We start from the raw sequence: 72,089 nt of genomic DNA, 5'->3' as shown, positions 1-72,089 counted from the left end.
AAATCATTGTGTAAATGTGCCAAACAATTGAAAGGTTGTGGCATAAAGCACTATGCAGCTGTGCTGTTTTTTCTTATTCAATTGCTTCCTACATGTAAAATAACAGGGAATACATAATTGGAACATGGCATGTTATTTCAGTTAGGTTCTATAAAATGTCCATTTTTAAGTAATTGTCCACATAAAAAAATTAATAAATCTTCAGTTCCAGTTTGAACAAAGCTGTAGGCTGATGCTTCCTGTACAAAATGGAAACAGAGGCAGATCCCTATATTTATTTTATGCACTTGTATAGCGCTACTATATTCCACAGTGCTTTACAGACATTAGCATCACACTGTCCCCAATGGGGCTCACAATCTAAGGTCCTTATCAGTTTGTCTTTGGAGTGAGGGAGGAAACCAGAGAACCCAGTAGAAACCCACGCAAACACAGGGAGAACATATAAACTCCATACAGATGTTGTCCTTGGTCGGATTCGAACCTAGGGCTCCAGTGCTAATCACTGAGCCACCGTGCTGCCCGATATTAAATGGAATCTGTCACCAGTGACCTCTCTATCAGACTGTTTGCATAAACACATAGCTGTGGTCCACCAGAAGAAACACTTGGGGTCATTTATTATACTGGTGTAAAGTAGAACTGGCTTAGTTGCCCATAGCAACAACTCAGATTCCACCATTCATTTTCCAAAGGAAAGGTGGAATCTAACTGGTTGCTATGGGCAACTAAGTCAGTTCTACTTTACACCAGTTTGATAAATGACCTCAACCGTTTTTCTTTAGTTGATCTGAGGCTCTGTTCCTGAGTTATGATACTCTTTCTTAATATGCAAATGATGCCTTTAATGCATTGAAGGCGTCTCCATTGCTCTTGCTGCACCCAAGCTTGGCTCCTTTCTGTGGGCAGCCCCTCCCTCACTGCTTTGCCACTGTCCAGCCTGTTTAGGAGGGGCTGGCCACAGAGTGGAGCTTGAGTGCTACAAGAAAAGTGCTGGTGCCCTCATTGCATTAAGACCCAATTTGCATATTAAGAAAAAGTATCATAACAAAATAGTATTTAATCAGGTGAACCACAGCTATATGTCTATGCAAACATTTTGATAGGGACATCGCTGGAGACTAAATGTTATTGTTCATAACACAAAACCACACAAAGACAACAAAACAATTAAAAACCAAAAAGCATGAACTTGGCCAACCTCAACAAACCACATCCCACAAAAATAAAGGGAAAATCGGTGTTATCTAAATGTAGTTGTAGAATGCAGAAATATGACCACCACCAAAAACACACCTAAGGCCTCTTTCACACGAACAATTCGGATTGACTCAGGATACGTTCAGTGAAACTCGCACCATTTCGCAAGCAAGTTCAGTCAGTTTTGTCTGCATTTGTGTTCAGTGTTTCAGTTTTTTCCGTGCGGGTGCAATCAGTTTTGATGAGTTTTTCATGTGCATGAAAAGAACTGAAGGTTTACGAACAACTTCTCCTAGCAACCATCGGTGAAAAACGTTTTTCCCTGAAGCTCGATTCACTTTGAGGCCAGGGCTGCGTGAAAACCACAGGAATATAGAACATGCAGCGATTCTCACGCAATGCAGAACTGATGTGTGAAAAAATGTGTACAGACCCATTGAAATGAATGGGTCAGGATTCAGGGCGGGTGCTCTGCGTTCACTTCACGCATTGCACCCGAGTAGAAAACTCGCTCGTGTGAAATGGTCCGAAGGGCTCATTGAGACGGCCGTATGTTGCATTCCGCATCTGATCTGCAATTTTGCCGATTAGATGCAGACCCATTCATTTTTATGGGGCCCCACACGGAGTGTTGTTTGCATCTTTTTTTTTCTGTTCAACAGCCACTGTCCCATGTCCTATACTTGTCATCGAAAATCGGGACGTGGCCCCATTTGAAGGCTGCGGGTCTGCAAAAATGTGGAATGCAATCTTTTTTTTTTTTTGCGAACATGCTGAAGTGTCTGCAAAAAAAGGATCTGCATTTTTGCGGATCAAAAAAAACCCCACACAGCTGTCTGAATGAGCCCTAACTAAAATTCAGTGCGTTAAAACAAGTCTGTACAATGTGGTATGAAATCAGAAAAGGTATAAGATGAGCAATCCACACAAAATGCAAGTCCAAAGAAGTTAGAAGAACTGGACTGCTGAAGGACCAGGCAGAATGACTGCCCATATTGCCACTACATTTTGCAGTTTCCTCTGGCGTTTTCTATATCACACTTGTCAGCTTTCCTGTATACATTGGGACCGAATAGGCACAGTCATCTCATTATTATTGGATGGTGGGCAAATATGGATTAGTAACAGCGCTATTGTGCCTCAGTAGTTCCAGATAAGGCAGGATAAGACTATACGAGATAAATCTAAGGCATTCTGTAGCACAACTGTTGGACTTTGACTACACCTGCAGTCCAAAGCAATACATTAAGTAGTATAAAATCTAGTGGACCGAAACTATCGTTAAAATAAAAAAAAGGGGTACAAAGGAGTCTCCCTGTCAATCTCTCTTGTCACTTCCTAACCCCTGGAAGAGGGGGCTGTTCTTCCTCACTTCCTGGAGACTAATAATCTGACATTCCTCTGTGATATGACTTCCATTTATTTCAGCTGTCCTAAAGCAGATTCACTTTGCAGTACTGTCTGCACAGTACACTATGTACTCTACCATGTACAAACAATACAGGAGGCATGTGTAGGCTGCAAATAATGCAGTGTTAGTTAATGCAGCTTTTCACACAGCCACATCATTTCCTGCTGTATTTTACATACTCTTTTGTTGTCTATAATGGCTCCATATTCCCCCAAGATGAGTCAATGTATACAGCTTCTTATCTCCATCTTTACTTATGTCCATACATGTGTGTCATGGGAGAAGCTCCAACTAAAAAAAAAGAGTATTGACCTGCAGTTGGGCTAGGATTTCTGACTGTATATAATGTGTCAGTATTATGCTCCTGTGAAACTGGATTAATTTTAGTATCATTAATTTTATTTAAGAATGTAGAAGAGATATAGGGGTAATTTATTAAACAGAAAAATGCCTATATTAAGTGTATTTCTGGCGCATATTGCATAAAGACTTTTACCCGCTCATGCCAGGGCTACAAAAAGTGGGGACCAGTCTCATTTACCATTTTCAATGCCTGTTTTTGGTGTAGAAAATGGTCTAACTGTAAGACAGGAAGTAAGCTGTCTTACATTTAGAACTGGCCGTGGATCTGCCGATCTTAATAAATGTGCCCCATGATGTTTTAATTAAAAACACACCCTTCCCAAATTATCTGTATAGACAGTACAGTGGTGCGGGGGGCTGCTTTTTTGCAGTCACAATGAATGGGATTTAATTGTCAAATTAATTTAATAAGTTTCTATGAGGAGGTAAGTTCTAGACTTGACAGCAGCGGGTCAATGGATTTCATATGTCTTGACTTCTCCAAAGCATTTGATACTGTGCCACATAAAAAGTTAGTATATAAAATGAGAATGCTCGGACTGGGAGAAAACGTCTGTATGTGGGTAAGTAACTGGCTCAATGATAGAAAACAGAGGGTGGTTATTAATGGTACACACTCAGATTGTCACTAGTAGAGTACCTCAGGGGTCAGTATTGGGCCCTATTCTCTTCTATATATTTATTAATGATCTTGTAGAAGGCTTGCATAGTAAAATATCAATTTTTGCAGATGACCCTAAGCTGTGTAAAGTAATTAACACTGAAGAGGACAGTATATTGCTACAGATGGATCTGGATAGATTGGAGGCTTGGGCAGATAAGTGGCAGATGAGGTTTAACACTGACAAATGTAAGGTTATGCACATGGGAAGGAATAATGCAAGTCACCCATACATACTAAATGGTAAAACACTGGGTAAGGCAGAGTTCACATCACCGTTTAGCTTTCTGTTCTTTTGATCTGTCAGATCTGCCCCCTGCCAGAACAGCCTGCTGGTGATATCAAGCGCTAATGTGAAACTAGCCAAAACGGATCTTTTTTTTTTTTTCTGTTCTTCTGACAGATCAGAAGAACGGAAAGGTAAATGGTGATGTGAACCTGGCCTGACATGGAATTTTAGTTGACTATAAACTTAACTGGAGCAATTAGTGTCAGGCATCTGCTGCCAAAGGCCAGGCAATGGGTGCACTTTCTACTCGTAATTAGCCCATTCGCTACCAGCTAGAGCGTTGGGCAAATATGGAGCATGCTCGCGCATGCAATGGGCATCATGGCCGGAATTTCAGTTGTTTCAAACAGCAGACACCCGCAGCTAGTGACCACGACCGACAATAATGCAGATTGCGGCCATTAAAGCCTTTAGATTCCATGGTAAAGTAAGACTCTTGCGCTTCCGGGCTTCTTACCGGCCAATGAGGATGCCAGTAATTGATTTCAATGCGCTAGTTCTCACTGAAGAGATCCAGGGTATTGAAGCTGCAATTCTTATTTTGGCCAGCAGGTGGCAGGCCAACATAAGAAATGAGCAAGTGTGAACAATTAATGATTGTTCAGAATAAAATAAAATGGATTTTGTAGGATCAAATATAAGCTTCAAAATCATAACAAAAGTAAAAAAATTTAATAAAAGTTTATAGAGGACCTTTCACAACTCCAGACATGTACTTTTTATTAGCTTCATGCATTCCCCATGTAATAATTCTGGAGCATCTACTCTTATGGCTCTATGTTGTACCATTCCATTATTATTCATTCCAGAAGTTATGAATCAATTGTTAGCAGTCTGCAGTAAGGGTACAAAGGGGTGGTAACAAGTAGGGGGCGTGTACCTGCACAGTGTGAAAATGGCAGCACTGATTGGATAGAGTGAGTCTGTGCATGTACACCCCCCCCCCCCCCCAACTGGTTACCACCCCTCTGTATCCTTACTGCAGACTGCTAGCAATTTATTCATAACTTCTAGTAGAAATAATAAAGGAATGGCACAGAATAGAGTCATGAGAATAGATGCTCCAGAATTGTTATTACATGGGGAATGCATGAAGCTATTAAAAACAGGCATGTCAGGAGTGGTGAAAGGTCCTCTTTAAATCACCCCCTTTCTGTAGAATAAAAAAATGAATACATAAATAACAAAAAATATAAACATCATGGGTATCACCACGACTGAAATACCTGTAACTATTAAAATATAAAAATATTTTTCCAATGCGAATGGCGTAACGGAAAAATGGTCAAAATTGCAATTTTTTCATTGCTTCTCTTACCCAAAAAATTTCATAAAATGTGATAAAAAAAAGTCACACACACTCCAAAATGGCATCAATAAAAACTACAAATTGGTCTGGAAAATTTTAGCCCCCACACAGCTCAGTAGATATAACTATAAAAAAATGTATGGTGGTCAGAATATGTTGATGTTAAAAAAACATATTTTTTCTCACAGTTTAAATTTATTTTCACACTATTTAGACATAAAAACCTATACATATGTGGTATCTTTGTAATCATACTGACCCAGAAAATGAAGGGCACAGGTCAGTTTTGCCACAAACAAAATGCTGTGGGAACAAAACCCTTAAAACGGTGGAGGAATTGCAATTTTTTTTCCGATTCCACCCCATTTGGATTTTTTTCCTGCTTCCCACTACATTGTATGCCATATTAAATGGTGGCATTGGAAAGTACAATTTGTCCTGAAAAAAATAAGCTCTCATACAGCTATGTGAATGAAAAAGTTATGGCTTAGGGAAGAAAAATGAAAATGCAAAAACGAAAAAACCTCCGGTATCCTAAGGGTTAATGAGCACTTCCATTATGTACTTATTACTAGTACAGGATTTCCAGGGAGCGTGGACTTTAGCGCTGCACTGGCATTTCACACCTCAAGTCCCTGGTCCTTTTCACCTGGCGCAGTGAGTCCTGACACCACACAGCATCAGAACGTAGTGCAAATAGGCGTGCACCCTGACCTCAAGCTGTGTGACAGGTGCTCCTCGAACAAGAACACAGAAGACCAGGAGTTGCAGAAGCTTGCTGAGCACAGGCAAGGTGATCTGGGGTCTTTATGCATTAGGGGGGTTCTCTGTGGACTGTATGCATTAGGGGGTAAAGAGAGTACAAAGAAACTGTCTCACCAGGAGAGAATAGTGCGTACACACCTCTCCCTGGGTACTGCTTGAAAAGTAGTCTACAAAATCAGAAAATGGGGAGCAGTAACATAGTAAAACTTAACTTTTATTTTACTCAATAAGAACTCCCGTAGCCGGGAGATAAAAAAAAACGTCCGAACATAAACAGACAAACCGGTGCAGGACCTAAACAAGTTTGCCACATAGAAAAACAGCGACATACAACCCAGGGTATAGGGTCCCTGAGTCCGAGTCCTGTGAACAGATGCTGGGACGCTATATGGAAACATGGAATGGTCTTTTCCCAAAGTGTGGAATGTCGATAGAGGAGATGGTCACTCCTTGCAGGCTTTGGATACCAGATGTCCAAACAGTAATACAGGTTACAGGTCCTTAGGTCATCAGTCTTAGCGGTGGGGAAGAATCGGGAAAAACAATCTGTCCCTATTGCACCCTACTTGACCTATTCAGCCTTAGTGACCTAACACGGGGTCCATGCCCCGCAAGGGGGGGCCCTGTCCGGAACCTCACCCTGAGCAAGGATCCCTAACGTGTCCAGAGGCTAAACTGGATGCCTGATCATGGTAATGGAATCATACATGAAATAGATTGGCCACAATATGTTCGCATATTCCAAGGCGTTTCATCAAATGAACAGATAAAAAACTACTGTATACACTAAGAGAGCCCAATGAATCGTCAGGGGGATTAGTGTTTAACTAAATCCTGGCACAGCTCCGCAGAATAAGGCAAGTCAGAATGCTACTGTAGCGAGGCGTATGGCGTTGCTCCACAGTATCACCTGCAACAGATATACAAACACACGGATGGACCCATTAGGAAACAGATCCCGCACAGCCTGCACTATATGATAAGTAGAGAGTGGTACTTACAATGCTCCTGGAGGGGTGTGTGGCAGATGTCCAGGGAAGAGGGCACCGGAATTCGCAGTGTCCCACTGTCAGGCGTAAGTGGGAGCGACGCCGGCCCACATGACCTCGCCACATCACCTCGCCAACATCAGGCACAGCCTCAGTGACGTATAGACGTAGCCACATCGCTGAGGCATGCGCACCAATACCTGTCGGCAAAATCCAAGTAGCGCACTGCCAATACGGGGCTGGAGCTGAAAGGCTACAAAATCAGAACACACAGCTGCTACACTTCCACCCTATAGCACTGGGGGATTCATAAGTGGATGCCCACCAGTTCACGACAGAGAAGGGGACATTACAGGCAGGAATCAAAACGCACCTACCAAATAGGAAAAAGCCTATAAAACAGACCATAGAGAATAACAGCAGGGTGACAAGCACACATCGCTCACCCAGAGATAAGGGGTGGGGGGGCTAAACAGTAATCGGGGATCATAAAAAGCACCCAAACTGTAACTGCTCATTTAGGCCATGGGGGTGAGAGGTGTTAAGTTTAAAGATCCCTGTATTGAGGATGGACTTGAATCCTATATTGGACTTAAATGATGATTACTCAACAAAAGTCACATCCGATTGTTTGTAATGTTCGTCCTATTAGTAATTGCATGAATTGAACATTATTATACCTGCGATTCCACTGATGAAGGAGCAAGTCTAATAAAGCTCCGAAACGCGCCTGGTTACCATTGGAAAATACCTCACCATCTATAAGGAGATTGACTACAATATGCCGGCATAGATAAACTTTTCCATCAACCTTTGAAGCGATTATAACAACAAACCAACAAGAGCCTTCCACTCTACAGCAAATAGTGGAGAAAACAGAGGAAATTCCATGTGATGACGCTGTGATTGCAAAACCCTTAATCGAGCCATACACCTGCGGTGATCTCACAAGATATACTGGGATCTCAGAGGTAAGCGTACACCGGCTGCTTTACACGTGGGACGCCACACAGCACGGACAAACACCCGGAGAAACCCATCTACCAGTGAGTACTGCATATATTTACGAAAGCTTAAAGTGGTAAAATCGAAATTCGTAGAGATCCTGAAAACACATGTTGGGATAATCCACGAAAAATCTCACAAAAAATCGCAGGTATAATAATGTTCAATTCGTGCGATTACTAATAGGATGAACATTACAAACAATCAGATGTGACTTTTGTTGAGTAACCATCATTTAAGTCTAATATAGTATTCAAGTCCATCCTCAATACAGGAATAGGTTGCATCGATATAAATATGTATTGAGTAAAAATCGCAAACAATAATTGCAAAATAATCGCAACAAAATCGGATGAACAGCAATACCACCTTGGTGCGATTTTTACAGATTATCTGCACTGACATTCAAATAGTTCTATGCAGGACTTTGGTGTTTATACAAGCATAAACTAAGCATAAACATAAACTCTACTGCATTTTTAGGATTTTTGTGTATCTTGCTTTTAGAGTGTACAATTTTGTTTTTAGTGTGAACAATTGGCAATTGCATTTTTACTATTTTATTGTTTATTATCAAAATGCTATCAGCATGGAACAGATATTGAGTGCCGATCGATTTTTTTCTAATATATAATTTTTACACGTGATTGGAGGTATAATACCGATCAGTGCACCTACCATTATTTCTGGGTTAGTTGTGCAACTCTTAATATATCCAAGTTTAAAGATCCACCAGCATTCTTTTTGGACAATGCGCTTATCCTAATCCTCCCCTCGTTGCGTTTTTTTTTACGCACTCGATGCCCATGAAGGTGATGGCTGACGTGTGGCCCCCTTGTGCGATCTGGACATGTCTACTGGGGTATCCCTCTCATTATATATGTCCCCAATGTGTTCGCTCATCCGCTTACAGAGCTCCCTCCGGGTTTTCCCCACATAGCACTTGCCACACTCACAGGTGAGGAGATAGATTACCCCCACGGTGCGGCAATTAATAAAATGCTGTATAGCGTGGGTATTACCCGCGAAGTTCAATGTAAAGGATTTGCCTTGGACTAGCCATCTACAAAAGCTGCAGCGGCCACATTTATAGCAGCCTGTGGTCGATCTGTCTAGCCATGACCCTTGTCTTGCAGGGGGGCTAAAATGGCTATGCACAAGTTGGTCTCTTAGATTAGTACCTCTCCTTAAGGTAACTGAGGGGTGGGGACCGAGTACCTCAGCCAAATCTGGGTCCATCAATAGGGTATCCCAATTGTGACCCCAAATGCCCTTTACTTGGGTTGCTGTCGAATCAAAGGTACCTATGACTCGTATAGTTTTCTGTGAGTCATTCTTAGGACGCGTTGTCGGGTGTAAAAGAACAGTCCGTATCCATCCCAGGGCCCTTTGATAGGCTTGTCTCAGTGTCTTATCAGGATAGCCGCGTTCACAAACCTGTCTTCTAATTTCGTCTGCCTGGCGCTTAAACTCACATTATTCGGAACAGTTAGTCTCAATCTCACATATTGTCCAAACGGGATTCCCCGTTTTAATGGGGTAGGGTGATAGCTGTCCCACCTAAGCAGGAAGTTTGTTGCCGCCGGTTTCTTGTAGATGGTGGTCCGCAGGCCACCACCGCCATCCCTGGAAATGGAGATATCCAAGAAAGGAAGGTGGTTCTTCACAATGGTAGAGGTAAATCTGAGATTAGGCGTATTATGGTTAAGCTCGTGAACCCACCTATCAAAATCCCCTTCGGTCCCGCGTCACAGAATGAAAATATCATCAATGTAGCGCAGGGATACTCAACCTGCGGCCCTCCAGCTGTTGTAAAACTACAACTCTCATCATGCTCTGCTGTAGGGTGATAGCTGTAGGCTTTCCGGGCATGCTGGGAGTTGTAGTTTTGCAACAGCTGGAGGGCCGCAGGTTGTGCATCCCTGATGTAGCGGGACCAAAGGGCGATATGCTCATAATACCAACTGGGCACATCCCCGACACAACCATCTCCTCCTACCAGCCCAGGAGCAAATTCGCATAGGACGGCGCGCATGAGCTGCCCATAGCGGTGCCCCTGAGCTGGTGGTATGTCCGGCCATTAAATAAGAAAAAGTTACTGGTCAGGACAAATTGTAGTAATTCAAGGATGTTGTGTGTGGAGAATTGGCAACCCCTAGCTTTCAAAAAATTTGCAGACGCTTCAAGACCCTTATAATGGGGAATCGAAGAGTAAGGTGCCTCAACGTCAAATATGTTCAAGTTTAGTCAATAAATCCCCTGTGTCCCTAACATAAGAGGGCAAAGATTGTACAAGCGGACAAAGCAAACTGTCCACATAGATGCCAATGTTTTGTGAGAGACTCCCCACCCCTGAGACAATAGGGCGTCCCCTGCTAGGTAATGTATCCTTGTGGACGGACCTTCAGTAAACAGTAAAAAGTTGCTACCACTGGATGGGAGAGGTATAAAAACTCAAACTCATCACTGCTAATCAGTTGGTCAGTCCTAGCTCTTGTTAATATTTGTCGTAACTCCCTCTGAAATCTCAGAGTCGGATCATTAGGTATCACCTCATAGCCCTGTCCGCCGTTGAGGATAGCTAGACACATTTCCTTGTATACCGGGGTGTCCATAATGACGACGTTCCCCCCTTTGTCAGAGGGTTGAATGGTTACAGTTGCAAGAAAAAGTATGTGAACTCTTTGGAATGATATGGATTTCTGCACAAATTGGTCATAAAATGTGATCTGATTTTCATCTAAGTCACAACAATAGACAATCACAGTCTGCTTAAATTTATAACACACACAGAATTAAATGTTACCATGTTTTTATTGAACACACCATGTAAACATTCACAGTGTAGGTGGAAAAAGTATGTGAACACTTGGATTTAATAACTGGTTGAACCTCCTTTGGCAGCAATAACTTCAAACCAACGTTTCCTGTAGTTGCAGATCAGCCGTGCACAACGGTCAGGAGTAATTTTTGACCATTCCTCTTTACCGAACTGTTTCAGTTCAGCAATATTCTTGGGATGTCTGGTGTGAATCACTTTCTTGAGGTCATGCCACAGCATCTCAATTGGATTGAGGTCAGGACTCTGACTGGGCCACTCCAGAAGGCATATTTTCTTCTGTTTAAGGCATTCTGTTGTTGATTTACTTCTATGCTTTGGGTCGTTGTCCTGTTGCAACACCCATCTTCTGTTGAGCTTCAGCTGGTGGACAGATGGCCTTAAGTTCTCCTGCAAAATGTCTTGATAAACTTGGGAATTAATTTTCCCTTTGATGATAGCAGTCCGTCAAGGCCCTGATGCAGCAAAGCAGCCCCAAACCATGATGCCCCCACCACCATACTTCACAGTTGGGATGAGGTTTTGATGCTGGTGTGCTGTGCCTCTTTCTCTCCACACATAGTGTTGTGAGTTTCTTCCAACTTTGGTTTCATCTGTCCACCGAATATGTTGCCAGTACTGCTGTGGAACATCCAGGTGCTCTTGTGCAAACTGTAAACGTGCAGCAATGTTTGGACAGCAGTGGCTTCCTCTTTGGTATCCGCCCATGAAATCCATTCTTATTTAGTGTTTTACGTACGTAGATTCGCTAACAGAGATGTTAGCATATGCCAGAGACTTTTGTAAATCTTTAGCTGACACTCTAGCATTCTTCTTCACCTCATTGAGCAGTCTGTGCTGTGCTCTTGCATTCATCTTTACAGGATGGCCACTCCTAGGGAGAGTAGCAGCAGTGCTAAACTTTCTCCATTTATAGACAATTTGTCTTACCGTGGACTGATAAACAGCAAGGCTTTTGGAGATACTTTTATAACCCTTTCCAGCTTTATGCAAGTCAACAATTCTTAATCGTAGGTCTTCTGAGAGCTCTTTTGTGCAAGGCATCATTCACATCAGGCAATGCTTCTTGTGAAAAGCAAACCCAGAACTGGTGTGTGTTTTTTATAGGGCAGGGCAGCTGTAACAAACACCTCCAATCTCATCTCATTGATTGGACTCCAGTTGGCTGACACCTCAGTCCAATTAGCTCTTGGAGATGTCATTAGTCTAGGGGTTCACATACTTTTTCCACCTGCACTGTGAATGTTTACATGGTGTATTCAATAAAAACATGGTAACATTTAATTATTTGTGTTTTATTAGTTTAAGCAGACTGTGATTGTCTATTGTTGTGACTTAGATGAAGATCAGATCACATTTTATGAACAATTTGTGCAGAAATCCATATAATTCCAAAGGGTTCACATACTTTTTCTTGCAACTGTATATTCTTATCGCCTTCTAATTATTTAAGCGCACGTCTCTCCTCCCTACTACAATTAAACCTCATAAGGGTGGAATCAAGAGTAGAGAGTTCGGCGATAGTCTGTTTTTAAAAAATGTCGATACACGAGACCTCCCCTACCGGAGGCATTTTGGGGCTACTCTTCTTCAGGTCCTTAAAAGGGCCCTTTCCCTCTGAGTTAATGGGCATAGTGTCTAAATTATGCAAAAGGTGGACATCGCAAAGGATCTCCACCGGTATGCCCAAATCTCCACTCTCTTTCTTTCAGCTTGAAGTGCTTATGCCACCTTAGCTTAAAGTCAAACAGTTGGAGATCCAAATCAAAACTCGTAGTGGGCCACACGCCTCTCCAGGAGCATTGGAAGTACCACTCTTTACATATCATATAGTGCAGGCTGTGCGGGATCTGTTTCCTAATGGGCACGTCCGTGTGTTTGTATATCTGTTGCAGGTGATACTGTGGAGCAACGCCATACGCCTCGCTACAGAAGCATTCTGACTTGCCTTATTCTGCGGAGCTGTGCCATATGCCCCCTTCAGCGGTTAGGCAACCAGGATTTAGTTAAAAACTAAGCCCCCTGTCCCCTGACGATTCATGGGGATTTCTTAGTATATACGGTAGTTTTTGATATGTTCATTTGATGAAACGCGTTGGCACATGTGAACATATTGTGTCCAATCTATTTCATTTATGATTCCATTACCCTGATCAGGCATCCAGTTTAGCCTCTGAACACGTTTTGTAGGGCCTGATAGGGATCCTTGATCAGGGTGAGGTTCCGGACGGGGCCACCCCTTGCGGGGCACGGACCCCATGTTAGGTCACTAGAGCTGAATAGGTAGGGTGCAATAGGGACAGATTGTTTTTCCTGAGGCTTCCCCACCGCTAAGACTGATGACCTAAGGACCTGATGCCTGTATTACTGTTTGGAAATCTGGTATCCAAAGCCCACAAGGAGTGACCATCTCCTCTATCGACATTCCACACTTTGGGAATAGTGAGGTTTCTCAACTAAACCGGTAATTCTGTGTTTTCATATAGCGTCCCGCTCGTCCCAGCATCTGTTCATGGGACTAGGACTCAGGGACCCTATGCCCTGGGTTGTATGTACCTAGCTTGGTGTGTCGCTGTTTTTCTATGTGGCACACTTGTTAAGGTCCTGCACCTGTTTGTCTGTTTATGTTCGTAAGTTTTTTTAATCTCCCGGCCAGGGGAGTTCTCATTGAGTATAATAAAAGTTACGTTTTACTATGTTACTGCTCCCCTTTTTCTGATTATGCATTGGGGGGGGGGGGGGGCTAATCAGGGGTCTGTATGAATTAGGGGGTTAATAGCGGGTATGTATAAAGTTGGAAGCTGATCTGTGTTCTGTATGAATTTGGGGAGAGGGGGTGATCTGAGGTTTTTATGAATTTGGGGGCTAATCTGGGGTCTGTACAAATTTGGGGACTGATCTGGAGTCTGTATGAATTTGTAGTCTATGTAAATTTGGGGTCTTATCTGGGGGCTTATTTGGGTTCTAAAGAATTTGTCGGATAATCGGAACTGTATTCATTTTGGGGTTCAATCTGGAGGTCGATTAATTTTAGAGCCTAGGGGTCTCTGTTAATTCTTGGGTCTGTCTGGAGGTCTGTATTCTGGGGTCTGGTCTGGAAGTCTGTATTAATTTTAGCGTCTTTCTGGAGGGCTCCATTAATTTTGGGATTTGTCTGGAGGTCTGTATTATTTTAGTCTGGAGGTCTGTATTAATTTTGGGTTCTGTCTAAAGAATTTGTCCATCCATGTAAAATTTATTCTTGAAAACTTTTTGGAATGCAAGAAATACAATTAGTGATATTTTTCTGATTCCCCTGCCACTCCCTTTCCACTGCTCCCTGTGCCCTCACTAGTCTCTATACTTCCAAGTCCCTTTTGATTCGGGCATGTGACATCTGTGACCGGTGATTGGGTAATGAGCGGCAGGGGATCAGTAAGATAGAATGACTTTTTTAAAAATAATATAACATATTTTTATAACATTTTAAGCAGTTTATAAAACGCTACATAGCTGAACATCCCTGGTAACTTTGGGTTCTGAACAGGTTTGATGCCTAAATTTTACTTTGGGGCCCATTATTTTCTAGTTCATTATCATTGCCCTTTGACGCTTTTATTTTGGCAGTACTGTAATGTGGACTGGGGCAGCAGCAGGGACAGTATTGGTGGAAACAACAGGATGGCAGTTAAATGGGGCAGCTGAAGAGGGTGGGGATGGACTGGCAAAGCAGAAAGTAAAAGTCAGAGGTGTAACCTAATATCCTTGGCCCTAATGTCAAATCTGTAACAGGCCCCATCTATAATGTGCCATTTATTAATACTATTATCTTATTATACGGCAGAGAGGGCTACACACCCTTGACTCAAGATGTTTGCACAGTAAAATCTGTAGTCTTTGGGAGAAATTGTCGTGATGGTCTGGACCAAATGAAGAAGAAAAGGAAAGTGAACAACTCAATGGAGACATCATATGTGAGTCACTGGGTATATTTAAGTGAATATACACAGGGGTACATTACTACTTGTCTGCATTTTATATTGGTATATACTGTACCTGTGTGCACTATATGTAGGTATATACTGATTCAATGACTATAGCTCCCTCCCTACCATTCTCTCTATAGTATCCCTAAGCCTATAAGCCACTCTGTGTTCCCAATAAAAAAAAAAAAACTAACCGTTATCATTTCTAAGGGGTATAAAGGGGGTATTATCAATTTGTAGGGACAGAAAGGTGGGCATTTCTGCTGTGAGATGGGCACAACATGGTTATTATTATGATGTGTGGCAGAAGGAGGAACATTGTTGCAGTATAGGGCCTGAACGGGGCACTATTTCTGCTTGTAAGCACTGAGAACAAACTATTACTGCGTGGTCACAATGTGGGTCTGTCTCATGGTGTGACAGTATTATTCGGGCCGTGTATAGAGATCATTGATAATACTTGCCTTTGTACAGTGTTTTTATTCGGTGATAATATTCAGTCTCTGTGTGTTGATATATTATTGGTAATTGTGTTCTTTGTATAGTTCTTTTTGTTCAGTAAGATTAAGGAGGTAATATAAAATCATTAAATTGTGGTAATATTTGATCCTGGTATAATAGCATTATTTAATAACTACATATTAAAAAGGTTTTATGTGTGGGGAGACATATACCTTGGGACTTTTAAAGAGGACCTTTCACCGATTATTACACTGTGAACTAAGAATACAGACATGGAGAGCGGCACCCGGGGATCTCACTGCACTTACTATTATCCCCGGGCGCCTCTCCGTTCTCCCGCTATGCCCTCCGGTATCTCCGGCCACTAAGTTATAGTAGGCGGAGATTTCAGTCACTAAGTTATGGTAGGCGGAGTCTGCCCTTGTTCTGCTCTAGCGCTGGCCAATCGCATTGCAGAGCTCACAGCCTGTGAGCTCTGCAATGCGATTGGCCAGCGCTACAGAAGAACAAGGGCAGACTCCGCCTACCATAACTTAGTGAGCGGAGATCCCGGAGGGCATAGCAGGAGAACGGAGCAGCGCCTGGGGATAATAGTAAGTGCAGTGAGATCCCCGGGCGCCGCTCTCCATGTCTGTATTCTTAGTTCACAGTGTCATAATCGGTGAAAGATCCTCTTTAAGACCCTAGAAATGCCACTGGATGCACTAGAGAACAGCACTGCAGGTCCCTGAACACCGCCTTCTGAACTGACTGAATGTGACTATATCGTTGGTAAAAGTTGGACAAAATTAAGAGGGCGCGCCCCCCCCCATCAGAACCAGTAACATTATCAGGAACACTGCTAGGTGGAAGCCTCCGCCTAGCAGTGTAAAAAATATATACAAAAAAGCCCTTGACCTGCGCAATCCAGTACAGGGCAAGATAAAGCATTGGAGCATGAAATGCTCTGATGCTCATGTCAGTTGGGCTGCCTGGGTGAAAATGGGGATATGTCCGGGTTCAGCTATGAACCTGGACAGCCCCTTTAATAGATTAGTTGAATCTTACTTCAGCGCACAGGGGATCAAACTGGGATATGGGAACGCCAGTATTGGTAAAAGTTCCTATGTAATTGTCAGTAGATTAATACCATCTCCATGAAGTGATGCAACCCCATTTCCTAGTGAGTAACAAGAGAGAAACATGCAGAGCCTTTTTATGTAAAGTGTTATTATTCTGTCTTATTTAGGTCTCCAACAGTACATTAGAGCGGCCATTAAATCTCAGTCCATACGGCAAAGCTGACACTGGAATTGGAAAACAGGCTGGCTATTGATTCTGCTCTAGTGGCCAGTGGGAGCACTGAAATATTTGGCACAAATATTTTAAAAACATTTTTATAACAAAAGTTTTCTTTATATGTAATTTTCTGATGACATTTTAAAGGGAACCTGTCACTACATTTCTGTACACCAGCATATGGTTTAAAGTTTACTTACTTATGAATAAAAGCCTGACTAACAGTATTAGGAGTCAAAGCTGTGTTTTGTATCATACTGATTAACAAAATCACTTCAATATAATGGCAGATTTATAATCGCGCACATGGCCGTATTATTTATCTGTCCTGTATGGATCCATAATATAACATCCATAGATTGCTATGGGTCAATAAGATACCTCCTTAGGCTAGTTTCACATCTGCGGCATGGACATCTGGCTGTCTGATCCAGCAGAGAATGCTGGGAATTAGCCAGACACAAACCACATTAATGGGGCAGGCGGCCATTTCACTTGCATCTGGCAGTGCCGGATCTGGAGAATTTGAGCAGGCTGTTCTCTGCTGGAACAGCCTGCCAGAATCCATGCCACAGATGTGAAACTAGTCTTATACGTTTAATATTTTTTCCCCCACAGCTGCTTATAGAATAAAACTAGCGGGTGGCTTACTTGCCCATAGTAGACAGTTGATCACATCTTTCCTTTCCTAACCCACAGTAGAAAATTGAAACTGGAATCTGATTGATTGTAATGGTCAACTGTTTCAATTCTAGTTTCTACAAGGTCTACTATATTAATATTCAGAGGGTACAAATCATCCAATATGTTTATAATTACATTTTTCATTTTTGATATCTGAAAACATATCAGTCATATCTTCTAGGAAAGCAATTGAAACAGATAATCTTTAAGGCATCCCAAGCACAGCCTACTGACAAGCATTCTAATGCTACAATGGAGATCTGACATACCAATGTAGCCAGCATTACCTTGACTTCAGGTGCACCAGCATGTTCACTTTAACCCAATTGTATTACTGTACTGTGATTTTTTTCTCGCTGTTACGTGCTAAGCCATTAAAGATAACATTAGCTACATCCATATTACAGGTCTACTAGAACTGGCCATCAAGATATCCAAGTAGGCCAAAAATTGAACCATTCAAATTTGCTTACCAAGGGAGATCTCTCAAAAAACAAGCCATACTAGCCAGGCCATCAAAACATAATATGCTATGCTAGATAACAGCATTATATTAAGATGCAGTTCCTGCATAGGCCTTCTGTATGGTATGGTATATTACCTTAAAACAGACCGAAACCTTAGTTGGGAAGAATTCTTTCGATATCGTAGTACCTGTCTCAATGGAAACAGCAAGTGGATCATGTGCTTTTAGGCGTAGGTCTCTGGAGGACTGTTGATTGACTTGGGCCCACTTGTTCCATGAGCCATGTGTTCACACCAGGAACTAGTATGAGAGCTGCTGTTGTTAGCATATCCAGTCTTCTTCACTAAAGAAGATAAAGAAGGCAAGGCTGCAGAATTTCCTTACTTGAAGCTCAAACAGCAGCAGTATAATGCAGGCTGGGCACAAAAACCCTCTCAAACCAAATCCTATTCTTCTTTTTTCTGCTTGTTCTGCAGTATTCACGGTTTTTAAGGCCATCTAGCCCCAAGGTGTACAATAGTGCTTCCAGTATTTTCAGTCTACGTAGCCACTTACTCAATATTGTCTTATTTTTGCATTTTCTTTCCAAAGGGGACAAAGCGATTGTAGTTTCAGCAACCCAAAGTTTCAACTTCATTTTCAATGGGCTGTTTGTGGATTCCAGTTTATTGCTGAAGGTATGCACAAAATGCATACTTTTCCCTCCTCTTCAATTACGTCCTAGGAACAGGCACCATACGTATGAAGCAAGCTGGTCTTCTGTTTCCTGATCTCCTGATACTGTGTCAGAGAGAGGTGGGGCCACATATTTCTGGTCTTCAGCTGTTTCCATTACACACAGGGCTGGAAAGGATTGACGACCTGAATGGCAGAAGAACATGATATCTGGGTAAACTGCAAACAAGGCAAGGTCTGAGGGAAGAGCTGAGAGATTGCAATGCAAGGAAGAGCTGGAGGATTTCTTTGTCTAAAAGGGTGAAGAGCAGTCTTTTCACTTTACAGTACAATTTCCTGATTTTCCCATAGACTTCACTGCAGTATTCAGGAAATAGCTTGAAAGTGAAGGTACTGCTTATGAAGGAGTTATTTTGAAGGTAGAGAGAGGAGAGACAGAGGACTGCAGGGTAGGCAGAGAGGGAGCAATGAAGTGAAAGAGCTGAGCTGTACAGGAAGGAGTGGCTACACTGTGGAAAAGGAGGAACACGAGGGAGGGGCTGCATGACATAGTGGACAACACAGGGGTAGAAGTAGAGTGTGGGCCCAAACAGCTAACAGGGAAGCACTCAGGGTGTCCTTCAAAATTTATAGTTCTTAAAATATCATGCACAACACATCCATTCTTTCTGTATCTCACAATTTGTGACTGCATTCAACCTTCCTACATGCTAACTGGCCCAGAGAACTGCTCAAACGTGCTGAAACACCATTTACACAGGATGGATCTTCACTACTTTCATATGAAGCTTGCAAAAAACAGCTTTAACAATGCTTCCAAGTGTCAGAAAAAGGAAATGGAGGATCATTTACAAGGTTGCATGTGTGAACCATCCCCCGTGTTTTACATTTATGAGAAAAAAGAGACTGGATCCCAGTACTGGGAAGACAAATCCTTTTGGAAGCAGTTACAATTTTAGTCAAAAGAAAAATGATGGATGAATGCAAATAAGGCCTCATAAATTAGACCTTGAAAGGAAATGTATAGAAGGCAAGGGGAACTGTGCATGGTATGCCTCAGTGCACATACAGAAAGGTGATAAAGAAACCTGCTCAATGCATTAACGCAGGTAAAGAAGGCGGTTGTTAAGTGGATGATCGTTGACTTGCCAAATTAAATAGGACTTCTGAGGCCACATGAGAAATACATGCATTTATTTGATATGAGCCATTGACCCATGACTATGTTGTAGGAAATCATGCTTGTATCTGAACATTATGTCTATATGTATTATGTAATATAACACGTCCAGAAGATGCTCTAGATATGACATTGTTCAATTCCATTTTTATCCCAGATGGAGAGATTTAGGTCACATCCCATACATGTCACTAATATATTGCAGGCCATTGTTTGCTTTTATGGAAGGGATTATGAATATTCACGTAATATAACTGCATATTCTAATAGAAATCACTTTAGCAATCTGAGAAACCAGATATATGGGCTATACGGCATTGTACATAGAATCAGTGTGGCTAGCTGAGATGGGGAAGGACGCAGCCTCAGTATTTCCCAGCAGCTTTCCTTCTCCGTGCACTGGCAGTGCAGCTGGCGCAGCCTGTCATTTCATACAAGCTGGTTGTTAGGGCCATGCTGCTTAACAACTAGAATTAGAGAGCCACGGCTATTAGCCAACTGGCCAATATCACAGGCTTTACATTGATTTCATTTACACGTCTATTTCATTACATTCTTTCAAGAGCAACTAAATTAATGTTAAAGGGAATATGACAAACGATTTAGCAAATTCCTAGACTTGTCACATCGACTATGCTGTCTTATCTGTAGGCAGCAGATGAGTAGGAGCTGAGCTGACGGATTCTGTATAACTGGTAATTTATTGACTGAGATTCCTGCACTGCCGACTATGGGTATGTTCACGGTTTCATTTCTGTTCCATTCATCTGATTGCACAACCATATTAGGAGGTAAAAAAAAAAAATTCAGTTGCTGAAATTTCTGCACATTTGCCATGTGTAAGCATAACCCTATTATACTGTATATCACAAAGTTAGTAAGCACCATCCTAGTGTTCAGGTGTACCTCGCCATGGCTGAAAATACAAAAGCAAACACAATATAATATACTCAGTATATGAATAAGCAGGAGGTTCTTAGCAAATATATTTTGATCAAAATCATTTGTGCCCATTGACCAGAGCAAGGTGGCTTCTTTTGGACTGAAATCTATGCTAAATAATAACTATTTTGGTGCCAACTAGCATCCAATAAATTTAGGTAAAGTCAGGCTCCATATACAGTGGATAAAAAAAAGTCTACACACCCCTGTTAAAATGTCAGGTTTCTGTGATGTAAAAAAATGAGACAAAGATAAATCATTTCAGAACTTTTTCCACCTTTAATGTGACCTATAAACTGCACCACTTAATTGAAAAACAAACTGAAATATTTTAGGTGGAGGGAAGAAAAAATAATAATGTGGTTGCATAAGTTTGCACACCCTCTTATAACTGGGGATGTAGCTGTGTTCAGAATTAAGCAATCACATTCAAAATCATGTTAAATAGGAGTCAGCATACACCTGCCATCATTTAAAGTGCCTCTGATTAACCCCAAATAAAGTTCAGCTGCTCTAGTTGGTCTTTCCTGAAATGTTCTTAGTCGCATCCCACAGCAAAATCCATGGTCCACAGAGAGCTTCCCAAACATCAGAGGGATCTCATTGTTAAAAGGTATCAGTCAGGAGAAGGGTACAAAAGAATTTCCAAGGCATTAGATATACCATGGAACACAGGGAAGACAGTTATCATCAAGTGGAGAAAATATGGCACAACAGTGACATTACCAAGAACTGGACGTCTCTCTAAAATCGATGAAAAGATGAGAAGAAAACTGGTCTGGGAGGCTACTAAGAGGCCTACAGCAACATTAAAGGAGCTGCAGGAATATCTGACAAGTACTGGCTGTATGGTACATGTGACAACAATCTCCCGTATTCCTCATATGTCTGGGCTATGGGGTAGAGTGGCAAGACGAAAGCCTTTTCTTACAAAGAAAAACATCCAAGCCAGGCTACATTTTTCAAAAACACATCTGAAGTCTCCCAAAAGCATGTGGGAAAAGGTGTTATGGTCTGATGAAACCAAGGTTGAACTTTTTGGCCATAATTCCAAAAGATATATTTGATGCAAAAACAGCACTGCACATCACCAAAAGAACACCATACCCACAGTGAAGCATGGTGGTGGCAGCATAATGCTTTGGGGCTGTTTTTCTTCAGCTGGAACTGGGGCCTTAGTTAAAGAGGACCTTTCACTCGTATACAAACTAAAAACTAACTCTATCTGTGGGCTGAGCGGCGCTCAGGGGTCCCCCTGCACTTACTAGTATGTCTGGGCGCCGCTCCGTTCACCCGGTATAGGCTCCGGTGTCTCAGCTCCGTCTGTTGTACTGGACAGACATACTAGTAAGTGCAGGGGGACCCCTGGGCGCCGCTCAGCCCACAGATAGAGTTAGTTTTTAGTTTGTATACGAGTGAAAGGTCCTCTTTAAGCTAGAGGGAATTATGAACAGTTCCAAATACCAGTCAATATTGGCACAAAACCTTCAGGCTTCTGCTAGAAAGCTGAGCATGAAGAGGAACTTCATCTTTCAGCATGACAACGACCCAAAGCATACATAGAAACATAGAATGTGTTGGCAGATAAGAACCATTTGGCCCATCTAGTCTGCCCAATATACTGAATACTATGAATAGCCCCTGGCCCTATCATATGAAGGATGGCCTTATGCCTATCCCATGCATGCTTAAACTCCTTCACTGTATTTGCAGCTACCACTTCTGCAGGAAGGCTATTCCATGCATCCACTACTCTCTCAGTAAAGTAATACTTCCTGATATTACTTTTAAACCTTTGCCCCTCTAATTTAAAACTATGTCCTCTTGTAGCAGTTTTTCTTCTTTTAAATATTCTCTCCTCTTTTACCTTGTTGATTCCCTTTATGTATTTAAAAGTTTCTATCATATCCCCTCTGTCTCGTCTTTCTTCCAAGCTATACATGTTAAGGTCCTTTAATACATCCAAATAAACAAAGGAATGGCTTCACCAGAAGAAGATTAAAGTTTTGGAATGGCCCAGCCAGAGCCCAGACCTGAATCTGATTGAAAATCTGTGGGGTGATCTGAAGAGGGCTGTGCACAGGAGATGCCCTCACAATCTGACAGATTTGGAGTGTTTTTGCAAAAGAGAGTGGGCAAATCTTGCCAAGTCAAAATGTGCCATGCTGATAGACTCATACCCAAAAAGATTGAGTGCTGTAATAAAATCAAAAGGTGCTTCAACAAAGTATTAGTTTAAGGGTGTGCACACTTATGCAACCATATTATTTTATTTATATATTTTTTCTTCCCTCTACCTAAAAGTTTTCAGTTTGTTTTTCAATTGAGTGGTACAGTTTATAGGTCACATTAAAGGTGGGAAATGTTCTGAAATGATTTATCTTTGTCTCATTTTTTTACATCACAGAAACCTGACATTTTAACAGGGGTGTGTAGACTTTTTATATCCACTGTATATACTAAGCCCACTCTGTATTTTACCGCTCCCGGTGCCAGAATGACCTCCAATAAATACAGGGAGAGCAGGCTTCAGCTTTTTACTACACTAATTAAAATCAGCATCTGAGTAGGATAATTAGGAGTGCACAACCAAAATGGAGACATCCACAACTTCAAATGCCTACTGCAAAGAAAAAAACTAAGTTAAAGACCCTTTACACGATCCAAGAATCCTAAAGATAATTGCTAACGAGCATCCATAGAAACCCTCATTAGTTATTTTCTGGCTGTGTAAATGTACCGCCAATTACCCGATGAATGAGCGAGTGCATCCCACAGCTTCTGGAGGGTGCATGGGGAAGGATCCATACAGCAAACACAATGATCAAGGTGATCCCAGAGATACTCAATTGGGTTCAAGTCTGGAGTATTAGGGGCCAAGGTAGTACTTGGAAGCCTTGGCCATGCTGTTGCAACCAATATTGGACATACCTAGCCATGTGACATGTCGCATTGTCTTTCTGGAAGATCCAATCTGCCCCAGGGAAGAGAATCCGCATGTATGGGTGCAAGGCTGTATTTACCATAAAGCAACTCTAGGCATGTACCTAGGGCACCAGAAAGTTGGGGAGCAGCATGCTTCTGCATGCAGCCACAAGTCCCCCTCCTGAAATCAACTGCATTTGTATACTGCTGTGGGGCACAGGGACTGATGGTTCCCTGTCCCACCATTCACCCTCAAAGGCCTCAGGCCTACTTGAGGTGTAGTAGCCCTGAAGCCTGTGAAGCAGCACAGTTACGTCAATGCAAATGGCACCCGCCTTTATCCTAGCATCCCATCCTGGAAGAGGCCTGCCCATTGCCTACATCGTGGACCCCAAGGAAAAAGATTCTAGCTGAGTATTAGTTTCTTTTTTCCCCTTTCCTAGACACTTGGGGACATTACTGGGGTAGAAGAGGGCACTGTGGAGGACATTTCTACCTGGGACGATGCTACTGTTGGAGCACTGTGGGGGATATTACTACTGGGGATGCACTGTGGGGAAAAATGGCTATTGGGGGAAACTGGGGGACATAAATACTGGAGGGGCATTGTAGGGGAGATTACTACTGTAGGGGCACTGTGGGGGACATTACTACTAGATGGACACTATGGGGGGCATACTTACTAGAGATGCACTATGGGGGACATTAATACTGGGGGGGTATAGGGGCACTATAGGGGAATTTGTAATTCTGGGGTCAGTGTAAGAAACATCACTAAAGACACTGGGGCACTATAGGTAGTATCACTGTGGGGTATTTAAATACTGGGGCATTTTTTAATATGGGGCACTATAGGGGACACTACTGGAGGCACTGGGTGCATTTTAACACTGGGGCACTGTATAAGAATTTTTTGTGCTGGGGGCATTACAATGGCATTTTTACTAGGATTTAATAGGGGGTATTATTGTTGTATTACAAGAGGAATATTAGAGGACATTATTTCTGGGGACACTATACAGGCAATATTACTGGGAGCACAATGGAGGAGGTATTATCACTGGGGGCATTTTTGCTGAAATTATTACTAAAGGACACTATAGGAAGCATTATTATTGCTGGAGGAACTAGAAGGGCGTTATTACTACTGGGGGCACTATTTCAGCTGTATAGCGTTTCGGGGCTCAGTATTGGGGGAGACGGCAGGATGACAATGTTGGGGCACCAGAAGGGGGAGGATGATGCAAAAGTGAGGATTCTTAACATGTTTGTGTGGGTAACTCTGCAGAGAGATGATGTGGCTAAAATAGTTTGTTGTTGCAACCTGGGACCTTGGAGATGATGAGTAAATGGAACTTCTGCATCAGAGGAGACATCAATGCATGCAAGAGATATGTAGTACTGTGTTCTCCTGTATTTTTGGTCGAGTTAGCTGGCTTCTGTGAATCACGTCTCCCCTCCTCAGCCCCTCCTTCATATCGTAGAGACAACTGGAGGATGAGAAAACATGGCAGCTGGCACTGGCAACCACAGCAGGACAAATACCAAAGTGTAGCTCTGGTATTACTTGCTAAATCTATGTATTAGCCCCACCAACTTGAGTTTACCCTGCCCACTCGTGTTGACCCCACCGTCTTTCAATTTGGTTGTTAATAGGTAGTATTTAGACTTGGTGCCTAGGGCAGCACCAGCTATAAATACAATCCTGTATGGGTATACCCGATCTGCAAAGATTGATTCATACCTAAATTAGTTGAGAGTGCCTTCCACATGGATGAGTGAGCACACAGAATGCCACAAAACATTCCCTAGATAACACTGCCACCACCAGGTTGTGTTCTTCCGGCAATGGCTGCAGGATGTTTGTTCTCTGATGTTTCTTGTTTAACACGCCAACGTCCATCTGTTCGATGAAGCAAAAAACCAGACTCATCGGAGAAGGGAATTTTTTTTCCAATCAGTGGATATTCAATTCCAATATTTTTGTTGTTTTAGACACTCGTCTCGTCTGGTAGCCCCCTTGTCCGCTGTAGAATGTCGGTCTGCACTCATGCATCGTCGTAGCTGACGTTCAGCTTTCACATCAATGGCACGCTACTCTTCGCAGTTTCCACATTATTTGCAGTGATGCAACGAACAGTTCACGAACTGCGCAGTTTCAGAAATACTGCCAGACAGCCTATTGCAAACCTTATATACCCACCAAGCGAGCTCACAGCACATGACTTTCTTCATATGCTACTCGCTGCCAATGTCAAAAGTAGGACGTGGTCATGATAATGTGACTAGACAAGATGTATATTAAATATATTTTGTATATAATGTATATTACATATATTGTATATCTAGCCGAATAGTTTTCCAGGTAATATTTAAAAATTTAATCTTGCCAGTAAGTCAGTGTAATTTGAGATGTTTTCTATGTAGTTCTAACTACCGCAACTAAAAGAGAAACTGTACGGGCTTATCTCAATAGATCTCCATGTTTAATAAACTTTATTCATCTTCCTGGACACATCAGATACCTTTGAAGAGAGGGATACAAAGTGTAAAACATAATACATTTTACTCAGGCCATGTACTTAATTTTTACAGCCCAACAGATTTTTAAAATATGTCTCTGTATTCCTTACTGATTTTAAAAGTGTTTCTTTAGGGCGCTTTTTGTTAAATGTTATTTTAGGGGGGTATATACTTCAATGCAAAACTACATTTTCTGCTTGCAGTTTTTGGAGCGTATCCATTCCAAAAGCCTCACATAAAATGACGCGAGGAATGTATGGTGTTTTTTTTTTTTGCCACTCATTCATTTCAATTGGAGATTCAGCATGGATTCAATGCCAAGATAGGGCATGCTGCTTCTTTTTTCCATTGCAGTATGAACTGTGCCAGAAGAAAACTGCAAGTGCTACTTGGGACCCACACCTGTCTGACACTGGTGGAATATCCCAGTGATATGCCTCCAATATGTGAGATGAGCCAACCCCTTTAAGGCTGGGTTCACACGGGCGTGTCCGGATTAGGTCCGGATGCGTCCTGCTGTATTGCGGCAAACCTGCACGATTAGGTACGCAATTGCAGTTAGTTTTGACTGCGATTGCGTTCCGATGTTCAGTTTTTATCGCGCGGGTGCAATGTGTTTTGCACGCTCGTGATAAAAAACCGACTGTGGTACCCAGACCCGAACTTCTTCACAGAAGTTCAGGTTTGGGTTCGGTGTTGTGTAGATGTTATTATTTTCCCTTATAACATGGTTATTAGGGAAAATAATAGCATTCTGAATACAGAATGCTTAGTAGGTGGTCAATTGAGGGTTAAAAAAATTAAAAAAATTAACTCACCTTCTCCTCTTGATAGCGAAGTTCCTGGTCTCTTCTTTACTTCTTTAATGATGAATTACCGGCTAGGACCTGTGGTGACGTCAGATCACATGCTCCAATCACATGGTCCATCACCTTTCTCAGCCTGCGCAATCAAATAGGAGGAGCTGTGGGCGCAGTCTACTCCCTGAACTCTCTTCGATCCTGCCTGCGAGGGAGAAGCGTGGACGCCATTAGAGGTGAGTATAAAGTTGTTGTTTTTTTGCATTTGTTTGCAGTAAAAAGAAATATAAGCAGCTCCTATGTATTTATACATAGGAGCTGTAGTAAATAGGTCATGCTAGGAGTAGTAGTCTTGTTGATTACTACTCCTAGCATCCACTATGTACTTGTACCACCTGTGGGGCCCTATGTACTTTTGCCTAAGGACTGCATGTGGTGCAAGTACATAGTGGATGCTAGGGGTGGTAGTCCTGATGACTACCACTCCTAGCATCCACTATGTACTTGCACCACATGCAGTGCCTATGTAGTTTTGCATAGGCAATGCAGGTGGTGCAAGTACATAGTGGATGATAGGGGTGGTAGTCCTGATGACTACCACTCCTAACATCCACTATGTACTTGCACCACATGCAGTGCCTATGCAAAACTACATAGGCAATGCAGGTGGTGCAAGTACATAGTGGATGCTAGGGGTGGTAGTCCTGATGACTACCACTCCTAGCATCCACTATGTACTTGCACCACATGCAGTGCCTATGCAAAACTACATAGGCACTGCATGTGGTGCAAGTACATAGTGGATGCTTTGGGTAGTACTCCTAGAACATGGTAACTCTCCTTTTTTTTTCTTCTCAGGTAGTCAAAAAAATATACAAAGAAATATTTTTTTTCGGGAAAATGTCAAGTATGTATTGTTTGTGTGCGTTTGTTGTATTATTAATAGTTCAAATCTAAATTTTTTATTTATTTTCCACAGGCTCATCATCTTCTACTGAGGCCGTAGACGTCGTCGTAGACATGATACGGTAAGCAAATTTTTTAAGCATTCAGCATTTATAATATTATGAACACATTTAAAATATTTCATTTTTTTATTTCACAGTCATCATCTGCAGAGGAGAGGCCTCCCGGCCCAGAGACCGCAGGAGAGGAGGAAGTCGGTGGTGGAGGACAGCAAGCGGTAAATTATTTATATTTTTTTTATTTTTTTAAGCTCAATATTACGATTTGTTTGTTAGAATTTTTTTTATTATTGTTATTTCTATTACAGGCAGCTCGTCCCGTTGACTCCAATAGAGGTCGTCAAGCAAAAGCCAGAGGGAGTCGGGGAGCACGCAGCGGTCGTGTTCGTGTAAGTATTTTCTCAATGAGTGTTTTTAATTTGAAATCTGTCAAACATGAGGTTCTATTTTTATTTTTTTTCTATTTTTAGGGTTCCAGGGGCTCCACCAGAACGGATGAGGAGGACTTCTGCGGTTTGATTATCGACAATGAACTCCTCATCCAGATGGTGGAGGACAGACCACCACTGTGGGACCACACCGACCGCCGCCATGCAGACCATCATGCTACCCAGCTCCTCTGGCTCGAGATATGTGAGGCAATAGTGCCAAATTGGGACAACCTCAATAAAAAGTCAACTGGAGGAATGCCGTAAGTATACAGTTGTATACTGCTTATGTCTACTTTTTTGTCAAAATTGGTTTTGTGTCTGGTTGAAGTTGGTCACTGCTACCTATAGTGAACATCAATATTTTTTTTATTGTTGTTGTGGCAGGTTCAATCAAATACTAAACCATTTTTGATGTCTGAAAAAAAATATATAATCTAAATTTATTTATTTTTTCTTGTGGACAGGGACGACAATCCTGGTGCGGTGGCGGTTAATGAGGGACCACTATAAGAAGGACTATAACGAGGAGGTCAAGTGCCCGAGTGGTTCAAGAGCAAGCCAAAAGCGGCTGTACCGGTATGCGGCCACATTAGGTTTTCTTCGTAGGACCCTACAACTGCGAAGGTAAGCTCTAATGTTTATAATAATTATGAATGTTAATCTCCAATCTATGTGTGTGGCCCAGGCAGACTGTCATTTGACACTCTGTCCGGGACATCCACATATAGTTCTCTATTTTTTCATTAATTATTATTTTTGTTTCATTTACAGCACATCAAGCAGTACTCGGGCACCCAAACCTCCTCATGAAGTCCTTCCAGAGGCTGGAGCACCAGAGGCGGTCCCCGAAGAGCCGCCCACCGCAGGTCCCTCTCGTCCCACTCCAACAGCTGGTCGGGACCTCAATGTTCCCCTACCTGTACCCTCTGGCGACTCAACAATGGCCACAATGGCACCACTTTTTGAGGCATTGATGCGTCGCCAGAGGACCAGTAGGAGCCGTCAGGCGGACTACGAGGATCTCACAAGGCTCGTTTACAAGTCCTTGATGGGATTCACCAATAGAGTTACTGCTTTGGAGGACACAGTGCGACGTCTGCAGGAGGGGGAAGTGCATACGTCGCAGTTGGGTCTGGTGCATCACTATTGGTTATCGTTGCTCCCCGTGATGGAACGATTTACGCCCGACCAGCTGTTTGAGGCCCGAAGACAGATGGACAGTGTCTTGTGGCAAGTACAGCACCGCCCTACATCCTATCCCCCGTCCATTCCCTATCACCCATCCATGCCCTATCCCCCATCCATGCCCTATCCCCATCCATGCCCTATGCCCCTTCCCAGCCTCCCCATCCCCATTCCCAATCCACCGAGCACTTTGCTCAACACTTTTCTCCTTCTCCTCCTCGTTACTTTCCTGCAACCAGTTTCAACACTCCCTCTACTCTTGCTTGGTCAACTCCTTCTCCTGCTCCCCCTTCCAGATTGCATACTCCCTCTGTTGTGCTTGCCCCAACACACACTTATATGTCCACAGGGGCACAGGAACAGGACCGAGGGAGACCAACCAGTGTTTGGCCCTCCACCACCCAACCTTCTACTCCAACAGGTCCTACTTTTTTCAAAAAAATTTGATTTATATTATTTAAAAATATTTATGTTTGAAAGATTAGTTTTGTATTTAAAAATAAAAAAGTGTTTAATAAAATTTAACATCTCGCATCGCCTTTGAAGCGATCTATACTCGGTTCGCTCCAACAGTGATGGCAGATAACTTTAGTGTATGTAGAACAGGCCTTTACAAATTTCCAATCGCCATTGGAGCGACACACGTATGTGTCGCTCCTCTAGCGTGGGGAGATTGAAAATGAGTCTCTATAAACATGCCTCACATAATATACCATCGCCAGTGGAGCGACGCAAGAATGTGTTGCTCCTCTATCGTGGGCACATAAATATATTTTAAAAAATTACAAGTACGTTGAAAAACAATATTTATTGAACCAAAAATCCAATCGAAAACAAATACAACACACTGTAACCACCAACAAACAGGCAAACAAACAGAAATTAACAGTTATTTGAAAATGAATCACAAAATGTTTATACAAATCAGTCCTGCCAGTCCACCCTTCATGCTTCAGAGCAGAAATAATCCGCAAAACAGTCTCTCATCTGTGAAACCACTACACTTGACCGAGGTCCAAAACTTTTAATGCTTGCCATCTCGCTGTCCTCCGGTATCTGTTCCAAATTGAGTGGTTCTTTTTTAAGGAGGTAGTTGTGTAACACCACAGCAGACTTTACAACCTCGTCGACCGATTCAACCTTCATATGAATTGGTTTAGTGAAAATCCTCCATTTTGCTTCCAAAATTCCAAATGTGCATCCACCCATTCTTCGAGCCCTGGTCAAGCGATAGTTGTATGTGCGTTTTTTTTTAATCTAATCTGTGGCTTGAATGCGGTTTCAGAAGATTTCCATACATTTGGAAGGCCTCATCACCAACCAATACAAACGTCATGGGTGGGGCATCTGTACCTGGCAGTGGTTGAGGCAGAGGAAAATCAAATTGTCTGTTATATAGACTACGACCCATATAAGATTTTTTAAATACCATTGAATTGTTTGTGCGTCCATAGGCCCCTACGTCGATGGCAACAAAACGATATTGTGCATCTGCGATGGCCATTAGGATTATTGAAAAATATTTATTGTAGTAAAACTCTGATCCGGTTCCTTGGGGCTTAATGATCCGAATATGTTTCCCGTCTACCGCACCGATGCAGTTGGGAAACTGACAAACGTCCCAAAATTGTTCAGCTATTTCTGTCCAATACTGTCTAGTTGGATGTGGAATAAATTCATCATGTAGTTGTTCCCACAAAACACGGCATGTCTCCTTCTCAATTATGGAGATAGTTGATATGCTAAGGCGAAATTGAAAATGGAGTCAGCTGAAACTTTCTCCACTTGCCAGAAACCTAAAAAATAAAATAAATTGGGTAATCATAGTAAAAAGATTTTCAAAAAACATAATATACAAGGTACATCAATCGGACGCAATTCTATGGGACCTTATTTCCATTCTTTTGTATGGTCAAGATTTTTAATGCGGCCAATATCATTTTTTTGAAAAAACAACGATAAAGGTTTGTTCTCCATGGTGACCAATATTGATCACAGTTCATTCTACATCGTTAATGACCATTATATGGATGAAAACTTTAGCATACAAGATGTAGAAGTCAAAATAATAATGCTGAGCATCATTTGTGGCCAAAATTATGCACTTTGTCCAGTGATGCCAGAATAACAGAGCAAATTTGGGTTCAAAAAGATTTATGGTTTCACACTAAAACCTAAAATATCATCTGTAAAAAATTTATACTCAAAATAAATTTTACTATATATAATAAGTATGTTCTTTACCTTATGGTCAGCAATAGGCGTTCTGCTGGGGAAACACAGCGGCAGAAAGTGGTGTCTTGTCTTTGAATGTGAGGTGACACACGTTGTAACAGATCATCAAAACTTTCTACGGTCATCCCTAAGTAATTAAAACTTTTCAGGATAATCCCTCAATTCAGGAAACAGGGTTTCAAAAACTCCTCTTCTTACTCTTGCAGAGGTTATTGGATGCACCCAATAGCTACGCTTACGACGCCGTCTGGCTCGAAGACGTCTTCTCCAGCGTGAATCCAGAATTAGAGCCTGAAATCCAAAAACAAATATGGTCTGGCATCATCTTTGCAATCTGCAGAGGGAGCTTCTGAGTGGTAAGTGACCTTCGGTTGTCTTTTATAGCCACTGTAGTATTTTCTTAACAGATTGCATATTTTTTATCTGTAAAATTTTAATACCGGATCCGTCTTTCCGTTTAAAAACTAAAGAAAACTGAATAGACGGATCCGCTATTACAACGGATCCGGCAGACGGATCCATCAAAAACTGTCTACGGTATGAAACAGATTGACGGATCCGGCTTGAATTTCCGTCGATTGAACGACTGATCCGTTGCATGAAAAATTTCTGGTAATGTTCGTTTTGCCAGATCCGGCAGGCAATTCCGGCGACGGAACTGCTTGCCGGATCACTCTGCCGCAAGTGTGAAAGTAGCCTAATTTGAGAAATATGCAGGTAGAATATGAGTTGCTAAGGACAGTTATGAATGTGAGGGGCAGTGAATGAACAGCTACTTTGCATCTGGTGATATCAGAGGCTCAGCTTTCTTTTCTTTTTTGAAAGAGTTAGGTTACTTTCGCACCAACATTTTTGCTGGATCCGTCATGGATCAGCAAAAACGCTTCAGTTACAATAATACAACCGCATGCATCCGTCATGAACGGATCCGGTTGTATTATGTCTTATATAGCCACGACGGATCTGTCATGAACACCTTTAAAAGTCAATGGGGGAACGGATCCGTTTTCTATTGTGTCAGAGAAAACGGATCCATCCCCATTGACTTACATTGTGTGTCAGGACGGATCCGTCTTGCTCTGCATAAAATCGTGGACAGAAGAACGCTGTTTGAAACGTAATTCTGTCTGCAATGGGAGCGCGACCAAACGGAACGAAATGCATTTTGGTGCATTCCTTTTCGTTCAGTTTTGTCCCCATTGACAATGAATGGGGACAAAACTAAAGCGTTTTCTTCCGCTATTGAGATCCTGTGGCTGATCTCAATAACGGAATTGAAAACACTAGTGTGAAAGTAGCCTTAGTTTGCATTTCATTTTTCCCCAGAGGAGCACTGCCTGTCCTATAAGACTCCTTATGCCTACTAGGCTACAAATGTCTCACCCCCTAAGCCAGTTCCCTCTGCTCTGCACTGATGAGAGACAATCACCACAAAACAGCTGTCTGCTGATAAGGTACTGACTAATGTGTAATCCTATGTTATGTCTCAAGGCCTGTTTAAAAGGTCAAACATTTCCCTTGGAGACACAGCTTTCTTTTCATAGAGAGCTAATTTGCACAGCTTTTGAGGGAGTCATGCAATCATGGATTCCTGATTCAGTACACTAATTAGAAACTACACAATACATTTTCTAGAAACCCCAACCCATATGCAGCAGACACTGCTAAATAAAAGTTTTAAAAATCCCATCCCAGCATTTTGCATTGTGGTATCATGCAATTATCATTATAGCAGGGGACTTTTTAGAACTGTTTCTGTTGAACCGACAAAAAAAAAAATAATTTAAAATTTTTTAATTTTTTAAATAGAATGAGAATATGACCAGTGGACACCAGAACCAAGAATTTATGAGTCAGCAGAATCCTATTTTATATATCTGTGCTAAGTTTTACAGTGCTTGGCGGCAACTTGCAGCCTTGGAAGAGTCCACCAGTTGGAGTACACTTTGAATCACATGACAATGCAAAGAATGTTTTTGGAAAAGTTTATGGGGGAGATTTATGAAACCTTTTAAAAGAAAAACTGGCTTTTTTGCCCACAGCAACCAATCACAGCACAGCTTTCAATTCATATAATGCTCTAGTAAAATGAAAGGTCAACTGTGATTGGTTGCTATTGGCAACAAAGTTGGGTTTTTCTTTTAGGCAGTTTCATAAGTCTGTCCCTATTTTTTTGGGCTCAGTCAAATCAATTACTACATGTCAGATTGTTCTATGTACCATGAGAAAGTGTTGGTGACTTGCGTAAAATGGTAGACTTCTGTGTAAAATTTTGCTTTAAAGAGGACCTTTCACTACTCTACAAACGAAAAACTAACTATACCTGTGGGCAGAGCGGCGCCCAGGGGTCCCCCTGCACTTACTAGCAAGTCTGGGCGCCGCTCCGTTCGCCCGGTATAGGCTTCGGTGCCTGCGCTCCCTCTGACTGTTTTCTTGTAGGAGGCGTGTCCCTTGCTGCACTGCTGGCCAATCGCAGCGCACAGCTCATAGCCAGGCTATGAGCTGTGCGCTGCGATTGGCCAGCAGTGCAGCAAGGGACACGCCTCCTACAAGAAAACAGTCAGAGGGAGCGCAGACACCGGAGCCTATACCGGGCGAACGGAGCGGCGCCCAGACTTACTAGTAAGTGCAGGGGGACCCCTGGGCGCCGCTCTGCCCACAGGTATAGTTAGTTTTTCGTTTGTAGAGTAGTGAAAGGTCCTCTTTAAGTTGATCACCAGTGGGAACAGGCTTGTCCTTTGTTGGTGACTAGGAGGAAAACTAGAGGCATTGGCTGAAGAGGTGATGGCCCCAAGGTTGCTTTCTCAAGTGAGGTCTGGACTGTGTCACTGGTCAGGGCTGGCATTTGGCAAACTGGGCAATTGCCCAGGGCCCCGATCCTCTAAGGGCCCCCCTGCCTAAGTCCGGCCCTGCTGGATTGCATAGTGGGGAATTTCCCAGCTTAGGAGTCCCTGCTCTGACTCAATATATGCATTGTCTATATATGGAGTCAGTGTTATAAACATGAAATGGGCATTCCCAACCATTTTAACTTGTGTAACCAGCATTTTTAAAATGTTTCTGTGGGGATTTGAACTTACAAACTCTTACATTAGGGCAAGACCCTTAACCACTGGTCTATAGAGTTCAATGCTGAGCAAATGCTGAGCAAATGCTGAGCAAATGCTGAGCAAGTGCTGAAAAACCTCATAGAAGTTTCTCTTGCATAATACAAGAGAAACTTCTTTGCTGTTTTTAACAAAAGAGAAATTTCTCTGATGTTTTTCAGCACAGACACAGCATTGAGCTCTATAGCCCAGTGGTTAATGTTTTTGTCCTTAATGTAGAAGGTTGTGAGTTCAAATCCCTACAGAAACCTTTTAAAGATAAGGCTAAATAAAACTTAAATGCACAGGGTGTTCTCAACAGTGAAACATTTGATTTTGACTTGATTTTATTGAGAAAAAATTTGAAAAAAATAGAGCGAAACGTAAAATATGATCAAATAACACTCGTATTAACCTACACCAACCATTTTAACTTGTGTAACCAGTATTTTTAAAATGTTTCTGTGGGGATTCGAACTCACAACCTTCTACATTACAGGTAAAAACCTTAACCACTGGGCTAGAGAGCTCAATGCTAAGCTGTTGTGGAAAAACCTCATGGAAGTTTCTCTTGTGTAATACAAGAGAAACTTCTATGAGGTTTTTCAGCAAAAGCATAACATTGAGCGCTACAGCCCAGTGGTTAAGATTTTTGCCCTTAATGTAGAAAGGGTGTGAGTTTGAATCCCCACAGAAACATTTTAAAAATAGGGGCTAAATGAAACTTAAATACACAGGGTGTCCCCAACAGTGAAAAGTTTGATTTTATTGAGAAAAAAATTGAGTAAAATATGATCAAATAACACTCATATTAACCCACATCAACCTTTTTAACTTGTGTAACCAGTATTTCTTATTTGGAAAGGTGGCAACCCTAACAGCCCCCCCACTCAGGACCTCTATAGGCCCGCTCACTGCAGCAAATTAAGCCTAATCAGGAATCACTTCGTAAAAAATGTTTTTCTTTTCATCGCGATATTCTGACCGTCATAACTTTCTTATAGTTATGTCCACGATGATGTCTGGGGGCTCAGTTTTTGCAGGACGATCTGTCGTTTTTGACGATACCATTTGGGTTGTGTATGACTTGATCACTTTTTATTCAATTTGCTTTTTTTTTGCTTTTTGTTAAGTCCCCCAAGTGGACCACAACTTACAATCATCAGATGCAAATGGCTCCATTCTTCTGTATAGAGTATAGTACAGGCTGCAACTCATTTTTAGAACAGTGTGCTTTCCCTGATATCCTCTGGGGGAAAGAGCGCCTGAAGAGGAATACCACGCTTCCGGTTTTTAACACTCTCAGATGCCGTGAGTAAGGGGGATTCATTGCTGTAAGAGGAGGTGGCATGTGGCATATTCTAGGGGCATGGGGGTGAAGAACTGTGTGAGGAGCTTTACGGGGTGTAACTCTGTGAGGGAGTGCCAGAATCAACAGAATATAACTGTGTTGTTAGTACATTATTACAATATTTGGGGCCCCACTTTTGATTTTGCCCAGGTCCACATTTTTTCTAAAATCGGCCCTGTCACTGATGAATAGTGAGTTAACAAAGTGACTAGCAGTGGTTTGTGGGCTGAAGGAGATAGGCAGTAGAGGAAGTGGGCAATTTAGGAATTTAGATTTCCATGTGGACTGCCACTGAAGTTGTTATGGCTGGAATGTATACAGCCATCACAAGTGATTAGCTTTTGGAAGTCTACTAGGGCTGTGGGAACCAGTGAGGTGATAGGTGGCATGCTTAAACCAAGGTGAATAAGTACTTAGGTCCTGCTAAAGGACTGAGGGAGACCCCTGTCTAGTTGTTCCAGAAAGATACCTTCAGTGAGGTCTGGTTGACCTAGAGGCCTGTCAGAGTGAGTGAATTTAGAGTATACAGAACCATTTAGACACAGAACTGTGAATAGATAAAGAGCCCTTCAGAAACTGATGGAGAGAGAGCCCATGAAATGCATTGACTGTGGAATGCTCAGTGTCATATCCAGAGGTTGTCTTTTCAAAATGGACATATGAGTGCTGTCAGCATTGCTGCAGAGGTTAACAGGGTGGGAGGTGAGCCTGTCAGAGCTCAGATCATATGCAGCACACTGCATCAAATTGGTCTGCATGGCTATGATCCCGGAAGGAAGCTTCTTCTAAAGATGATGCACAAGAAAGCCCACAAACAGTTTCCTGAAGGCAAGCAGACTAAGGACATGAATTGATGGAACCATGTCCTGTGGTCTGATGAGACCAAGATAAACTTATTTGGTTGAGATGGTGTCAAGCGTGTGTGGCGGAAACCAGGTGAGGAGTAGAAAAACAAGTGTGTCTTGCCTACAGTCAAGCATGGTGGTGGAAGTGTCATGGTTTGGGACTGCATGAGTGCTGCCGGCTGTTGGGAGCTACAGTTCATTGAGGGAACCAGGAATGCCAACATGTAATGTGACATAGTGAAGCAGAACATGATCCCCTCCCTTCGGAAACTGGGCCGCAGGGCAGTATTCCTACAGGATAACAACTCCAAACACACCTCCAAGATGCCACTGCCTTGCTAAAGAAACTGAGGGTAAAGGTGCTGGACTGGCCAAGCATTTCTCTAGACCTAAATCCTATTGAGCATCTGTGGGGCATCTTAAAATGTAAAGTGGAGGAGCGCACGATCTCTAACATCCACCAGCTCCGTGATGTCATCATGGAGGCGTGGAAGAGGATTCCAGTGGCAACCTGTGAAGCTATAGTGAACGCCATGCTCAAGAGAGTTAAAATAATGGTGGCCACACAAAATATTGACACTTTGGTCACAATTTGGCTCTTTTCACTTAGTGGTGTACAGTTGCCAGCTGTTTAGACATTAATGACTGTGTGTTGAGTTATTTTGAGGACACACCAAATTGACACTGTAATACAAGCTGTACACTGACTACTTTACATTGTATCAACGTGACAGATCTTCAGCGTTGTCCCATGAAAAGATATAATAAAATATTTACAAAAATGTGAGGGGTGTACTCACTTTTGTGAGATACTGTATGTGTGTCCCTGGTTCCAAAGGCCCATTTACGAGAGGTTGACTCAGCAGGCAATTATTGAAGATGAAGTGGTTTTTTTCTTGATAATTGCTTTCTAGTCAGATAGATCTAGATAGGTCCTCAGTATTTGATCAGTGGTGGTCCAACACTCTGGACCCCTGCCAATCAGCTGTTTGAGAAGACACAGTCGTTCCTGTCAGGACAGCGGCTTTCTACCAGCTTACCAAGCAGAGTGCCATTTATTGTATAACAGCTGTGCTTGGTATCATAGCTCAGCCCTATTCACTTCAATGGGGCTGAGCTGCGCCTAGGCCAAGTGACCGATGAATGTGACTAGTGTTGATTGAGCACCAAAGTGTTCGTGTGCTCTAGCCGAACACATCGGTATGCTCGTGTGCTCTACTGAGCACCCGAGCACAATGGAAGTCAATGGGAGAACCCCAGTCACCCCCTGCTTGGAAGAGAAGAGGGTGTCTGGTTTACAAAAAAAGGTTCGAAATTGATGGAAACCCCATCAAAATGGTTTCGAAACAGCATTAAGAGGATAGCTGGATGCGTCTTGGACTCCTATTATCTACGGCATAAAATAAACAACCACACAAAGGCTATATGCCAAAAGCCAGGTATGTGCAATCCATCAATCTATCCATAAGACAAATAACAGGCTTAGTCAGCATACCTTACAATGGCATCCTTGTGCAATATGAGACATTCCAAACCAGCTTCTTTTTTTCTTTTCTTCCTCAGATAGGAATATTTACGATCTATCACTCATAAACGTTCCATCCCATCATCAAGTTCTATAACTCCTAAACGTTATATCCCGTCTAAGGCATTACAAACCAGCTCTCATCTGACTGAGAGCCAGTAAGCCTCAAAGTTACTTCAGATCACTTGGGTGGACCTGCGCACCTAGATCAATATCATTAGGGTGACAAAACAAATTCTGAATGTGCTAACATAATACTCAATAACCTTTCTATACAGTTTTGTTATGTAAAAACGTATTTGCATAAACATGGGCATATGGAAAAGACATGCAAATGAGCAGAATCTGCCTTGTTATTCAGCTGAAAAACCACAGACTATGTTCATTAGACTATGAAACCAATAGATGGCGCTGTTCATGAGTCATGACCAGTGCCATCTATTGGATTCATAGTCTTATGACACGACTATTAGTGTAGCCTTTTGCATAGAAAACTGGCAATAAAAATTTGCGATTAGAATATTCGCGATCTAGACTACTCATGAACAGCGCCATTTATTGGATTCATAGTCTTGTCATAAGACTATGAAACCAATAGATGGCGCTGTTCATGAGTCATTACAAGCAAGGCAATAGTCCTCAGATACACCCCAGCAAGCTTATATTACTGCAGATAAAGTGCTAGAAGGTGTGTGAATGATAGCAGCAATCCAATATACACCTCATTGTTAGCACAGGCTATTATAGGCTGAGTGCTGCATGGTGTGTGGACTCTGTTGAGCAGTGTGCCCTACTTACTAGCGTCCCAACAAAATGAACAGCGCCATCTATTGGTTTCATAGTCTTATGACAAGACTAACAGTCATAAGACTATGAGTCATGAACAGCACCATCTATTGGTTTCATAGTCTTATGACAAGACTATTAGTCTTGTCATAAGACTATGAAACCAATGGATGGCACTGTTTATGAGTAGTACAGATCGCAAATTTTCCATGCAAATGGTTTTTCAGCTGAAAAACAAGGCGGATTCTGCTCATGTCTTTCCCATATGCCCATGTTTATGCAAATGAGTTTTTACATGACAAAACTGTATAGAAAGGTTATTGAATATTATGTTAGGACAATCATTTTTTTTTGTCACCCTAATGATACTGATCTAGGTGCGCAGGTCCACTCAAGCCATCCAACAGCTCAGAAGTAACTTTGAGGCTTACTGGCTCATAGTGCACAAGGCTGCCATTGTAAGGTATGCCTGTCATCTGTCTCATAGATTGATTAATGGCTTGCATATACCTGGCTTTTGGCATATAGCCTTTGTGTGGTTGTCTATTGTATGGCATAGATAATAGTCCAAGATGCATCCAGCCATTAGGCATGGAGGGGTTTAAAAAAAAAAAAAATTATTAAACTGACATCATCCACTTGTTTGCGCTGCACGGCTCGTCTTCTTCTTTGATGACCTGGGAGGAAAAGGACCTTTGGTGACGTCACTGCGCTCATCACATGGTCCATCACATGATCCATCACCATGTTATATTATTATTTTTTTTACCCCTCCATCCCTAATTTACTTAGCATTCTGTATTAGGAATGCTAATATGTTCCATTATAACCATGTTATAAGGGAAAATAATAATGATCGGGTCCCTTTCCCGATCGTCACCTAGCAACCATGCGTGAAAATCGCACCGCATCCGCACTTGCTTGCGGATGCTTGTGATTTTCACGCAGCCCCATTCACTTTCATCGGGCCTGCGTTGCGTGAAAAACACACAATATAGAGCATGCTGTGATTTTCACGCAACGCACAAGTGATGCGTGAAAATCACCGCTCATGTGCACAGCCCCATAGAAATGAATGGGTCCGGATTCAGTACGGGTGCAATGCGTTCACCTCACAGATTGCACCCGCGCGGAAAACTCGCCCGTGTGAAAGAGGCCTAGGAAAAGTTGGAGAAGGCCACAATGCTGCTGCAAGCACCACTTCCTTATCGAACAACTGACAGCAGGGGTGCCAGGTGTCGGCCCCTCATTGATCAGATACTGATGACTTAACTAGAAGATAGGTCATCAGTATTTAAAGGGGTTTTACCATCACATACAATGGGGGCATATCGCTAGGATATGCCCCCATTGTCTGATAGGTACGGGTCCCACGTCTGGGACCCGTACCTACAACAAGAACGAAGTGGGGAAATGAATGGAGGGCGCATTGCTCTCTTCTCATAGGGGATAGTCTGACTGAGAGTCAAGTGAGGCTGTTTGTTGTCCTAGATGTCCAACGAAAGGAGAAAGCTAAAGAGCCAAGACAGGAAGTAGAATATGTGGAGTGACTTATAAAATAAAATAAAATATTCACATATAGGTTGTTAATATGTGTTAAAAAGAATTTTGATGGTAGTGTCCCTTTAAAAGACAGAAGCCATGACACCAGCTTAAGCAGAGTATTAGGTTGCAGTTAGTTTTCCACACTAATGAATCTCTGCACTGCTAGAATTTTTTAGCCTAAACCTGCCACAGGTAACACATTTGAGGAAGGACAGGATGCAAGTCGATGATTCAGAAATTAATTCTGTGATTGTACATCTTGATAATAACCTGACACCGGCAGCGCGATAGAAGGTAAACTTAATATGAATTTTAAACACACAAATGATTAAGTGGATTTAAAAGTAATTACTTTAAGAGCTACTCAGCAGCCAACAGACGGGGCGTTTATCCCAAGCTTATCTAGTACATCTAGTGTTCTAGGAGCAGACTGATATAAAAGGGGAGAGCAAAATACAGTAACTGCAAAAGAAGTTCAGTCTGACAGTGAGAGAAAATCCGACAACAGGCTTATCCCTGCCTCAGAGAATACAGGTACAAGAACACTTTCTTACTCTACTGTGCTGTACTTTTGTGGAGTGGAGGATATGTTGTATATAGATCTCACATATCATGGAGTTTCCAGGACTTTACTACTGATGAGCTATCAGAGGATAGGTCATCAGTATCAGGTTGCTGGAGCCCGAATCCAGACATCCCATGATCAGTTGTTTTCAGGAGTTGCTGCATCAGAACCGGGCACTGGAACTACACAGCTCTATACGCCATGTAGTGGCCATGTCTGGTTACTGCAGAGCTGCTTCCATTCATGCTGTGTAGTTCCAATGCCTGGTTGCAAAATAGCTTATTGGTGGGACTTTCAGCTGCAGCATTTTGTCAACGTTTTGCTTTTATTCTTCCTGATTATAGAAAAATAGCTAAAAAAAAACATGCGGTTTTGTGTAACAACAGTAATCTTTGCCATAAAAGCCACATAATCCACACCCTTAATACACCTTACCTGAGTCTGACAGACCCTATGCATCAGTAAACGGTGCTTGTGTAGGTCCATACTATGGAGCTGTATGACCTCCATGCTCTGTATAAGCTCTGTGCCTGTGTGCATGCACCCTTAGGGTCCATTCACACGTCCGTTGTTTCTTTCCTGATCTGTTCCGTTTTTTGCTGAACAGATCTGGACCAGATCTGGACCCATTCATTTTCAATGGGTCCTGAAAAAAATCTGACATTGTGCTGTCCGTTTTTTTTCAGGACCCATTGAAAATGAATGGGTCCAGATCTGGTCCAGATCTGTTCCGCAAAAAACGGAACAGATCAGGAAAGGAAAAACGGACGTGTGAATGGACCCTTAACCTGAGGGGTCCCAGTTATGTAGAAGATCATAGATTAAATATGGAAACCCTAATAATTAAAAATGAAGGATATTTCATTATATAGACTAGAGAAGCCTACTCTGCAAAAGTCAAAGTCAGGGGCAGAGTGGCCCTAGACCTAGACAGGGAAATTTTCCAGAGGGCTAATGCCCAGGGGCCACACAAGCCCTCCTTACGGCTGTTTGCTGGATACATAGAAACATAGAATGTGTCGGCAGATAAGAACCATTTGGCCCATCTAGTCTGCCCAATATACTGAATACTATGAATAGCCCCTGGCCCTATCTTATATGAAGGATGGCCTTATGCCTATCCCATGCATGCTTAAACTCCTTCACTGTATTTGCAGCTGCCACTTCTGCAGGAATGCTATTCCATGCATCCACTACTCTCTCAGTAAAGTAATACTTCCTGATATTACTTTTAAACCTTTGCCCCTCCAATTTAAAACTATGTCCTCTTGTAAAAGGGATCTGATGCTCTCAGCATTACATAATGCTATGGGCATCAGGACTTATGTATCTGGCCGGTGGTGGTAAGTGCTCTCCTGCATATAATTGTATTGCTGTATATACTGTAGTGAGTAGTAAGAAAGCCTGTCTACACAGATCAAGGAGATCAAGCTACTGAAGTGCTGCCATAATTTGTATGTATGAGTGTATATTATCTTCTGACACTAGGTGGCAGTCAATCCCTTCTTCAGTATTCAGGATAGAGAATTTTTTTTTTTTTTTTTTTTAGTATTGCCATCATTATTGACATGAATCTCTTGTTTAACTGTGGACAAAAGAAATGATTTAAAGTACATTGGTTATTTGGCAACTTATCGAATACATCAGTTATAAAGACTGGTAAGGCTGAGTTCACACCGGTTATTTGATCAGGTACCTCCATCAGTTAGGCTTCTTGCACACAAACGTTGTGCATCCGTTCCGTGCATTGGGGACCGCAATTTGCTTTGCACACGAACGTGCCGTGTTTTGGAGTCCGCAAATTGCGTATCCGCAAAACACAGATGCCGCCCGTGTGCCTTCCGCAATTTGCGAAATGGACAAGAATAGGACATGATCTATAATTTTTGCGGGTCCACGGAACAGAGCAACAGATGCAGACAGCACATGGAACGCTGCCCACATCTTTTGCGGCCCCATTGAAGTGAATTGGTCCGCACCCGAGCAGCAATAAATGAGGCTGGGATGCGGAACCAAACCACGTTCGTGTGCAAGAGACCTTATTGTGAGCCAAAACCAGGAGTGGGTCAAAAACATAGAACAGGTGCAGATCGTTCCATCATACCTTATCTCTGTGGAGGCTTCACTACTGGCTTTAGCTCACAATAACTGCTGGAAATAACTGATCAAATAACTGAAGTGTGAACTCAGCCTAAGCTGGTAGGCGTTTCCGGTGACAGCATAAGCAAAAGTTACCCTTAAAAAATCTATATAGGCCCTGATTTATCAAGATCAGCTTTGAAAGACTTGATGTCAGTAGGAGGATGTATTTTATTTATGATACGGCGCTTGCCTCGTCATGAATGACATGCATACTCTGGCAGTCTGCGCCAGATTGAAATCTGTGCCATCTTGTAGCTGCCGTAGATTTCACTCATCATTTAGGCCTCTTTCACACTTGCGTTGTCCGGATCCGGCGTGTACTCCACTTGCCGGAATTACACGCCGGATCCGGAAAAACACAAGTGTACTGAAAGCATTTGAAGACGGGTCTTCAAAATGCTTTCAGTGTTACTATGGCACCCAGGACGCTATTAAAGTCCTGGTTGCCATAGTAGGAGCGGGGAGCGGGGGAGCGGTATACTTACCGTCCGTGCGGCTCCCGGGGCGCTCCAGAGTGACGTCAGAGCGCCCCATGCGCATGGATGACGTGCCATGCGATCACGTCATCCATGCGCCTGGGGCGCCCTGACGTCACTCTGGAGCGCCCCGGGAGCCGCACGGATGGTAAGTATGCTGCTCCCCCGCTCCCCGCGACACTTTACCATGGCTTTAGCGTCCCGGCAGCCATGGTAACCACTCTAAAAAAGCTAAACGTTGTATCCGGCAATGCGCCAAAACGACGTTTAGCTTAAGGCCGGATCCGGATCAATGCCTTTCAATGGGCATTCATTCCGGATCCGGCCTTGCGGCAAGTCTTCAGTTTTTTGGGCCGGAGCAAAAAGCGCAGCATGCTGCGGTATTTTCTCCGGCCAAAAAACGTTCCGGTCCGGAACTGAAGACATCCTGATGCATCCTGAACGGATTTCACTCCATTCAGAATGCATTAGGATAATCCTGATCAGGATTCTTCCGGCATAGAGCCCCGACGACGGAACTCTATGCCGGAAGACAATAACGCAGGTGTGAAAGAGCCCTTATGGTAGAAAACTGGTGTAAATGATTATAAATATGCCAATGCAGGTGGCACTGCCCACACCCCGCCCTTCTCATACTCCCATTTTGGAAAGTGGTGAGGGCGACTAAATGCAGTCGCAATAGTGTTTAAAAAGCTATAAACCCTGGGTTTGCGACTTTTTTTATGCAAAAGAACAAGTGTATGGGGAAGATAAATTTCCTCTATAGAATTTATATGGTTGTCACCACGAAATTCTGTACAATCTGAGGGCAGCAGGTTATAGAGCAGATGGAGCTGAGCAGTGGCGTACACAAAATCCATGGGGCCCCTGTGCGAAACTGATCCATGGGCCCCAAACCCCCCCCCCCCCCGCCCCACCCCCAGTGTCCCCGCCCAGTCGCCCACCCTCAAGCCACACCTATGCACAGCCCTACCTATATATTGCGGCCATACCTCTTACATCCAGTGACGTCTCCTTTGATGTAGATGTTCTCTTTCTTCATCTTCTCCATTCAGACCGGACCACCATGATGATTTCTTTCAGCCATCTCTCATCTCTGCAGAGTTTGACAGACAGACATCTTAGTTTCCTACCCCCATCAGACCCCCAGTCAGCCCCCATCAGACCTCAGATCAGCCCAAAGACCCACATCAGACCCCCAGTCAACCCCCATCAGACCTCAGATCAGCCCAAAGACCCCCCCCCCAGTCATCCCCCATGCACATCAGACCTCAGATCAGCCCAAAGACCCCCCATCAGACCCCCACTCAGCCACCAGATCAATCATCAGCCCAAAGCCCCTCAGCCCCCCAGTCATCCCCCATGCCCATCAGACCTCAGATCAGCCCAAAGACCCCCCCCCCCCCATCAGCCACCAGATCAATCATCAGCCAAAAGCAAAGACCCCTCAGATGATCAGGTCAGCCCAGGCCCCAAAGACCCCAATCCCATCAATAAATTCAGCCCCCCACTGCTGCTGGTCATTATTCTCAGGCCAGGGCCCCCAGGGCCCTCACTACTCGAGTCAGTGTCCTTTTCCTGGCAGAGTGCCAGTGCCAGTGCAAACCCTCCCCCACGGTCATCTGCCAGGGGCCAGGGGGGGCCTGGGGGCCCTTACTACTACTCCAACAAGTCCAGTGTCAGCCCCCCACTGCTGCTGGTCATTATTCTCAGGCCAGGGCCCCCACTACTCGAGTCAGTGTCCTTTTCCTGGCAGAGTGCCAGTGCCAGGGGCCAGGGGGGGCCTGGGGGCCCTCACTACTACTCCAACAAGTCCAGTGTCATAGTGAGTCAGTGCACTGTGCTGCGGGCCGCTTTTCCTTACTTACCGAGTTACCGGCTGGCGGCTGCTGCGGCGCTGTCTAGGGCAGGGGAACTGTCTTCACTCTTCTGGTCGGCGGTCCTCACTGTTCGTCCGTCCTCTCTCACGTCCGGATCCCGTCTGCCGCGCGCGCATGTTCCCGCGAGACCTGCCACAGGAGTTCACAGGTCTCGCGGGATTGACGCCGTGCTCCTCCTGCCTGGGCCCGGCGCTTACCGCAAGGCAATTGAGATAATAGAGTCAGTCTAGCGCACGCGCAGCAGCAGGGGCCAGGGGTCTGCAGGCGGCCGGGCCCCCTGGGGTGCCGGGCCCGGTCGCAGCTGCGACCCCTGCGACCCCTATATGTACGCCACTGGAGCTGAGCAGATTGATGTATAGTTTTGTGGGGGAAAATTCAGTAAAAAAAAAAGCTTGTATTTTATTTATTTAAACCGCAGTTCTTTTTATGCTTAAGAGTCATGTGGGTGGAGCCACTTAGTGACTGACAGCTGAATCTGAATAAATAAGCATACAGAGAAGGCTGCCAATCACCTAGTAGGACCGCCCACGTGACTTCTACGCACGGAAAGAGCAGAGTATTAAATGAATAAATTACAACTTTTACAGAATCTTTCCCCACAAAACCATACATCAATCTGCTCAGCTCCTCCTGCTCTATAACCTGCTGCCTGCAGATTGCACTGCGTTTTGTGGTGACAGTTTCCCTTTAAACCAGGCACAATGCCTTTTGCTGAATGTAATGATAATTTTCACTTAGTGATTTGTTACTTCCTTCCAGAGAAAAAGCACTTTTAATCTATATCAAAATGAGAAGTTAAGCGCACTGAAGGCAGGCCCAAGCCACTCTCGCTCCGCCTGCGAGAGAGTGCACTCTCGCTCCGTCTGCTTCCTCTGCCAGCTGCTCCCTTTCCTTCTTGATTGATAGGGCCAGGGGAGATGACTATGCAGGAACCTGGCCCTAGAAGGAGAGGATGGCTGGCAGAGGAAGTAGGCAGAGCAAGTGTGCAGAGAGTGGCTTGGGTCCGCCCTCGGTGCACTTAACTGCTCATTTTCATATGGATTAAAAGTACTCTTTTTCCATAATGAAGCATTGAATCACTAACTGAAAGCTATCATTACATTCAGCTGCGCTAGCCCTACAACTCCACGTGCCTGGTTTAATGGTGGATTTCATGGCAACAGATTCCCTTTAATGATCAATTACAATTCAGAAGGTCCGTTGCAGAACGGAGGTACGGAACCCCAGGTAGTGCTTCCGTGGGGTTTCTCTCCATGTTTTCCGCACCGCAAACAAAGTAGTGCGTGCACTGCTTTTGTGATGCGGCTGGATCACAGACCCATTCAAGTTTAATGGGTCTGGATCTGTCTGCGGGAACCACACGGGTGTTGTCCGTGCGTTTGGGATTGCAAATTGCGGTCCCCGATGCATGGAACGGCCGATCAACAGTTGTGTGCATGAGGCCTAATACAAGGCAAACCAAAGTAGGCTATAGTCGGAGAAAAACAAGAACAGCATGACATTTCTGAAAAGATGGTCAAAACGCTTTGAGCCTTATTCACACGTCACTGTTCGATCAGTGATTTCCATCAGCAATTTTGAGCCAAAACCAGGTGCGGCTCTAAACACAAAACAGGTGCAGATCTTTCCCTTAGGGCTCATTCACACGACCGTGGTTTGGTTCCGCATTTTTGCATCTCGGGTGTGGACCCATTCACTTCAATGGGGCCGCAAAAGATGTGAACAGCACTCTGTGTGTGCTGTCCGCATTTGTTGCTCCGTTACGTGGCCCCGCAAAAATTATAAGTCATGTCCTATTCTTGTCCATTTTGCGGACAAGAATAGGCATTTCTATAAAGGGGTGTCCATTCCGCAAATTGCGGTAGACACACGGGCGGCATCCGTGTTTTGCGGGTCTGCAATTTGCGAACTTCAAAACACGGCACGTTCGTGTAAACAAGCCCTTATACCTTATGTCTGTGGAGGTTCCACTCCTGGTTTTGGCTCACAATCACTGATGGAAATCACTGACCAAACACTGACTGTGTGAATGTGGCTTTACAGACGTTATCATCACTTGCTGTCTCCGATGGGGCTCACAATCTAAGTTCCCTATCAGTATGTCTTTGAAGTAAAAACAGATGAGCAAATATTTGTAAAAGTAAAGCCACTTTAAAGGGAACCTGTCACTGGGATTTTGTGTATAATGCTGAGGAGATGGGTTGCTAGATGGCCGCTAGCACATCCGCAATACCCAGTCCCCATAGCTGTGTGTGCTTTTATTGTGTAAAAAAACTGATTTGATACATATGCAAATTAACCTGAGATGAGTCCTGTACGTGATATGAGTCAGGGACAGGACTCATCTCAGGTAATTTGAATATGTATCAAATAGTTTTTTTATACAATAAAAGCACACAGAGCTATGGGGACTGGGTATTGCGGATGTGCTAGCGGCCATCTAGCAACCCACGTCCTCGGCTCCATACACAAAATCCCGGTGACAGGTTCCCTTTAACATCAATGTATTCTGGTTAATATTTTTAATCAGTAAATGTAAGGGTAGAGTCTGACGGCGCAGAAAGCCACATGCAGGCAAGCCATGCCCATCCACAGCAACCAATGGCTGCCGAAATTTGCCACAAGATCATGCAGCCATTGGTTGTTATGGGTGGCCACACCTTCAGGCCTTACCATAAGCCAAAACACAAAACAGGTGCAAATCTCTCCATTAGGCCTCTTGCCCGCTACCGTATGCCCTTCGAGATATACGGTCCATGAGCGGGCCATATGTCCTGGAGCGGCATTGATCTCCCGTGTGCGCGATCAATGCCGCTCACGGACCATATATCTTGGAGGGAATACGGTTGTGGGCAAGAGGCCTTATACTTTTTCTCTGTGTAGCATCCACTCCTGGTGCTGACTTTAGTATACAGCTGATACCCGCACCATATCTGCTCCTGAGCCCATACGGTCACAGTGCCCTACATGTACGTTGGCTGGTGTTTGAAAAAATAAATATGATTCCAAAGCTGCATATAGCTTTTAAGGCCATGTTCACATCACAGTTTCACTTTTGGTTCTTCTGATCGCTCATAAGAATAGAAACATAAAAAAAAATGATCTTTTGTTTTGAGATTCTGTTGTACTCACTTTGCATCCTGCGAGGAGGACTTTTTCTCACATCTAAAATAACAGATCTCTAAAGGAACTGACAAAAGGGGTTATCCCATTTAAAGGGGTTATCCCATGACTAATGTAAAAAATTAAAATCAGACATCATATAGTACGTGACAATCTCTTTCTAACAAAGCTAGAACCAGACCTGTACCCAGGGCAGACTAGGAACTTAAAGTGGCCCTGGAATAAATACTAAAAGTGGCCCCGTTTTGTTGTCGTGTCCAAAATGATGGAAGGCAAGGCCAGCAATACCATATTGTGGCACATTATACCACGCCAACAGAGCCAAATACCACAGTCCTATTTCAAAATACTAGCAGCAGCACAAAATACGTCCCCAAAAACTTCCACTGGCTGGCCCCCTGGGCAAGCGGCCCACCGGGAAATTTCCCTGTAAAGTCTATGGCCAATCCGCCTCTGCCTGTACCTCACATGGATCCAGAGATCTCCCTATTCATTGATCTGCTAGATTTATATCAAGCTGGTAGTTCAAGGGGGAGTGTCTTTTCTGCTGCAGCTCGGGGGCGTGTCCTTGCTCTCCCTATCACAGCTCAGGAGGCAGTTGAAAGATGAAACTGAGCATGTGCGGCCTTCTCAGTGAGCAGGACAAAGAAATAAGAAAAACAACAAAGAACAGGTGGCACTAGACAGATATACTTGACAGATATATTTATTCAATAAGTGGCTATACAAAATTTTTAATTATATAAAATCATAAAATAATTCAGATCCAGGGGCTGGTTTTAAAACGGTAAAATATTTGTCATGGGACAACCCCTTTAAGTATGTACATATAAGCAGGTCTCAGTTTTGCTTAAATGTAAAATGATCAAAAATGGGACCTTTAGGTGCTAAACTAGCAACTTGCCTTGTTTTTCTTTTCTTTGTATGACTGAAGATCGGCTTCTTCTTTGCCTCTATGATATGTATGTGTTAGTGTATGATATGAAATTAATTGTCCGTTTTTTTTTTTATTGAAGGAACACTATGGATAGTTATGGAAAGTACATAGCAGTTGCTCTGGTGTTTTTCTCAGTCTGTATGCATGTCAGTCATTCCTTCCCTGAAGATAATTTTCTGGCCCCAGGTAATGATGTCTTCTATCAACTACCTATATTGTTAATGATATGTCTATGTGTTCTGATTCTGTATTATTTTTTTAATGGAAGACCATCAGCAGTTTTCACCCTGTAAAACTGCTGGCAGCTCTAGTTAGAGGCTCTCCACGGCCCCTACCTAGTGTGTCCACCAGTTTTGCATGGTCAGACCTGTTGACAGACTTCTCCAGTGTCAAACCGGGCTCTCTAGGGCCCACCAGTAAAATTTATCTTTGGGGCCCACCATATCTATGCATCCAAATATAACCTGCTCACAGATCAGCAGACAGCAGCTAGATCCTACAAGATGATCGATTATGGGGTCCCTGCAGCAATTTTGAGAAGGCAGGTCTCTGGGAAATGAGAACACTGGCTGTCCTGCCTCTCTACCTATAAGGGCTACTTTTACACTGGTGTTTCTGGGTCCGTTTGTGAGATCTGTTTCAGGGCTCTCACAAGCGGCCCAAAACGGATTAGTTCAGCCCCAATGCATTCTGAATGGATAAGGATCCGTTCAGAATGTATTAGTTTGGCTGCGTTTGGTCTCCGTTCCGCTTTTCAGGCGGACACCAAAACGCTGCTTGCAGCATTTTGCTGTCCACCTGATGATGCAGAGCCAAACTGATTCATCCTGACTTACAATGTAAGTCATTGGGGATGGATCCGTTTTCACTGACACAATATGGTGCAATTGAAAACGGATCCATCCCCCATTGACTTTCAATGTAAGTCAGGACAGATCCGTTTTGACTTAGATTTTTTTTTAAAGAATAATGAAAACGGATCCGTTCTGAACGGATACAAGCCTTTGCATTATCGGTGCGGATCCGTCTGTGCAGATACAAGACGGATCCGCACCAAGCGCAGGTTTAAATCATCTTGGCCACATGAACGTGTCTATAATAATAAAATAAAATTTAGACTAGCACATCCAAAGTCACAGGTGCACATCTATAAAGCTAGCATAGAGAGAGCAAACAAAATACATATGGCAGCACACTGTTGTTCATGCAAACAACAGAACTAGAGATTATTCTGGATTAAAGTGGTACTATATCTACTATACATGAAAAATGGAAATTCTTTGCACACATTTTTGATCAAACTTGTGTCGGGCCCATCTACCATCGTCAAGGTGGCTTCTGCAAATGGGTTTGATCACTTCCCATCAATAGGACTGCAAGGATGTTAGTGGAGATAGAAACAAGTGAGAAAAGAGAGACAAACCAAAGGAACGTCTCAGTTTCCATTCTGTAAATAGGCAGTCCAAAATCATTGTGACACTGCTCCTGTGTATACACTGGAGCAAGCCCAAAAATGTAACATTTAGCATGGGTGGACTGGGAACTTAAAGTGTCTCTGGGAAAAAAAAACTAAAAGTGGCCCTATGTTGTAGGCGGTTCCAAATTGACAGAATGTGAGGCAACACAAGTAGGCAGGGTCAGCAATAGCATAGCACCAAATACCATCCCAGCAGAACTATATACCACAGTGAAGCACAATATTTTGCCCCAAGAGCTGTCCCTCTGCAGTGGTCAATAATAGCTGCCATGTTCAGTCCTCCTCCGACAGTTGTCTCTGATTAAGATATGCAGTTGAATTCAGGAGGGCATGTGCAGCCTCTGGCTGGGTACATAGGTACCTGATTCTCACAGCATTAATTACCACTGAGAGCTCATTATGTATCTGGCCAGCAGCAGAGAGGAGGGCTTGGGTTGCTCTCTGGGCATCGGCCACCCGGAAAAAATCTCTTTAAGGTTTGGCCAGTCTGCTCCTGTTCTTGATATACAGTATTTCAAAAGTTCTAAATGTTTTTCAGCCATTTTCCAAGATCTTGCAATCTTCTAGAGGCAAATATTTTATGACATTAGGCAAATTAGTTTTCATCACAAGGATGTAATTCATACAGGGCCCATACGGTTATGTAATATGAATATTAAAAACTGACTTTGTGCCTACCTTCAACAAAAGTTTTTATTTGTCTGTGCCAGCTTGCTCAGAATGCAGACTCAAGCAAAATGCATATTTTTCAAATATTGGGAAAGGACCGATATTTCAGTGCAGTGGATGCTGCTTCTCCAGGGCTTACCCTACCCCAATGAGATCAAAGAAGACAATGCTGGTGCCAAAGAACATCACTTCTGAGGCTAAGTGCTGTGTGGCAAAAACACAATCCAGGGTAAGTAGTACATTTTTGCCCCCCCTCCCCTCCCCCCAATCCTTGATTACCGCATAGCTTTTCAAAAAACTCTAAACCGGTCCGTTTTGTTCCAGCTAATAGTTAAAGCTAAGATTACACAGATTCACAAAGATAGCTTATGGCTGCCTAGGAGGAATGACAGGAACTCAGTGTACTGCCTTAGTGGTCTTTGCTGTGTACATCGAAATTTAACTGATTATTATCTGCCTGCCACTGACTATGTCAGTGACTAAAATGTGCCACATTTTCACCAACTTAATGGAAGCGAATGAGCATTGTCCTGGGCCGACTGGGTCAACCACAAATTTAATAATAGACCCTAATTTATCAAGCTCATAAGCTCCCTCTGGGGGTGTTCGCTGGTAGACAGCTTTTTATCTTTTAAATCTTCATTTATACAGGGGATTTTGATCCCTGTATAACACAAAAACAAGGTTATGATCATTATAAAGATAGCATATCATTTTGTACATAAACTAACATGGTCTTTAAAAGTAGACATTCACCTTAACCCCTTAAGGACCCTGCCATATTTCACCTGAAGGACCAGGCCATTTTTTGCAAATCTGACGTTTCAATTTATGTGGTTATAACTTTAAAACGCTTTTACTTATCCAGGCCATTCTGAGATTGTTTTCTTGTCACATATTGACCTTCATGACAGTGGTAAAATTGAGTTAAAAAAATGTTATTTTTATTTATAAAAAAACATACAAAATTTAGAAAAATGTCAAAATTTCAATTTCTCTACTTTTATAATAGATAGTAACACCTTAAAAAATAGTTATTACTTTACATTTCCCATATGTCTACTACATGTTTGGATCATTTTGTGAATGCCATTTTATTTTTTGGGGACATTAGAAGGTTTAGAAGCAAATCTTAAAATTTTTCAGAAAATTTCCAAAACCCACTTTTTAAGGACCAGTTCAGGTCTGGAGTCACTTTGTGAGGCTTACATAATAGAAAATGACCCCATTTTAGAAACGACACCCCTCAAGGTATTCAAAATTGATTTTTTTTACAAACTTTGTTAACCCTTTAGGTGTTCCACAAGAATTCATGGAAAATGGAGATGAAATTTCTGAATTTCACTTTTTTGGCAGATTTCCCATTTTAATCAATTTTTGCCACTAACAAAGCAAGGGTTAACAGCCAAAAAAACCTCAATATTTATTGCCCTGATTCTGTAGTTTACAGAAACACCCCATATGTGGTCGTAAACTGCTGTACGGGCAATCGGCATTGCACAGAAGGAAAGGAACGCTATATGGTTTTTGGAAAGCAGAATTAACTAGGATAATTTTAAGCTGCCATTTCACATTTGAAGACCCCCCTAATGTACCCCTAGAGTATAAACTCCCAAAAAGTGACCCCATTTTAGAAACTACACCCCTCAAGGTATACAAAACTGATTTTACAAACTTTTTTAACCCTTTATATGTTCCACAACAATTAATGGAATATAGAGATGAAATTTCAGAATTTCACTTTTGTTGGCAGATTTTCCATTTTAATCAATTTTTCCAGTTACAAAGCAAGGGTTAACAGCCAAACAAAACTCAATATTTATGGCCCTGATTCTGTAGTTTACAGAAACACTCCATATGTGGTCGTAAACTGCTGTATGGGCACAAGGCATTGCGCAGAAGGAAAGGAACGCCATATGGTTTTTGGAAGGCAGATTTAGCTGGACTGGTTTTTTGACACCATGTCCCAGTTGAAGTCCCTCTGATTCACCCCTAGAGTAGAAACTCCCCAAAAGTGACCCCATTTTGGAAACTACGGGATAAGGTGGAAGTTTTGTTGGTACTATTTTAGGGTACATTTTTGGTTGCTCTATATTACACTTTTTGTGAGGCAAGGTAATAAAAAATAGCTGTTTTGGCACTGTTTTTATTTTTTGTTATTTACAACAATCATCTGACAGGTTAGATCATGTGGTATTTTTATAGAGCATGTTGTTGCGGATGCGACAATACCAAATATGACTACTCTTTTGGTTGTTTGTTTCAGTTTTACATAACAAAGAGTTAAAGGCCACGCCTTTAACTCTGCCCAAAGCATAACTATACACAACCAGTCCCCTTATTGCCCCCACATAGTAATTATTCCCCCTTTGTACCTGCACATAGTAGTAATGACCACACTCCACACTGTGCCCCCTTCACAGTAGTTATGCCCAGATATGTGCCCTTTCATAGCAGTTATGCCCAGATCTCTGCCTATTTCACAGTAGTTATGCCCAGAGATGCCCCCTGCACAGTAGCTATGCCAGTAGCTATGCCAGATGCCAGTTATGCCCAGCTATGTGCCCCCTTCACAATAGTTATGTTCAGATATGTGCCTGCATTGCTGTGAAAAATATTATATGCAAACGGGGGCGTTACAATTACTCCTAGAGGCTCCACTCTCTCTGTAACAGCCGCACCCTCTGCACTTTACCATGGCCAGGTGTGATGACATTTTTACTGTCCTGTCAAAGTAGACTGGGAGCAGCAGGTGCAAAGAAACCGAAGCCTCTAGGTGTAATGGTAACGCCCCTGTTGCTCCTACAGGCTAATTTGCATAAATTAAAACATTTTTTTTTTGGAAACTACGGGATAAGGTGGAAGTTTTGTTGGTACTATTTTAGGGTACATTTTTGGTTGCTCTATATTACACTTTTTGTGAGGCAAGGTAATAAAAAATAGCTGTTTTGGCACTGTTTTTATTTTTTGTTATTTACAACAATCATCTGACAGGTTAGATCATGTGGTATTTTCATAGAGCATGTTGTTGCGGATGCGACAATACCAAATATGACTACTCTTTTGGTTGTTTGTTTCAGTTTTACATAACAAAGAGTTAAAGGCCACGCCTTTAACTCTGCCCAAAGCATAACTATACACAACCAGTCCCCTTATTGCCCCCACATAGTAATTATTCCCCCTTTGTACCTGCACATAGTAGTAATGACCACACTCCACACTGTGCCCCCTTCACAGTAGTTATGCCCAGATATGTGCCCTTTCATAGCAGTTATGCCCAGATCTCTGCCTATTTCACAGTAGTTATGCCCAGAGATGCCCCCTGCACAGTAGCTATGCCAGTAGCTATGCCAGATGCCAGTTATGCCCAGCTATGTGCCCCCTTCACAATAGTTATGTTCAGATATGTGCCTGCATTGCTGTGAAAAATATTATATGCAAACGGGGGCGTTACAATTACTCCTAGAGGCTCCACTCTCTCTGTAACAGCCGCACCCTCTGCACTTTACCATGGCCAGGTGTGATGACATTTTTACTGTCCTGTCAAAGTAGACTGGGAGCAGCAGGTGCAAAGAAACCGAAGCCTCTAGGTGTAATGGTAACGCCCCTGTTGCTCCTACAGGCTAATTTGCATAAATTAAAACATTTTTTTTTTGGAAACTACGGGATAAGGTGGAAGTTTTGTTGGTACTATTTTAGGGTACATTTTTGGTTGCTCTATATTACACTTTTTGTGAGGCAAGGTAATAAAAAATAGCTGTTTTGGCACTGTTTTTATTTTTTGTTATTTACAACAATCATCTGACAGGTTAGATCATGTGGTATTTTATAGAGCATGTTGTTGCGGATGCGACAATACCAAATATGACTACTCTTTTGGTTGTTTGTTTCAGTTTTACATAACAAAGAGTTAAAGGCCACGCCTTTAACTCTGCCCAAAGCATAACTATACACAACCAGTCCCCTTATTGCCCCCACATAGTAATTATTCCCCCTTTGTACCTGCACATAGTAGTAATGACCACACTCCACACTGTGCCCCCTTCACAGTAGTTATGCCCAGATATGTGCCCTTTCATAGCAGTTATGCCCAGATCTCTGCCTATTTCACAGTAGTTATGCCCAGAGATGCCCCCTGCACAGTAGCTATGCCAGTAGCTATGCCAGATGCCAGTTATGCCCAGCTATGTGCCCCCTTCACAATAGTTATGTTCAGATATGTGCCTGCATTGCTGTGAAAAATATTATATGCAAACGGGGGCGTTACAATTACTCCTAGAGGCTCCACTCTCTCTGTAACAGCCGCACCCTCTGCACTTTACCATGGCCAGGTGTGATGACATTTTTACTGTCCTGTCAAAGTAGACTGGGAGCAGCAGGTGCAAAGAAACCGAAGCCTCTAGGTGTAATGGTAACGCCCCTGTTGCTCCTACAGGCTAATTTGCATAAATTAAAACATCATTTTTCTCAGCAATGTGGGCACATGTGAACATGCACTGATGGACAGCTTTACAGACTAAGGCAGGGCTAAAGCCCTTCCATTAGTGCTGGTGACATCACCGGGCTCACTGCTAGATAGAACCCCCCCACCATAGTACCTCTACAGTGCCCTCAGTACTAATAAGGCACCCCTAATAGAAATAAAGCCAATCTATAAGGCACTCCTATGGAGCCCTCAGTAGTAATGCTGCCATCACTGCCCACGGTATTGATAATGATCCCTGCAGTGCCCCCCGTAATTATAATACCTCCTGCTGTACCACCTGCAGTTATAATCTTCTCTGTAGCGCCCCCATAAATTATAATGCCTGTCCTCTCCCTCCAGTCTTCTATACAATACAGTCCCATGTAAATAACATCACTCCTCTCCCTCCAGTCTTCTATACCATGTAGTCCCATGTAAATAACATCACTCCTCTCTCTCCAGTCTTCTATACCATGTAGTCCCATGTAAATAACACTAGTCCTCTCCCACCAGTCTTCTATATGATACAGTCCCATGTAAATAACCTCTCTTCCTTACAGTCTTCTATAACATACAGTCCCATGTAAATAACTTAAAGACATACCCATAATTCCACCCAGGCAGCCCCCTTGATGTTAGCATCGGAGAAGCTCTCCTTTGCCCTGTGCTGCATTGCACAGGGCAAGGGACCTTTTATTTACAATAACACAGTGTGTTCAGTGACGACACCGGCTCTGATGGGTGGGCTTTAGCCATTTTACTGGCTAGGTCAGCGCTAAAGCCCACCTATCAGTGCCGGTGACGTCAAACGTCACTGGGCTCACTGCTGGGCGGAAGCCTCTGCCTGGCAGCCCTATGGAGAGCCCGGTACGTCACCGGAACTCCACAAAATGCCTTTTCCCTGCGTGATTTAGCACAGGGCAAAGGAGAGCATCAAAGCATGAACTGCTCCGATGCTCCTGTCAGGGGGGCTGCCTGGGTAAAAATGGGGATATGAACCCCTTTAAATCACCTCCTTCAGCCCCTCTAACACATAGTCCAATGTAAATAACATCACCCCTTACCCTCCAGTCCTCTATAATATCCAGTCCCAGGGAAAAAAACACCAGTCATCTCCCCCTACTCTTCTGTAGCATACAGTCCCATGTAACAGCCATCTTCTCCCTTCAGCCCTTCTAACATACAGTCCCAGTTAAATAACATATTTCCCTCCCACTAAGCAGGGAGGAGCTATAATGGGAGAACCATATCTCCCAGCATTTCTCTAACACTTACATTCATTCCATGGCATCACAGGTCTCCACTGCTGAGCGCTGCCTCTTTCTGCACTGGTCACATGATGGTGATCTCATCCCAGGTCCTACCACCACTTCCAGTGTTGAAAAGGTCACATGACTACGATGTCATTGCAGGGCCTTCAGCTATGGAGTATAGGCAGAACTGGCAGCAGATTCACAGTAAGTCCTGACCAGCCCTCCACCCCCCCATCCCAAACGCCCCAACCCCCGACCTGCACCCCAAGACTACAAGGTTACTCTGGCAGAGGAAGGGAGGGAAAAAATATTAAAATAAAAAACACCTGAGCTGGCACTGGGAAGGGCCCCCCTCCCTCTCTGGCCCCCTGTGCAACTGAACCAGCTGCACAGGTAATATGTCCGCCCCTGCATAATCGTTGTGCTTCTTTGTAGAATCTGTGAAGGAATAGTTCTTATTTTGGGTTTCCTTAATGTCTCTTTTAGCCTAATTATTCCCCTCTTCAGCATTTCTTTCAGAAGCAGGGGTGTCATGTCTACTGATGTCTAAACAGACCCTCTCCCCTTGATTGACAACGCTAGAGTAGGACTTCGATTTGGTCTAGCACTGTCAATCAAGGGGAGGGGTTGTGTTAAGATGTCATTAGGCGTCACATAGCGGTGCTCGTACTCAAAAAGCCCACTCAACAACCATGGCCCCGACAGTGAGGAGGAAGATATTATTTTAAACTTCAGCATCACCCCTACCAGGCTATGTGCCTGGTTTAATAGGGGTGATCTGGTGACAGAACTGCTTAACCACTTCAGCCCCATTAGCTGAAACCCCCTTCATGACCAGAGCACTTTTTACACTTCGGCACTACACTACTTTCACCGTTTATCGCTCGGTCATGCAACTTACCACCCAAATGAATTTTACCTCCTTTTCTTCTCACTAATAGAGCTTTCATTTGGTGGTATTTTATTACTGCTGACATTTTAACTTTTATTGTTATTAATCAAAATGTAACGATTTTTTTGCAAAAAAATGTCATTTTTCACTTTCAGCTGTAAAATTTTGGAAAAAAAACTTTGATAAAAAAAAAAATGTTTGGGCAAAAAAAAATGGTTTGGGTAAAAGTTATAGCGTTTACAAACTATGGTACAAAAATGTGAATTTCCCCTTTTTGAAGCAGCTCTGACTTTCTGAGCACCTGTCATGATTCCTGAGGTTCTACAATGCCCAGACAGTAGAAAAACCCCACAAATGACCCCATTTCGAAAGTAGACACCCTAAGGTATTCACTGATGGGCATAGTGAGTTCATAGAACTTTTTATTTTTTTGTCACAAGTTGTCATTTTTTTGTCACAAGTTGTCATTTTACATATATCCATGCTGGGTGAGAGAAATATCTTGGCAAAAGACAACTTTTCCAATTTTTTTATACAAAGTTGGCATTTGACCAAGATATTTTTCTCACCCAGCATGGGTATATGTAAAATGACACCCCAAAACACATTCCCCAACTTCTCCTGAGTACGGCGATACCAGATGTGTGACACTTTTTTGCAGCCAAGGTGGGCAAAGGGGCACATATTCCAAAGTGCACCTTTCGGATTTCGCAGGCCATTTTTTACACATTTTGATTGCAAAGTTCTTCTCACACATTTGGGCCCCTAAATTGCCAGGGAAGTATAACTACCCCACAAGTGACCCCATTTTGGAAAGAAGATACCCCAAGGTATTCCGTGAGGGGCATGGCGAGTTCCTAGAATTTTTTATTTTTTTGTCGCAAGTTAGTGGAATATGAGACTTTGTAAGGAAAAAAAAGAAAAATCATCATTTTCCGCTAACTTGTGACAAAAAATAAAAAATTCTAGGAACTCGCCATGCCCCTCACGAAATACCTTGGGGTGTCTTCTTTCCAAAATGGGGTCACTTGTGGCGTAGTTATACTGCCCTGGCAATTTAGGGGCCCAAATGTGTGAGAAGTACTTTGCAATCAAAATCTGTAAAAAATGGCCTGTGAAATCCGAAAGGTGCACTTTGGAATGTGTGCCCCTTTGCCCACCTTGGCAGCAAAAAAGTGTCACACATGTGGTATCGCCGTACTCAGGAGAAGTTGGGGAATGTGTTTTGGGGTGTCATTTTACATATACCCATGCTGGGTGAGAGAAATATCTTGGCAAAAGACAACTTTTCCCATTTTTTTATACAAAGTTGGCATTTGACCAAGATATTTCTCTCACCCAGCATGGGTATATGTAAAATGACACCCCAAAACACATTCCCCAGCTTCTCCTGAGTACGGCGATACCACATGTGTGACACTTTTTTGCAGCCTAGATGCGCAAAGGTGCCCAAATTCCTTTTAGGAGGGCATTTTTAGACATTTGGATCCCAGACTTCTTCTCACACTTTCGGGCCCCTAAAAAGCCAGGGCAGTATAAATACCCCACATGTGACCCCATTTTGGAAAGAAGACACCCCGAGGTATTCAATGAGGGGCCTGGAGAGTTCATAGAATTATTATTTTTTTGCATAAGTTAGCGGAAATTGATTTTTTTTTGTTTTTTTCTCACAAAGTCTCACTTTCCGCTAACTTAGGACAAAAATTTCAATCTTTCATGGACTCAATATGCCCCTCACGGAATACCTTGGGGTGTCTTCTTTCCGAAATGGGGTCACATGTGGGGTATATATACTGCCCTGGCTTTTTAGGGGCCCGAAAGTGTGAGAAGAAGTCTGGAATATAAATGTCTAAAAATGTTTACGCATTTGGATTCCGTGAGGGGTATGGTGAGTTCATGTGAGATTTTATTTTTTGACACAAGTTAGTGGAATATGAGACTTTGTAAAAAAAACTAACAAAAAAAAAATATATTTCTGCTAACTTGGGCCAAAAAAATGTCTGAATGGAGCCTTACAGGGGGGTTGATCAATGACAGGGGGGTGATCAATGACAGGGGGGTGATCACCCATATAGACTCCCTGATCACCCCCCTGTCATTGATCACCCCCCTGGTAAGGCTCCATTCAGACGTCCGTATGATTTTTATGGATCCATGGATACATGGATCGGATCCATGGATACATGGATCGGATCCGCAAAACACATGCGGACGTCTGAATGGAGCCTTACAGGGGGGTGATCAATGACAGGGGGGTGATCACCCATATAGACTCCCTGATCACCTCCATCATTGATCACCCCCCTGTAAGGCTCCATTCAGACGTCCGCATGTGTTTTGCGGATCCGATCCATGTATCCATGGATCCGTAAAAATCATACGGACGTCTGAATGGAGCCTTACCAGTGGGGTGATCAATGACAGGGGGGGTGATCAATGACAGGGGGGTGATCACCCATATAGACTTCCTGATCACCCCCCTGTCATTGATCACCCCCCTGGTAAGGCTCCTTTCAGACGTCCGTATGATTTTTACGGATCCATGGATACATGGATCGGATCCGCAAAACACATGCGGACGTCTGAATGGAGCCTTACAGGGGGGTGATCAATGACAGGGGGTGATCAGGGAGTGTATATGGGTGATCACCCTCCTGTCATTGATCACCCCCCTGTAAGGCTCCATTCAGACGTCCGTATGATTTTTACGGATCCATGGATACATGGATCGGATCCGCAAAACACATGCGGACGTCTGAATGGAGCCTTACAGGGGGGTGATCAATGACAGGGGGGTGATCAATGACAGGGGGTGATCAGGGAATCTATATGGGTGATCACCCGCCTGTCATTGATCACCCCCCTGTAAGGCTCCATTCAGACGTCCGCATGTGTTTTGCGGATCCGATCCATGTATCCATGGATCCGTAAAAATCATACGGACGTCTGAATGGAGCCTTACAGGGGGGTGATCAATGACAGGGGGGTGATCAATGACAGGGGGTGATCAGGGAATCTATATGGGTGATCACCTGCCTGTCATTGATCACCCCCCTGTAAGGCTCCATTCAGACGTCCGTATGTGTTTTGCGGATCCGATCCATGTATCTGTGGATCCGTAAAAATCATACGGACGTCTGAACGGAGCCTGACAGGGGGGTGATCAATGACAGGGGGGTGATTAATGACAGGGGGGGTGATCAGGGAGTTTATATGGGGTGATCAGGGGTTTATAAGGGGTTAATAAGTGACCGGGGGGGGGGGGGGTGTAGTGTAGTGTGGTGTTTGGTGCGACTTTACTGACCTACCTGTGTCCTCTGGTGGTCGATCCTAACAAAAGGGACCACCAGAGGACCAGGTAGTAGGTATATTAGACGCTGTTATCAAAACAGCGTCTAATATACCTGTTAGGGGTTAAAACAAAATCACATCTCCAGCCTGCCAGCGAGCGATCGCCGCTGGCAGGCTGGAGATCCACTCGCTTACCTTCTGTTCCTGTGAGCGCGCGCGCCTGCGTGCGCGCGTTCACAGGAAATCTCGGGTATCGCGAGATGACGCGCCGATGCGTCCAGGAGGAACAAATCAACCACCTCCCGGACGCATCGGCGCGTTAGGCGGTCGGGAGGTGGTTAAAGGGTTGTTTTCCATCTGCTGAGCCATATGTGGTGCCAAATATATGTGTCAGGTCTTGTATAGAAGATGTACATAACTCATGGATACCACCTTTGGGAAAGTGGAGAAACATTCAGAACACTAGTGACAAATGAATTACTTTATATCATGAAAGTTTTCCAAGTCTTTCTGTAAGTTCTCCATTTACATAGCATTATTAATTGTTAACATTTGTTTCTTTCATTTTAGGTGACAATAAATGGTATGAAGATTGAGAATCACACTGCTTGTCACTGCAGTACATGCCTCTACCATAAATTTTAAATGTTACATCTTATGTAAAAAAAAAGTCACTTTAAACATCTTTAAACTTTTTTTTTTTTTTACCACATCAAAAAATGTTCCTAGCCTAATGTGCCTGAATGTCAGTACATTTATTCTTCACTATAATTACTGTCACTGCATTAAAATAAAATTGAAAATGCCTTTCTGCATTAAAATAAGATAGAATTGCTATTTTATTTAGGTCTGCTTTCTTAGGACTGTAAGCATGTGATGTGCCTTTTGTAAATCACTAGAAGTGTCTGCAATTGTAAAATGTGAGAAAAACAGAATGATTCATAGACGTCTTTCTGAAGGAGGGGGCACAGCAATCATTTGGATATCAAACAATTTGTATTACCTATCATATAGCAGTGGTCTACAACAGGTGGCTCTCTTAGGCTCCTTGCAGGTGAGCGATACGGATTAGGTCCAGATGCGTTCCGGATGCGTTCAGTTAAAAATGCGCGATTTCACAAGCAAGTTCATTCAGTTTTTCCTGCGATTGCGTCAAGTTGTTCAGTTTTTATCATGCGGGTGTAATGCGCATTGATGCGTATTTCACGCGCGTGATAAAAAACTGAAGGTTTACAAGCAACATCTCTTAGCAACCATCCATGAAAAACACATCGCATCCGCACTTGCTTGGGGCCAGCATTGCGTGACAAACGCAGAATATAGAACATGCTGTGATTTTCATGCAACCCTTGTCTTTTGAGGGCATTTTACATGGAACAGTTTTTCACCGTATTTTTTGTATGGCCCATTTATATATTTGTATAGGTTAATCATGTCCCCCCTTATACATCTCTTCTCAAGACTAAATAAATTCTATTCTTTTAATTTTTCTTCATAACTAAGATCCTCCATGCCCTTATGATTTTAGTCGCTCTCCTCTGTACTTTTTCCAGCTGTAGTGCGTCCTTTCTATGGACTGGTGCCCAGAACTGAACTGCCGTACCAACGCTTTTTAAAGTGGTAGTATTACATCCTTGCCCCGTGAGTCCATGCCTCGTTTAACGTATGACAATATCCTGGTGGCCTTAGAAGCAGCTGATTGACATTGTATGCTGTAATTTAATCTACCATCCACAAGGACACCCAAATCCTTCTCTATAAGTGACTCTCCCAGTGTTACATCACCTAGGACATATGAAGCACAGAGATTATTACTACCAAGATGCATAACTTTGAATTTGTCCACATTGAACCTCATTTGCCAAGTTGATGCCCAATCACACATAGTGTTCAAGTCAGCTTGTAGTATATGGACATCTTCCATAGACTGTACGGTTATACATAGCTTAGGATCATCTGCAAAAATAGAAATGGTGCTATTAATCCCATCCTCGATATAATAAATCAAATAATAAAGGGCCCAGCACTGACAATTGCACTAATCATAAACAAGACGAGTTACAAACTGGTACAGAAGGAGAGAGGGCCCTGCCCATGAGGGCTTACAATCTACATGGTGAGGGAGAAGGACACAGTAGGTGCGGGTAAAGTTGGTCATGGTGGTATAGAGGCAGTAGGGTCACTGGTTGTAGACTTGTCTGAAGATGTGGGTTTTCAGTTTTTTTTTTAAGGATGCCACTGTAGGTGAGAGTCTGATGTGTTGGAGTAGCCAGTTCCAGAGTGTGGGGGATGTACGGGAGAAATCTTGGAGGCGATTGTGGGAAGAGGTGATAAGAGGAGAGAAGAAGGTCTTGTGAGGATCTTAGAGTGCGTGTGGGGATGTATCGGGAAAGTAGCTCAGAGATATAGGAAGTGGACAGGTTGTGGACAGGGCCGGCGCAACAATATAGGCGAACTAGGCGTTCGCCTAGGGCGCCGGCCTGCTGGGGGTGCCCTGGTGGGCTTCCCCTGACTGGGGCTGCAGCCCTGGGCGAGCGGCTCTTGAGCCGCCCCCAGTGCCGTTACAGGGGGGCCAGAAGGTGGAGGTCCTTCTTAAATATGGCAGAGCAGGCATATTACGTAATTCCGGCCCCGGCATACTAAATGGCGCACTTGAGGACTGAGGAGCTGCACCACTCTGGACCCCAGGGAGGTGAGTGTTTAAGTGTTTGACTGAGTGAGTGTCTGCGTGTGTATTTATGTCAGTGAGTGAGTGTATGTATGTCTTTCTGTCAGTAAATGTATGTGTGTCTGTCATTGAGTGTCTGTGTGTGTATGTCAGTGAGTGTGGATGTCTGTCGGTCAGTAAGTGTCTGTGTGTTTGTCAGTGAGTATATGTATGTTTGTCAGTGAGTATATGTGTGTGTTTGTCTGCCAGTGAGTGAGTGTCAGTGAGTTTCTGTGTGTGTGTGTGTTTCAGTGGGTAGGTGTATGTCTGTCAGTGAGTGTGTGTCAGTGAGTGAGTGACATGAGGGGGCGGCAAAATGGATCTTTGCCTAGGGCGGCAAAATTCCTTGCACCGGCCCTGGTTGTGGACGGCCCTGTATGTATTTGTTAGTACTTTGAAGTGAATTTGCTGGGCAATGGGGAGCCAGTGAAGGAATTGGCAGAGCGGAGAGGCAAAGGAGTAACAGGGTGAGAGGTAGATTAGTCGGGCAGCAGAGTTGAGGATAGATCGGAGGAGTGTGAGAGTGCTAGATGGAAGGCCACAGAGGAGAATGTTGCAGTAGTATAGGCGGGAGATGATGAGGGCATGTAAAAGCATTTTTGCAGATTAAAAGTTAAGGAAAGCGCGGATGCGGGAGATGTTTTTGAGTTGGAGGCGGCAGGTGGTGGAAAGGGCTTGGATGTGTGGTCGGAAGGAGAGGGGTCACCCCAAAGCAGCAGACTTGGTTGACCGGGGAGAGTGTGCAGCCATTGATCGTGATAGATAGGTCTGTTGGGGCTGTTGAGCAAGATGGGGGAAAGATGATGAATTCTGTTTTATCCATGTTAAGTTTTAGAAAGTGAAAGGAGAAGAAGGATGATATAGAAGATAGAAATTGTGGGATTCTGGATAGTAAGGTGGTAATGTCTGGACCAGAGAGGTAGATTTGTGTGTCGTCAGCATAACAGTGGTTCTGAAAGCCATGGGACTCTATGAGATGTCCTAGGCCAAAAGTGTAGATAGAGCAGAGCAGAAATCCTAGGACAGAGCCTTGCGGTACACCAACAGAGAGGGAATGGGACGAGGAGGTGATGCGAGAGTGGGAGACGCTAAAACTCTGGTCTGTGAGGTATGATGTGATCCAGGAGAGGGCCAGGTCAGTGATGCCAAGAGATAAGAGAGTTTGCAACAGAATGGAGTGGTCAACAGTGTCGAAGGCAGAGGACAGGTCAAAGAAAAGGAGGACAGAGTAATGTTTTTTGGTTTTGGCTGTTAGTAGGTCATTGGTGATTTTGGTAAGGGCAGTTTCAGTAGAGTGGTGGGGTCAGAAGTCAGATTGTAGGCGGTCAAAGAGGGAACAGGAGGAGAGGTGAGAGGACAGTTCCAAATAGACATGTTGTTCAAGTACCTTTGAAGCATATGGAAGAAGTGATATGGGGTGATAACTGGACAAAAAAAGATGGGTCAAGTGAAGACTTTTTGAGGATGGGTATAATGGTAGCATGTTTGAAAGCAGAGGGAAAGACACCAGAGGTTAGTGATAGGTTGAAGAGATGAGTTAGGGCTGGGATATACACTGTGGTGAGGTTAGGGATGAGGTGGGATGGGATTGGGTGAAGTGCACAGGTGGTGAGATGTGATCTGGAGAGTAGAGTGGAGAGTTTTTCTTCTGTAATGGTGGAGAAGCGGGTTTTGGGAGAAGAGGACTGAGCAGTTGTGTAGAGGGTCTGTGGGGACTGTGTGCTGAAGCTTTCTTTGATGTTGACTATCTTTTGTTTGAAGTATTTGGCAAAGTCCTCAGCTGAGATGAGAGGAGAAGGGAGTTAAAAGTGTTAAAAAGTTGTTTAGGGCTGTGTTCTGGAACGTCCATTCAGAAACAGAGAACCACCTCCCGGACGTTTTTAGTCTATGATCGGACGGGAGGTGGTTAAAGTTCAGTGCAGACGTACCAGGGATTAGAAGGAAAGATTAGAGGTGTGGACAATATCAGACTGTGAAAAAGCTGGTTGCTGCAGTTAGCTTCAGTGCAGATACACCAGGGATTAGAAGAAAAGATGAGAGGTATGGACAATATCAGACTGTTGAAAAGCTGAGTGCAGCAGTTAGCTTCTGTGCAGACATACCAGGGATTAGAAGGACATATGAGAGTTGTGGACAATATCAGAATGTGGAAAACCTGGGTGCAGCAGTTAGCTTCAGTGCAGACATGCAAACTTCTGGCATTTGTGAAAATACATTTTAAATTACTCAATTATTAGGGGTACAGAAAGAGCAATCTGTCACAAAGACCGTAATCTCCAAACAGTGTGTTGTCTTCCTGGCGCTAGAGTTTGACACATCACGGATCGGGTTGACAGATTACTGTGAGGGGCTGGAGAAGAGCCAGCGGTCATGGTCCATTTCGGAACCAATGACAAAGTTAGAGGAAGGTGGAGAGTCCTTAAAAATTATTTTAGGGATTTAGGTCAAAAGCTTAGGGCAAGGACCTCAAAGGTAGTGTTTTCTGAAATACTGCCTGTACCACAAGCCACACAAGAAAGGCAGTCGGAGATTAGGGAGGTTAACAAGTGGCTCAAGAACTGGTGTAGGAAGGAGTGGTTTGGGCTCCTGGAGAACTGGGCTGACTTCTCTGTCAGCTACAGGCTCTATCGTAGGGATGGGCTGCACCTCAATGGGGAAGGGGCAGCTGTGTTGTGGGGAAAGATGGCTAGAATGTTGGAGGAGTGTTTAAACTAGGGACTGGGGGGAAGGGTAATTACGTTATAGGATGGTAAGATGGAAGGAGGGACTAGAACAGTTCAGAAAGAAAAGGTGTAGGGTAAAAAATATACATAAACCTCCTAATTGTATGTATACTAATGCCAGAAGCCTGACGAATAAAACTGGGGAGCTGGAATTAGTGATGTGTGAGGAGGACTATGACATAGTGGGAATAACTGAGACATGGCTGGATGATAGCTATGACTGGGCAGTTAATGTACAAGGTTACAGTTTGTTTAGAAAGGATCGTCAAAACCAGAGAGGGGGAGGGGTATGCCTTTATGTAAAGTCCTGTATAAAGCCCCAGTCCGAGAAGATATAAGTGAGGGACATGAACATGTGGAGTCACTGTGGGTAGAAATACTGTACATGGAGGCAAAAATAATAATAAATTACTAATAGGAGTTTATTATAAACCACAAAAAATCTACTACTAAACGAGATAGACGAGGCGGCAAATCATAAGGAGGTGGTTACTATGGGGGACTTCAACTACCCAGATATAGACTGGGAAACTGAAAGCTGTACATCTCATAAAGGAATCAGGCTCTTGGCAATAACCAAAGACAATTACCTTTCCCAACTGGTTCAGAACCCGACTAGAGGGACGGCCATACTAGACTTAGTATTAACCAATAGACCTGACAGAGCAACAGATGTGCAGGTTGGGCGACACCTGGTAAATAGTGACCATAAAGTAATAACCTTCCAATTATCATTCAAACCAGAATTTCTACAGGGAAGAACAAAAATCCCAAACTTCAAAAAAGAAAAATTTTACCAACTAAGAGAGGCCATAGGTGTAACTAACTAGGACAACGTCCTTGAAATAAAAATACCGCCACAAAATGGGATATTTTTAAAAGCATCCTAAAATCTAATTGTGAGAGGTACATACCTTATAGGAATAAAAGGTTAAGGAGCAAGAAGAAACCAATGTGGATAAATAGAACTGTAAAGAAAGCAATAAATGACAAAAAGAAAGCTCTTAAATCACTAAAACAGGAGGGGAGCCAGGAAGCACAGAAAAACTATAAGGAAAATATAGAATATGTAAAAAACAAATAAAAGCCGCTAAACTAGAGACCGGGAGATGAATTGCCAAAGAGAGCAAAACTAACCCTTAAATGTTCTTCTATTATATAAATGGTAAAAAGTATAAATCTGAAGGTGTCGGCCCTCTACAGAGCAATGAGGGGGGAGTTGTAGAGAGGGACGAGGAGAAAGCAAAGCAATTAAATATTTTTTTCTCCACTGTATTCACTGAGGAAAATAAACTGTCAGATGAAATGCAGAATGTAAAAGTAAATTCCCTATTAAAAGTGCCCTGTCTGACCCGGGAAGAAGTACAACAGGGACTTTAAAAGATTAAAATAGACAAATCGCCAGGACCAGATGGCATACACCCCCATATCCTAAGAGAATTAAGTTATGTCATAGCTAGACTCTTATTTCTCATATTTACAGACTCTATACTGACAGGGAGTGTTCCACAGGATTGGCGCATAGCAAATGTGGTGCCAATATTCAAGAAGGGTGCAAAAACAGAGCCCGGAAACTATAGGCCGGTAAGTTTAACATCTGTTGTGGGTAAACTGTTTGAAGGTTTTCTAAGAGATGCTATCTTGGAGGATCTTAATGAAAATAGGCAAATAACACCATATCAGTAGAGATGTCGTGAACATAAAATTTTCCGTTCGCGAACAGCGAACGCGAATTTCTGCAAATGTTCGCGAACGGGGCAGGTGAATTTTTCAATAGGCAGGCAAATTTTAAAACCCACAGGGACTCTTTCTAGCCACAGTAGTGATGGAAAAGTTGTTTCAAGGGGACTAACACCTGGACTGTGGCATGCCGGAGGGGGATCCATGGCAAAACTCCCATGGAAAATTACATAGTTGACGCAGAGTTGGATTTTAATCCATAAAGGGCATAACAACGTGGTTTAAAGCATCCAGTGTGTGTATACGATCAGGTATGATGTTGTATCGATCAGGTAGTGTAAGGGTTACGCCCGCTTCACAGACATTGAAAGACCAAACTCCCCTTTTAATGCACCGCAAACAACCGCAAACAGTCCATTTGCCCAACAGCAAACTTCCCATTTGCACAAGGTTGGATACCAAGCTAGCCATGTCCCGTTGATATCATTGAAGGTTTCTTCCTCCACCCAGCCACGTACAACACCAAGGGTCCCCGAAAGGTGAATTGAATTGATTTTTCGAATGGGGAGATGGTTAAAAAAACGCTGGCTCCCTCCCCTTTGTTTGAATCCACGCCATGGTCACTGCGTCTGCGTCGTGCAATTTACTGTCACACCCGATATGAGTGGTATTTTCTGTAGTACTATTCTCATCAGTTTAGTCCCTGTTACGTGACATCCCCAATCTGGGGTCCATTTATTAAATTGATTTTCCGAACGGGAAGATGGTTAAAAAAACGCTGGCTCCCTCCCCTTTGTTTGAATCCACGCCACGGTCACTGCGTCTGCGCTGTGCAATTTACTGTCACACCCGATATGAGTGGTATTTTCTGTAGTACTATTCTCATCAGTTTAATCCCTGTTACGTCCCCTGTCCGGGGACGTGTGTCGAATTGATTAATTATTGTCGAATTAACGACATCCTGAAATAATTTTGTTCTGAGCTCTGTACTTGCTTTGTATTGGAATTGATGGGGATTTTTTAAATTGTCTGCATTATTTCTAATAAAAAAATCATAATAAAGTCTCTTAATAGTTTATTTTATGTATTAAAAACCCATACAACTTAAAAAAGAAAAGAAAAATAATGTTTTTTCTATGAAAAATTATCCAGCCGATCGCTTTTAATCTGATCATAATGAAGCAACGGCCTTATCTGGGGTGTGGCAACATTGCCAACACACTCATAGAGGTGTTGATCGCTTCATTGTGATACGCAAGCCCCTTCACCACAACAAGGTACTGATCACGAAGGGGAATTGACACATGTATGTGCCTTTTTTTTGTTTTGTTTTTGCAGCCACAGTGCAGCACTAGAGGCCAGAAAAATTAGGCATGTACACATGCCTGAAAAAGCAGGTATTGTTGCAGCCGCTGGATTTATGTTTTCCAGGCAGAAAGGTGACTAAAACATTGCGGCTTGAACCCTAGTTGGTGGCGGAGAATTCACGAAAGTCATCCGGTATGCAGACATTAAATACAGCAGTGTGGGGACCATTTTGAGGCCAAGGCATGTCATCAGGCCTTTTGTTAGTCAAACGTATCCCCCACTGTCAGTCCCTTCGGGATCCATGCCTCATTCATCTTAAGGAAGGTGAGGTAATCAACACTTTTTTGACCGAGGCGACTTCTTTTGTCAGTGACAATGCGTCCTGCTGCACTGAAGGTACTTTCTGACAGGACACTTGAAGCGGGGCAGGCCAGAAGTTCTATCGCAAACTGGGATAGTTCAGGCCACAGGTCAAGCCTGCACACCTAGTAGTCAAGGGGTTCATCGCTCCTCAGAGTGTCGATATCTGCAGTTAAGGTGAGGTAGTCTGCTACCTGTCAGTCGAGTCGTTCTCTAAGGCTGGATCCCGAAGGGCTGTGGCGATGTGTAGGACTGAAAAAGCTCCGCATGTCCTCCATCAACAACAAAGCGTCCTGTCCTTGCCGCTGTGGTCGTGGTAGGAGGAGGATTACTTTCCCCTCTTCCCCTGTTAGATTCCCGTTGTGCTGTGACATCCCCCTTATAAGCTGTGTAAAGCATATTTTTTGGTTTGGTTTTGAACTGCTGCATCCTTTCTGACTTCCGGTAATTTGGTAACATTTCCGCCATTTTCTGCTTATACCGGGGGTCTAGTAGCGTGGCCACCCAGTACAGGTCGTTCTCCTTCATCCTATTTATACGAGGGTCCCTCAACAGACATGACAGCATGAAAGACCCCATTTGCACTAGGTTGGATGCCGAGCTACTCATTTCCCGTTCCTCCTCCTCACTGATGTCATTGACGCTCTGTTCTTCCCCCAGCCACGTACAACACCATGGGTCCCAGATAGGTGACAACAACGAGCACCCTGGGATGCCTGCTGTGGTTGGCCTTCCTCCTCCTCAAAGCCACATTCCTCCTCTTCCTCCTCTTCCTCATACTCCTCTTGCAGCGTTTCCGCAGCTCCGGCAAGCGATGATGACAAGGCTGTTTCTGGTGGTGATGGTGACCACAACTCTTCCACTTCCCGCTCATCTACAGCCTGATCCAGCACTCTTCGCAGGGCACGCTCCAGGAAGAAAACAAATGGGATGAGGTCGCTGATGATGCCTTCGGTGCGACTGACTAGGTTTGTCACAAAAGGACGCATGAGCCTACAGGCATTGCGCATAAGCGTCCAGTAACGTGGCAAAAAAAATTTCCAGCTCCGCAGAGGCTGTCCTAGCACCCCGGTCATACAAATACTCGTTGATGGCTTTTTCTTGTTGGAGCAGGCGGTCGAACATTAGGAGTGTTGAATTCCAACGTGTCGGGCTGTCGCAAATCAAGCGACTCACTGGCATGTTGTTTCGGTGCTGAATGTCTGAGTGCGCCATGGCCGTGTAGGAACGCCTGAAATGGCCACACACCTTCCTGGCCTGCTTGAGGACGTCCTGTAAGCCTGGGTACTTAGATACAAAGCGTTGTACAATGAGATTCAACACATGTGCCATGCACATGACAACTTGCCCAAATTCAATGCCGCCAACAAATTGCTTCCATTGTCACACACCACTTTGCCGATCTCCAGTTGGTGCGGGGTCAGCCACTGATCCACCTGTGCGTTCAGGGCGGACA

General features: G+C 43.3%; 1 protein-coding gene across 6 annotated transcripts; it reads left to right on the top strand.

The window, feature by feature from the left end:
- Nucleotides 1-17,848: 17,848 nt before the first annotated feature.
- On the top strand, nucleotides 17,849-62,509 carry CGA (glycoprotein hormones, alpha polypeptide). Of its 6 annotated transcripts, XM_044292273.1 has the most exons (11): nucleotides 17,849-19,470; nucleotides 27,711-27,759; nucleotides 27,837-27,914; nucleotides 28,005-28,085; nucleotides 28,167-28,387; nucleotides 28,592-28,751; nucleotides 28,899-29,733; nucleotides 31,754-31,903; nucleotides 49,888-49,994; nucleotides 51,996-52,183; nucleotides 62,426-62,509. In XM_044292273.1, the coding sequence occupies exons 9-11, from the start codon at nucleotides 49,895-49,897 to the stop codon at nucleotides 62,498-62,500; spliced, it is 363 nt and encodes a 120-aa protein (XP_044148208.1). In that variant the 5' UTR covers nucleotides 17,849-19,470; nucleotides 27,711-27,759; nucleotides 27,837-27,914; nucleotides 28,005-28,085; nucleotides 28,167-28,387; nucleotides 28,592-28,751; nucleotides 28,899-29,733; nucleotides 31,754-31,903; nucleotides 49,888-49,894; the 3' UTR covers nucleotides 62,501-62,509. The 6 variants fall into 6 exon arrangements, with proteins under 6 accessions (XP_044148208.1, XP_044148213.1, XP_044148211.1 ...); XM_044292278.1 differs by lacking the exons at nucleotides 27,711-27,759; nucleotides 27,837-27,914; nucleotides 28,005-28,085; ... (1 more) ...; nucleotides 28,592-28,751; nucleotides 28,899-29,733 and having other exon boundaries at nucleotides 17,849-18,575; XM_044292276.1 differs by lacking the exons at nucleotides 27,711-27,759; nucleotides 27,837-27,914; nucleotides 28,005-28,085; ... (1 more) ...; nucleotides 28,592-28,751; nucleotides 28,899-29,733 and having other exon boundaries at nucleotides 17,849-18,661.
- The last annotated feature ends 9,580 nt before the right edge of the window (nucleotides 62,510-72,089 follow it).

This window comes from Bufo gargarizans, chromosome 4 (assembly GCF_014858855.1).
Source record: "Bufo gargarizans isolate SCDJY-AF-19 chromosome 4, ASM1485885v1, whole genome shotgun sequence".
NCBI lineage: Eukaryota > Metazoa > Chordata > Amphibia > Anura > Bufonidae > Bufo > Bufo gargarizans.
Note: the sequence above shows the minus strand (reverse complement) of the source record. Positions and strands in the feature narration are given on the sequence as shown.

Bases quoted from the DNA above. Each gene is read 5' to 3' on its own strand.
- CGA (XM_044292278.1), top strand. From the start codon at position 49,895: ATGGATAGTTATGGAAAGTACATAGCAGTTGCTCTGGTGTTTTTCTCA. The intron at 49,995-51,995 runs GTAATGATGTCT...TGTCTGTGCCAG, and splicing joins AGATAATTTTCTGGCCCCAG to CTTGCTCAGAATGCAGACTC. The intron at 52,184-62,425 runs GTAAGTAGTACA...CTTTCATTTTAG, and splicing joins TGGCAAAAACACAATCCAGG to GTGACAATAAATGGTATGAA.